Raw genomic sequence first — 72,089 nt, forward strand, 5'->3', positions numbered from 1 at the left:
ATGGGATTTTGCCGGATAGTTGATTATTTGAGACGTTGAGGATCTCCAGTGATGAAAGCTTGGCCAAGTTTGATGGGATTTCTCCAGTGAAAGAATTGCTGCTGAGATCCAACATGTACTTCAACGAGCCCAAGTTTCCAATCTCTTGAGGTATTTCGCCAGAAAACTTGTTGTGACTAAGATTCAAGCTCGACAAAAATTTATAATCCTCGAGCCAAGTTGGAATGGTCCCAGAAATATTGTTCGCAGACAGATCAAGAGTTTCCAGCTTAGTTAGCTTAGAAAGGCTTCGAGGGATGATCCCAGTGAAATGATTATTGCTAAGCTTGAGTTGGAACAACAGGCTAAGACTCCCCAGTTGACTTGGAATTTCCCCAATTAACTCGTTAGACTCTAAGCTCAAAACTTGCAAATTCTTCACATTCCCGAGTTCAGGTGGGATCTTACCAGAGATTTTGTTTCGACTCATCTGTAAATTGGTGAGATTCACACATTGCCCCCACGTACTTGAAATTTGACCAACGAATTGGTTGTCGCTTAGTCGAACGAAATCAAGAGCGGGGTGAACACCAAAAGCATCAGTAATATTTCCTGTGAAATTATTCTCGTCAAGCCTTACTCTCTTCAAATTGGTGCATTTTCTTAGGCACTCGGGCAATGGTCCCGTGAAGCTGTTGTTGTTCACAGTCAAAGTCTCTAACTTGAACCCATTACACAAATATGGTGGCAACTTTCCGGAAAATGAGTTGTTTGAAAAGCTAATGTATGTCAAATTAGGACTGTTCTTCCCAAAGTCTCTGGGGATTGTTCCATTGAAGTTATTGGTGAAAACAGAGAACCCCACCAAGTTACTGAGGCTGGAAATGTTAACCGGCAACTCTCCTGAGAGTCTGTTTGTGTTAACATCAAAAGTTGACAATGATACTAGATTTCCAATCTCTGGTGGGATGGTTCCAACCAGATTGTTGTAGAACAGTTGCACAGAGTCGAGGTTTTTGAGATTCCACAGAGAAGTTGGAATTGGACCATTAAGATGGTTCCCAGAAAGATCCAAGTTTGCTAGTTCCTTCAAGTTTCCAATCTCTGAGGGAATTGGACCAGTGAAGTTATTTTGGTATAGGAAAAGCAAGGTAAGATTTGTCAATAGCCCAATTTCTTTTGGAATGTGCCCACTGAGGCTGTTGTGTTGCACTTGCAATGAGGTGAGAGCAGTCCAATTAGCGATCAAGGCTGAGGAGAGAGGGCCTGAAAGTTTGTTATTTGATAAGCCAATTTCTGTGATACTATTCAGATTGGATAATGACAAAGGCAATTCACCACGGAGACTATTTTCAGCCAATGCCAAGTAAACGAGCTTAGTACAAGAACCAAGCTCTGAAGGAATTGTTGAGTTTAATAAATTCTTGTGTAGATCAAGACGCAAGAGATTCTTGAGTTGGCCAATAGAAGAAGGAATTCTCCCACTGAAGGAGTTGTTATACAGTTCAAGAACCTCAAGACCATGTAGGAGACCAATTCCTTCAGGAATTTCACCACTGAGAAAGTTATTTGGCAAATGAAGGTGTGTGAGCTGAGAAAGCTTTGAAATGTTTGGTGACAAAGGTCCCTTAAATTGATTATTAGTGAGATTGAAAGATTGGAGTTTGCCCAGATTGGAAAATACAGACTCTGGAATTGAACCATTCCAGCTGTTTTGAGACATGTCTAGGAAGGTCAAGTTCCTACACTTTGATATGAAATCTGGGAATGTTGAATTAAACAGATTCAAATAAATATCAAGGTAGGTCAAAGAAGGCATGCTTGAAAATTTAGACCACTCAGAATTCTCCAAGTTGTTTGCTCCAAGGGATAAGTACCATACCTTTGGTAGATTGCTGAGCTGGTAAGGGATTGCCCCCTCAAGGAAATTGTCGTACAGGCTGAGATATTGAAGCTCTGTTAACCGGCTTATCTCCACTGGTATCTGTCCTTCAATATCATTGTCACTCAAGTCCAACACAGTGAGCTTGGTGAGATTACCAATGGCTGTTGGTATGAAACCAGAGAAACCATTGTTGTTGAGGTTGAAGACAGTGATGTTAAGGAATGGAGAGAAGTTGAACTGGTCCAGTGTTCCATTCAGTTTCAAGTTTGAGAGGTCTATTTGTGAGATTTCTCTAGTGGAGCCATCGCAGACAACATTAGTCCAGTTGCAGAGATTGTTGATATTGTTGTTGGACCATGAATCCAGAGTTGATGGTTCCATGGCCAAGCTGTTCTTCCATTTTATCAGAGCCTTTGCTTGTGTTCTTGGTGAGGAAGTAATCTTCAATGGAAGCAAAGAAATCACAAAAATGTGAAGCAGAAGAAAAACAAGAAGAGAGAAACGAGTTCTTGGAACTCTTTTCATGGTGATGGCTTCAGTTTGTAGAGCTTAATCCGAACAAAACTGGTTTTTTTTTTCGCTCTCTCATAAAGCAAAAGAAAAACTAATGCCACTTTCTTGACTTTCAGAATCAAACCATTCACATTTCAATCATTTTTTTTTTGTGGTGATTGGTATCTCTGTTCCACTTCTACAATTCCAAAACATATATTAAATTCGGCTAAGAAAATTCAGAGTGGAACTGAAAAGGACAAGCAGAAGCGAGGGTCCATTTTGATTTGAAGCTTTGAATAAGTGCAAAAGAAGAGAAAACAAAGAACAAATCAACTCCGACAGCAGTGCTTGTGTCCATGATATTCCCAGGAAATTATTTTGTTGACATAGAAAGTGAATCATGTATAACTTATTGGATCAAAATCAAATTATACATATAGGATATGATCATCTCTTGTGCATACGAAAAAATAAGATCCACGATATTTAAAAAAAAATATTATTTCATGAAAATTAATTATTATGATATTGGTTATTCAACATGTTCATACATTATTTTGAATGAATGGTCATAAATTATCCTACTGGTAATCATAAATTTTTTAAATACTTTTCTTTCATATGAATCTCTTTATACTTATTTTTTGAAGTTAGTTATGATACTTAATTTATGTTTGTTACTTTTAAAATAATATAAATATTTTTTTAGGTCCCCAAGTTTAAATCCTCTTTCCCTGTTCTTCTAATATCAAAGAATGTCTTCCTATTTATTATTATTATTATTTAGTGTGTTATTTATTTATTTATTTATCCAAGCAAACAAAATAGGGAATTATCGAATTGGTTGCTGAATATTCATGTGATATTTGGCTATTCACATTTGCTTTGGGCTGTCATATCTCTTATGTATAAAATTTTTGGTTTTAAGGGTATTTTTATTTTTTTCAGTTAATTTTAACATAATATTTTTATATTTAACTGTAGATTATAAAAATAACTTAAAATTAAATAAACAAATTAAAATAATATATTTTTGATATATTTTACAATGATAATTATTTAAAAATAATAAAACCATACATTTTTTAACTTAAATAAAATTTAATTAAACTTAATATTTAATTAAACTCCTTCATCATCATCAGTGTGCATGGATCTCATCGTATGACATTTCAGATCAAAGTGGTAAGATTTTTTTCTTTTTTATTTTCATTTTAAAATTTAATTAAAGAAAAAGTGAAAATTGATAGTGTTACCTTAGATTATTGAGTATATTTTTGTTTTTAGAGATTCTTTTTAAATGGTTTCTTATATTTTTTTTAATTTGTTGTAAGATTTAATAAGAGAATTTGGTATAACTTGTTTAAGAACCAGTAGACATATGGAGGGCTTTGTTGTGATTTTTATTTTGTTTTCGATTTATATTGTGAGTTTGAGTTGAAGTGTCAATCTTTGGTTGTTGAAATGGTATGTCATCATATATATAAGTTTCAATTACTTATGTGTGTATACTTGTTTTGTGCCATTTTCTGGCTCTGTCATATAAATTGTGGAGGGTTGGTATAATTTGTGTACATATAAAGTGTTTGATTTAATTCCTCAATGATTTGTCTTAGTTGTGTATTTAAAAGTGTTTGAGTTTGTATCTAGAGAGTAGTGCTTAGAGAATCTAGAAAAAGGAAGGGAGAGTACTTTTATTACTTGATCATTCTTTCATGTTATCTGTTTTTGGTCAGATTGCTTCCATTGATGTAGGAAGAACTTGGTGTTGGTGTTGGTGTTGGTATAAGCTGATAAGGAGTTGACACAACCCAATATAGATTAGTTCCTGTACTTTTCACCGAGAACACCATTGCTACAACTTTCAACTATTCAACATGATTGTGAAAAAAATTCTCAACTTAACTAGTTATACATTTTTTGGTCTGTACATTAATGTTTGTGCCATTGAAAGAAGTGGAGCGATTTTTTTATAGTGTTCGAAAATTGTTTGATTGTCTATCATCAATTTAGCCATATATTTAGTAATGAATTCTAATGGTACAAATGTTCAAGAATAAAGCCTAATTATAAAACAAACCTCTAAGTTAATTAGAATGAATGTAACTCTAGCCAAAAAAATAATAATAATTTATTTTTAATAACCATTATTATGAATTTTTAATGTATTGATTTTAAATTTTATTCAACTAAATTTGTTGGTAAATTGAAATTTGATATCATATATCATTTGCTAAAGAAAATATTACATAAAAATAGTTTTCAAATTTTGTTTCACAAATCATGTATTCTCTTTTATTATGCTCTGTCAATAAATAAAAGCAATAATCAAGTTTTAAGAAACATATTATCTGACATCAAATTTAGATTTTTATCTCATAAGAACATTTTTTAAAATATAGTTTTCTAATTGTAATCCAATATGACTTAAATAACATTAATTTCTCTGCCATTTTTTATGCATATATTCAAACAAAATTTGATTTAAAATTTATATAGCTCTAAACTACTCAATTAATAATAATTCAGTCTAAAATAATTTTCAAACTTTTCCTAAGACAACTTATTTCTTATACACAAAACAATAAAAATATAATCAATTTTGTTACATTCAACTCTAACAATGTTACTGAAAAGTTCATTTACAATTACTTAGCAACAACCAAAACATTACATAGCCACTATCGTAAATAAGTCTTAACTTCATACGAATTTTACCATAATATCTTCAATAGTACATTTTATATATATTAAATTACATTAATGCCCTTACTTTTCACAGCCAGATCAGTTCTAGTTTTTCAACAGATTGAGATAACCGGTTGCATCAAGTCAAAAGCTAAAAAAAATACAAAATACAAAAAATGCTGATAATTTGACACTTGACAAATGAATGGGACCCAGCAAAAGGACTAAGTCGTGTGAGAGACTTTAGAATTGGCCGAAAATATAAACTATGAAGGCTAATTCTTAAGTCTCCTCACACGACTTAGACTAAATTTAGTAGAGGGGATAGAAATTAGGAAGGAGAGAAAAAATAGGAAATAAAGAAAAAGAAAAAGAAAGAAAATAAATACATTTTATCTTCTTTATGTTTGGTATAAAGAGAGGAAAGAAAATGATAAAAAAAAGTCATTATATTTTCTTCATTTATTATTTTAATTAAAATTGAAAAAAAGACATTTTTATCCTAACAAATGTTTATATATTCATTCAACTTTTTAAGGGTATTATAGTTATGTACTTATCAAATGTTTAGTCACTTTTTTTTTCCTCCACTTTGTCTCCAAATTGGGGAGAAAATATTTGGCATGGATCCTACCTATTTTTTTATTTCCACTCTATGTTCCCTCGTACCAAACTAGATTTTTTTTTCTTCTCTCTCTAACATTTTCTTTCATTGCATTTTTCTTCTCTAACAAACAAAGGGTTAGTCCTTCTGCTCTACTTTCTTGACTGCTAATTTCCCGGAAATTATTTTGTTGACTTAGAAAGTAAGTTGACTTTGAGAACTGTATTGTTCTTAATGTAGAAAATCATGCGAAACAATTATGGGCTATAAAATACAAGGTGGTGTTAATTTTGGGTTAAATATAATTTGTGTATATACTTAATTATATCATTATTTCAATCTTTTTAATGAAAAAAAGAAATGAGGGTAGAAATGTATATAAATTGTATGTTGATAAGTTTCATTTCAGGTAGAGTAGTAGATAATCTTTTATGGACCTTTTAAAATAACTTTGTAATTTCACATTAAAATAAATGTTTAAAATATTAGAAAGTGAATGAGTTTATATTATATCAATGAAATTTGTAATAATGTGAATTTTTTATTATAATCGCGTAATTTTGTTTGAAGGAGGTTAATTAATAATTCTGCATCATCAATGTGTACCAGTTATATATAAAAAGTATGTCAATATGTTGTTGAAAAGAAAGAAAGATAGAAGGAAAGAAAAATAATGAAATATTTAAAAAAAAATTATTTCTTAAATAAAATAATGATAAAAGTGAAATTACAATTTTATATCAATTACTTTAAATTAAATACAAAAAAAAAAAAATTTTTACTTAAATGCATATTGTAAAAACATTTTTCTTTACCCTTTTTATTTTCCAAAATTAAAAATTAAAAAATTAGTGGGACCCACTTATTTTTTTCCTCACATTTTTTCTTTCACTCACTTTTCTTTTTCAACCAAACAACAAATATATTTTTTTCTTCTCTGCACTTTTCTCAACAAAAATTTCTATCCTCCCACCTTTATTTTACTAAATCACCAAAATAAATAGAAAAACAAAAAGTCCTGAAATTGAAATAATTAAAAGCCTTGACTTTGTCAAATGTCTATACTACTATGTACTCTTTGCGCATGTAGAAATAAATTTGATAAGGAATCAAACACCTCAGTCCCTTGAGAGACATAAAATTATAATTTTTAAAAATAATTTGTTTGATTGTTATATGATGTAAATGAGATGATTTTAATTAATTAATGATAAAAATGTGACTGTGTTATAGTCATATTTAAAAGTGAGTCCAAAATTATTATTAGTCAATACATATTTATATATATAGTCATAGTATATAATTTCATATCCCTTTCATGATCATGAGTTTCTTTTACTCATATTGACTGTAGGAAATCTTGACCTCTGAATAAAACATGTTTATTTGGTAAACACTCTTTCTGATCGCTTGAATGATAACTTTTTTCTTCAGACTAATTTATGTCCGTGGACTTCTAGTGATATTATTTTCCATGCATTAATCTCATTCATATTATATTGATTAGCGTGTTCAATGGATCACATCCAAGGAATTTAAACCCATCCGATCCAATCTAATTATTCATTAGATGTTGAATTTTTACAACCAATACAATCCAATTGAATTGAGTCAACCGATCTGATCCAATGAATAATTAAATTGGATTGGTTCCATCCATTGAATGAATCACATGGTTATTTATTGAATCAAAACAGATTCATCCAATCATTAATAGTCTTTTTAAATCTAATTTTCATGTACACTTTAATTATAAAAACACACAAATTACTCATCCAAATGAAAACACTATTTAGTTCTAATTATTTAGAAGCATACAATACAAATTCATCTAAATTAGAAGCATATATGTAATTGGATGATTATTGGATCAGTTCGGTCAATTTTTATTGGATATTGGACCCTCATCCAACAACCAACCAATCCAATTTGAATTTGTAAAAATTACATCCGATCTGATCCGATCCAATAGTAATTGGATATCCAATTTTTGACAAGTGGTTGGAATTAGATCGATCGATTGTAATTGGATTGGATATATTCTACACACCCCTATTATTCATATATATATATATATATATAAATGAGTAATACTATATATGCAGTAAGATATCTCTTCAAGCTTCTAAATTTATTAACACTTAATTATAATTGATACATGACAAACACACACACACATATATATATATATAAATATAGGGAGTTTCTTGGGTAGGAACATTACTTTTGCCCTAATCGTAGGGGTGTGTTATGTTTTCGGCACTTGGAAAACTATAACTTTTTTTTTATGATAGTTGTTTACCAAGTTTTTCGAAAACTAGAATTATAAAAGATAAGAGAGCTTAAAAACAAAAGGATTTAGAATATGCAAGTCAGGTTTTTACGTGGTTGGGGCGTTAATGAGCCTTAGTCCACGAGTCAGTTGTATTAGAGCTTAGAAAGCTCTTGACAAATGAGTTTTCTGCAAGTTTGAGCGAAGAAATTGCTTGCAAGAGAAAATTTGGGATCCCCACTACAGTGCACAATTTTCCCTATTTATAGGCAGTTAGGTGCAATGGAGTTGGGCTGGACTAATCCTGGCCCAATAGGGATATAATCATAGTTTTCTCGCTAATGGAGTCATAATACAAAGAATGTTGCTTAATAAATCATATTAGTAGGGTCCATTTGGTCGGCTTGGGCATAGCCAAGCCTTACAGCTGCCAATAGTACATATCCTCAAACTGGTCCGCGTGGGCTTCTAAGGGGATCTTGGGGACAAGATCTGTCAGAGTAGTGGCAGTACTGATTCCCAGGAACAGTGTACGTTCTGTGCATAACCTCCTCTGCAGGTCAGTTGAGGAGACCAACTTCCGTGTTTCTCGGGGACCTGTCACCGTCAGGGAAGATCAAACTTGCCCTATCTGGACGTCTGGTCCGGGTTCCTTTACTAATGTTCCGGTTCAGTTACCGGAGTCTTGGTTTGCTCACTAGGACTGGTTCATTCTCGACAAGGTCTATTCCTAGACTAGTGAGTTTGCTACCTCTATTGGCATCCCAGAGGATACGGGTAGGTCAGGACCGGGAAGATGAGTTGAGCCTGCACTTTGGTCCTGGTTCCCGGAGGATACAGGTAGGTCAGGACTGGGAAGATGAGTTGGGCCTGCACCTTGGTCCTGGTTCCCTTGTTATGGTCACGCCCATCGAATGTTGTTGGGTTCATTGACAATTGGGCTATCGTGACTTTCTTCTTCCTTGTTCATCACGCTCAGGATGGGCCTGGATCTCTTTGAGGGAGCCCATGGACCCATCGTGTTATGCTACATGTCCCGGGGGAAAACAGGGATAACAACAGCGTACATGATAGTTATATTAGGCATCCTGCAAAAATTTCAGGAAATTGAATTTACAGTACCGAAATCAAAATTCAAATAGTATGTTTTCCACATGTATAAAAAAAAGTCAGACACTGTTTGAACTCTAATTTTTGTATTGTAAATTATTCGAAATTTCTCAAAATTGGTAGGATGCCTATTATAACCATAATTTACATCATCATTCAAAAAAAATTATAATTTATCTAAGTGCCAAAAATAGAATACACTTCTACAATAAAAAAAAAAAAATAGTGAGCTCCCACTAATTTTTTTTATATAAATACATATACTCAAGAATTTCACTCAAGAAAAGAATTAAAGATCAAGTTTAGTACAACAACTTTCCAATAAATCATTATTATAAAGGGTGAGCAAATGATAAAAAGACTACTACACCTACATAATACAATATAATCATGGTCTTTAAAGAGACCCAAACTATCCAAGATAGTTGATAATGAGATACACCAAGAATATACATTGCCAAATCTTACACAAGTGAACAATCCAAAATCGAAAAAATACAAATCAAAACCAAATAAACCAAAATACAAAGCTCAAACAGAAATATGATCCCTAAGTTGTAACTAGGACGAAGCTGCTATATACATAAAGAGAGAAAATAATTAAGTATTTGTTGGGTTTAATTAAGTATATTACTCTAAGTTATATACTTAATTAAACCAAATATGTGACAACATCAATAAAATGATAATCAAGGGTTCCCAAACCAAGATCTAGCCTCCGGGACATCAATCCCCACTAATCCGGGTAGTAAGAACGATCCCGAGGCCTAAAACCATGTTCCCGGGGCCAAAACACTCAAACTGGCTCAACCCTGCTCAAGGGCTACGGCCCTGGCACCTTGGGCCGTGGCCCCCAGCCACCACTGAAGCAAGGCTGCGGCACCCAACATCAAGGGCCGCGGCGCCCAGCAAGCACAAATCCTCCCACCTGCTTCTTCGAGCTAGGGCCACGTCATTCCAAGAACAAGGTCACGGCGCCCAACCCAGAACATGCCCAAACTCGTTCTCCAACATCCCAAAGCCTCCAAAATCATGCCTAAACATTACCAAATCATCAAATCAAAGTTCCCAAGCTTCCCAATGCTCCAAAACAATCAAAACCCAAGGTTCAATCAAACCAAAAACTCAACAATTCACAAAAGCCAATCCAAAGCTTAGAAACTCTAAAAACTCAAAACTTTAAACTTAGATTACCTTCGATTGGGTTGTTTCTCATCAAATCCTTCGGTCAAGAAGCTTCTAATCTTTCCTAGGATCGCTATGCCTTGATCCTCGCTTGATTCCGACTCCTAGAACTCAAGATATCTCCGAAAACGCTTGGAACGGTGAAAATGAGCTAACGGGGAAAAACGAGAGGTTTTCTAACGTACGTTCTATCTGACAAGCTACTTCAAGCTTAAGTAACCTCAAATAAAACCTAGTGCTCGGGGTCCCAAAAACACCCCCGGGGACATTGTAGTCAAAACTTCCAGAATTTCATCCTGATCTCAAATACTCCCAATTTATCATCAAATAAACTGTAACGACCCAAAATTACTAATGAGGCTTAAGGGCCTTGATTAGTGTGCCAGGAGGGCATAATTGGAGGTTAAGAGTATTAATGAAAAGAAAGCATAAATTTGGGTGTTGAATAATCATATGAGCTCTGTTTGGCTGGTAAGGGCATAATGGTAATTTTGGCCCGTTAGGGCATAAACGTGATTGTGTGTGATGAGATTTTGAGACCACATTATTATGTGGATAGAAAGATATATATGTATATATGTGTGTATTTGTAGCTTTTGGCACGAGGCGATCCTAAGGAGCAGGTAGCGGGAAAAGTCACACTGGGACCCGATACTCGACTTTGGAAAAAGCCAGGGGTACTTTAGGTATCGGGTGATTATTTAGACTATCGGGTTATGGAAATAATTATATGGAGATATATTTGAGGTTAGGAAGTCTAGGTGGGAATGCTGGGGGATTTTACTATTTTTGCCCTCGGGGACATTTTGGTACCTCGAGCCTTGAGGTAACCTTAAAGCTTAAGTTAATAAAACAAAACAAAGGAACTATTTGGAAACTTAGAGAAACCGACTTAGTCTCTGCCTTCCCTCTTGTATTCTTCCTTTTCTCTTTCTCTCAAGAAGAACTATAGTAGATTAAGGGGAATTTGATTGAAATTCAAAGAATTTGAAGTTGTGATCTAGGAGCTTAACTCAGGGATTAGCTGAGGATTCTAGCAATAGTAAAGGTAATCTATAAGTTTGTTTATGATAGTTAAATCCTGTGATTATGCTGGGTTTTGAAGTGTTTATGGTTTTTGGCATTTAAGGATTGAATTGAGGCTTGGAGCTTGGGTGTTAGCTCAATTTTTCTTGGGGGATTGATTCTGCAGTAAAGGTAAGCTTGAAATTAAATTTTAATGTTTGAATTTCTGGGATTTCTCTGACTGGTTTTGAAGTTCTTGAGTGTGAGAGTTTCATAAATTAAAATGATGAGTTAAGGAGTTTTTAGCTTAGATTTCTACTAGGTTTTACTGTTGGAAGCATGCTAGAGTGTTGGGATAATTGAGTTGTGTTATTGGGATTGTTTAAAATGGATTTGGATGAGTTTTGAATGTTAGAAATGGGGGAAATTCTGGGTTCGAAGGGAAGGGTCGCGGCTCTGTTCTAGAGCGCTGCGACCCTAGGTTGAAGATGAGCCAGGGAGGCTCGGCCAGGGGCAAGCGCCGCGGCGCCCAAAGCAAGGGCCGCGGCACGTGTCTTCTTTCAGGGAGGTCCTTGGTTTTGTTTTGAGGGCAGGGCCACAGCTAAGCTTCTAGGGCCGCAGCCCTTAGATGCATTCTTGAGCGTTTAGGGTTTTTAAGCATGGGAATCGAGCCTAGAATGCTCGGAATCAATTTCACCACCGTGCTTGGTGGGATTCGATTTTCTGGAAGTTAGTTTTGTACCCGAAAACCTATATTTGAATACTAATGGAAACCATTGCCTTGGTTGTGACTAGGTGATAAGCTAGGGCTCGGGAAACGGATCGTGCTCGGGGGTCGTCCTTTCCAGTCAAAGCACTTGGAATTAAGGTAAGAAAACTGCACCTGTGTAGGTGGATAGGATGGGACTAAGTGTTCCCTATATTCGTATGTGTTATTATGTGATTATGAATATGTTGGGACTAAGAGTTCCCTGTAACTGTATGAATGTCATGGGGTGGTATTACGCCACTGGGACATGTAATAAACGGCCTAAGGGTGCCGAAATCAACACTTGCGCACATGGCGCGGCTCGGACACTGGTATCCGAGGACAGCTTATTAATCACTGAGCTCGGTTAAGCTAGCCGGAGTCAGTGGGTATGTCACTAGGCTTGGCCTAAGCGAGCCAAAGGCAGTGAATTAAATAGAGGGTGCGGCCTGCGGGCATTAACCCTAGTTATTGCTTGACATATGTTCTATTGTTGATTATTGTGTATGACTTGATGAGTATCTGGAGCTGAATTATTAGTTATTGATCAGTCTGCTGCCTTGAATGTATTCTATGGTTTGATGGTAACTGATTAATGCCTTGTAATTATTGGATTATACTCTGCAAACTGTTTAGCTGCTAACACTGTTATGTTACGATATTATGTTTTCTTGCTGAGCCTCGGCTCATGGGTGCTACATGGTGCAGGTAAGGCAAGTTGACCATGGGTTGGAGAGCTCTGGGGGCGAGGTGTACATTGTCAGCTGCTCGGCCACCACGGTCGAGGAATTGTTCAGGGACGATAAAACGTACATTTTTCCATTAGAGTGGCTTAGTTATTTATCTGTAATTGAGAATTTTGTATTTATGTTATCTAAACCTTGATTTGGGATCCCATGTATCAAACATGTATTTTAATAAAATTTAATCGTTTATAACCAAAATTCTTTTTAACCTAATTTGTTTGTGTCATTAGATACACATTTTGATTTAAACGACTTGATTAGCAAGTCTTGCACTACTTCAAACACACAGTATAACGGTCTTGGTTATCCAGGGCATTACATAAACATTCTTACTACCCAATACTCGATCCTGTTATGACAAAACCGCTAATCCATTATATAGGACCGTCTCATACCGAATAGCTCGAATATATCTTAATAATAATGGAATCTCATTCATAAATCACAATATGCACCAAAATACACAAATTTACCATCAATGGGCCAAATTATCAAAACATCATAATATGCAAATGTGGACCCACATGCATGCATATAACATCATATTATAATATAATTCACATAAACATGCATATATTCATTTAATGGCATAATTAAACAGTTATGGCCCTCCCGACCTACTAATCCAGCCACTAAACTGCATTAGGGAATCGGGGCATTACAACTATCTCCTCCTTACTGAAATTTCGTCCTTGAAATTTACCTAAACAGCTCGGGATACTGACTCTGCATATCTGACTCCAGCTCCTAGGTCGCTTCCTCGACCTTGTTGTTCCTCCACAACACCTTAACCAAAGGTATCGTCTTATTCCTAAGGACCTTGTCTTTTCTCGAGTATCTGAACTGGCTGCTCCTCAAAGGAGAGATCTGGCTCAAGTTCTAGATCTTCATAACTCAAAATATGATTCGCATCATATACATACCTCCGAAGAGCTGAAACATGAAACATATTATGCACAACCGACAACACCGGAGGCAAGGCCAATCTGTAAGCCACCTGACCAATCCTCTCCAGGAACTCAAATGGACCTACAAACCTGGGGCTCAGTTTCCCTTTCTTCCCAAACCTTCTCACCCCTTTCCATGGGGAGACTCTAAGGAAGACATAGTCTCCCACTTGGAACTCCACGTTCCTGCGCTTGGGATCTGCATAGCTCTTCTGTCTACTCTAAGAAGCGAGCATCTGAGCTCTAATCTTCTCAATGGCATCACTGGTCCTCTGAACTGTCTCAGGACCTAAGTATCTTATTTCACCTGTCTTATTCCAATGAATGGGAGATATGCACTTCCTACCATACAACATCTCATAAGGTGCAACCCCAATGATAGACTGATAACTGTTGTTGTAGGAGAACTCTATCAAAGGTAGATACTTGCTCTAAGATCCACTAAAGTCCAGTACACATGCCCGTAGCATGTCTTCCAATATTTGGATCGTCCTCTCAAATTGCCCATCTGTCTGGGGATGATAAGTAGTACTGAACTTCAACTGTGTCCCCATGGCCTTCTGCAAACTCCCCCAAAACTTGGAAGTAAAAGTAGGGTCCCGATCTGACACAATCGACCTAGGTGCTCCATGGAGGCGCACGATCTTTCTCACATAGAGATCTGCATACTGGTCAACTGTATAAGTAGTTCTCACTGGCAGAAAGTGAGCTGATTTTGTGTAGCGATCCACTATCACCCAAATAGAATCATGCTGACCAACAGTCCTAGGTAAGCCCACCACAAAATCCATTGTGATGTCTTCCCACTTCCACTCTAGGATATCTAGAGGCTGCAATAACCCGGTCGGCCTCTGATGCTCAACCTTGACCTGTTGACATGTCAAGCACTTAGCCACATATTCTACTACATCTATCTTCATCCTTGGCCACCAATACAACAATCTCACACCCTGATACATCTTCGTGGTGCCTGGATGCAAAGAGTAAGGTGTAGTATGAGATTCATCCAGAATCTCTCGTCTCAAGGCAGTGTCTAACGGAACACATATCTGCCCTTTATACCTCAATAAGCTTATCTCAGACACTGTATAATCTATGGATGCTCCAGCCAGAACATCCTCTCTGGTCTTGATCAGCTGTGGATCACTCAGCTGACCTTCCTTGATTATATCCAACAGCATAGACTGTAGCGTAATATTAGCCAACTGGCCCACCAGCAACTCTATACCAGCTCTGGTCATATCATCTGCTAACTCCCTGGCTATCAGCCTCATACCATAAATCTGTCCCGGACCCTTCCTGCTTAAAGCATCAGCTACCACGTTGGCTTTTCCTGGATGATACATAATCTCACAGTCATACTCTTTTACTAACTCTAGCCAACGACTTTGCCTCATATTCAAGTCTTTCTAGGTGAAGCAGTACTTCAGGCTCTTGTGGTCTGTATAGATCTCACACTTCTCTCCATAGAGATAATGCCTCCATATCTTTAAAGAAAAAAAACCACAGTCATACAATTATACAGGCAGATACATGTTTATAGCATTTAGCACTCAGCATGTATCACATAATAATTCATAATCAACAATACTGATGGGTATGTTCCAGCAATTTCAGTACTAATTAGCACACATTTGCTGAGGATATAATATTTCAGGGCACAGGTCAACATGGTGTCTCATGCATACAGGTAAAGCATATATACTATATTTAAGCAGTTACACATATAACTACATAAATAGTTACCAAACCATGAGTCGAGCTTGACTTCAGTGATGTGTGTACATGCCCAGCCAGTCTACAGGAACCTTAACCTTGGTACGTTCTGATACCAAGTTATAACGCCCTAGTTACCCCAGAACCGTTACGGTGAACGGTGAAACTGAGCTAACGGGGAAAACGAGAGGTTTTCTAACGTACGTTCTATATGACAAGCTACTTCAAGCTTATGTAACCTCAAATAAAACCTAGTGCTCGGGGTCCCAAAAACACCCCCGGGGACATTATAGTCAAAACTTCCAGAATTTCATCCTGATCTCAAATACTCCCAATTTATCATCAAATAAACATTCTTACTACCCAATAATCGACCCCATTATGACAAAACCGCTAATCCATTATATAGGACCGTCTCATGCCGAATAGCTCGAATATATCTCCATAATAATAGAATCTCATTCATAAATCACAATATGCACCCAAATACACAAATTTACCATCAATAGCCCAAATTATCAAAACATCATAATATTCAATGTGGACCCACATGCATGCATATAACATCATATTATAATATAATTCACATAAACATGCATATATTCATTTAATGACATAATTAAACAGTTATGGCCCTCCCGGCCTACTAATCCAGCCACTAAACGACATTAGGGAATCGGGGCATTATAATCTCTGTCACATGTTGGTCGTAAGTTTAATCATGCGGTTCATGGATTGGCAAATCATGCTCTTAGGCTAGACGATGAGTTTCACTAGTTGGAGGAAATCCCCCTCCAATTTGTACTATTTTTCCGTTACAATCTTAATAGTAATATACTCTATTCCCGACAAAAAAAATTATATATGCATAATCAAATTTTCAATCTAACTCACATTTTGCATTTAAGTCTTCAATTTTAATTTTGATTTTTTTTAATTTAAATTCCCAATTTCTTAATAAAAATTTATAGCATCATTATTTACTTTTCCGATGTGAAGGGAGGAAAAAAAATACCAACTTGGACCTAAAGTTATATAATTTATATTTTCTTACTTTAATTTTCGAAAGGAAGAGAACAAGAAAAGTCCAAGTCAATAGACTTGTATGACTGGATTTATTTCTTATTCCTGATAAGCATAATAATGCAAACACAATAAAGATTTATTGACTTCTATCTAGCTATATCAATTTTTTTTTTTTTAAAAATACATATTTTTACTAAAAACAATTTTTCATTCTATAAAAATTTGGCTAATCTTGTAGATAAACTGAAAACAACTATTTCATAAATTTTAAACAGAAAAAACATCTGGTAAACATATAAGCAAAAACTTACTAAAGAACTTGATCATAATCATTATCATGGTTAACAAATAGATAAAAATTTAGCTACACAAAATATGGTGGCATTTTTCACGCAAATACTATATTAGTTTCGTAAAAAAAATATGTAATTAGAAAAAATTAAATATTTAATTATTATTTAATTGGGTGTAAAAAATTAGATTCCAATTGAATTAAATTGTTTGTTGGCAGATGACACTCTCAAAAATATCTAATTAAGACTTATTCAATTCAATTTATATATTACTAAATACAAATAACGTTGAATACACATTTTCTTAATTTTATTTATTTTTATTAAAAAATTTAAAAAGATTGTTCTTTTGTAGGATTTAGCAGTATGTATTATTGTTGTACTTCATTACCAATCTATCCTAGAATAGTTTAAGTCTATTTAACAAGCGTTTAGCAAATAAACATTTTTCATTCAAAGGTCAAGGTCAAGATTAATTAAAGTGAATATGAGTAATAAAAGAAAGTCATGAATGAAAATGAAAAGGATATGGACTTATATGCTTTTTCTTTTTTTAAATTATATATACCACTGTATATATCTCTTTTATATAAAAATATGTACATAACCGAAATTTTTTGTTTTAACGATTTTTTATTTTTTTTCGTTAACTTTAACCGAATATTTTTATATTTAACTGTAGATTATAAACATGACTTGAACTTAAATAAATAAATAATTAAACAAATTAAAGTAGGATATTTTTGAGATATTTTATAATGATAATTATTTAAAAATTAGAAAATTGTAAATTTTATAACTTAAATAAAATTTAATTAAACTTAATATTATATTAAACATATAATATATAATTTTCTTTTCTCAATGTCAAATTCAAAAACTAGAACAAACATGAACTTAAACAAAAATAAATTAATTAATTTATTAAAATGTGATATATTTTAAGATATTTATGATAATTTAAATGATTAAATCATATTTATTTAGAAATAATAAAGACATTCATATCATTTTTTTATCTTATAAATTTGTGTGATAGTTTATTTTTTATTAAGTGATTTGAGATTTTTTTTTCATCAAATTTACCAAAGGACATTAGGAGATACATTAAAAACTAAAAATAGTTGATACTTGTATACTATTGTCTACACTATGACTTTTTCTATTCTTATTTCATTTCTATTATTAATTTCTTTTTAAATATTATTATATTTTAAATATATGTCATGTATCCATGTTAATATATATTTATGTCAACAGTATGTTTAGATATCATATATATATAGATATTATTGATCTAAATATTTATATATACTATAGAACTATAATTCATTCTATTATATATATATATTTTTTTTAAAAATAGTGAACCACTTTTTATTATAATTATAGACAGTGTTTACAACTTTAAAACTAAGAAATGTGAATTGCACGTTGCTTCTACCTCGTATATATATAAACTAGAAAACATAACCGCGCTTTGCGCAGTCTTTTGTAATTATTACAAAATATACATATTTTAAAATACTTTTAGGAGATTGCTACGATATGGATTTTTTTCACCATACTCGTACAACATGTTCTTTATATGGACACGTGAGGGCGTATTGACCACAATTTTTTTTCTTCATAATAGTGTCCATTGTATATCAAACCTCTTGCAAGTTTTTGAAAAATTCTGAATAATTAAAATACCGAAAACAAAGTTCAAAAAATTTGTTGTACATGTGCTTTTATTTTTTATCATATTATCATTATTATATGCTTTACGTAATTTTTTTTATAAACAATCTAAATTATTTATATGGAAATTTATGTTTTGTGTAAGGCTTATTTTGGACGATTACCTGTTTGAACCATTTAGTTTTAAAAATTAACTTTTAGAACTCGTGTTTTGTCAAAAGGTTAAATATAGGATTGAATATATAGATTATTTGAATATTGTATTTTGGCCGATTACCTATTTTGACCATTTATTTTTATAATTTAACATTTGGACCATATATTTATTCAAAAGGTTAAAAATTATTTATAAAAATTAAATTATATATAATTTATGTTTTTTGTAAGGGTTCACATCATTTTGAACCTTGTATTTTAGCCGATTACCCGTTAGGACTTTTATTTTTAAAAATTAACTTGTGGACCACAAGTTTTGTCAAAATGTTAAAAATAGGAATAGATAGATCGGTTATCTGTAACGCCCTACTTCCTTAGAGCTGTTACTAAGTGATTTTTTAAAAGAAACTTTGTGCAGTGAACTCGCTAACCGAGGATTTTAAAACAAAAGTGTGACTAAGCAAAAGTTAAGGCTGTAATCTTTGAAAAATGCGTTGCTTCATTGAAAACTTCTAGTATTAAACAATTGGGATCCCAAAATAAGGTTTGAAAACTGTTTACAACCTAAAATAAGTTCACAATTGCTTAATTAATAAAATCTCGGATTATTACAGCCATTTCTCAAATAAACCCCCAACCAAAGCAGTCGGGCATGCCAAACATGTACGCGTCGCTTCATGCTCTCCGTACTCATGGCTGGTTGACTCTAACATTGCCCTTACCTGCAACGCAGAGCACCCGTGAGCCGAAGCCCAGCAAGAAAACTCATACAGTATATAACATATGCATAGAATATAGCTGACATATAATCCGCTGATAAATAGGAAAACCATCAAACTGGACAAGCACGGCCATGCCGCCCCAGAGGCCTTACCAAAGCCTGGGGTCTCGGTCCTTACCGTAAGGATAACTCATGTATCCCTTGGGTCCCACCCTGGCTATTAGCATCCCATGTGCTAAGTGCTACTTCCGGCCCCAAGGCCGTTCTCGGCTCCTTGCCGTTTCATTCAACTATAATCACTGATAGTCTACTCAAATAACATTTGAACATATATCAATTCAATCAAGTTTTCACCCTAACATGTAAAGCAATATAGGGTCGTGCCCTGCAATCATCTCAGCATGCAATATAGGGGCGAGCCCTGCAATCACATCATGGGCCCATGCCCTGTCTTACGGGTGCTATAGTTTTCTTAACTGTCAATTTGATAGCTTTCAACACTTGACTCCTTGAGCACGATCCCACTCGAGCCTTAGCGCACACCTAAACACAGCCATAGGTCAAAGTCAACACCGAACCCCAAGTTCGAAAACCTAGCCTCGGGACCAATCCCGAGCCCCCGGGAAGTCCTAGATCCCCAAAACAAAGTGATGGAATCGAGCCCCGAACCCTAGGTCAAAATCCCTCAACAAAAGCCCAAAAATCCCTTTCTGTGAACAGTGCAGCGCTACAGCGCTCTAAAGAGGGCGCTATAGCGCTACAAGTAGAACCACACGCCCCAGAAACAGGGCCTAGCGCTACAGCGCCCAAAGACTAGCGCTGTAGCGCTAGTTGCAGGCAGGCAACACCAGATTTCATTTTCAGCGATTTCTTTGAGCCAATCTCAACCCAAACTTCCCCAAATCTTTACCAAACTCAAAATCAAGCTTATAAACACTCTCCACTCATCCCAAGCATCCCAAATCCTCAAAACCCAAGCACATTCATCCCAAATCTCAAAATTTACCATGGTTAACCCTAAACCCAGAAATTCAGTCAAACAACAAAGTTAAAGGCTTAGAATTCATACCATGGATGGAATTTCGACCTTGAGTTAAACCCTAGACCTCCTTAGCTTGCTCCTTCTCAATCTTGGCCAGAAATTCCCTAAAATTCCCATCATCTCAGCTCAAATCACAGCTCAAACCAGCCAAACCCTTAAAACTGAAAACTCTTAGAACTTACCTCAAAAGTTGATGTGTTCTTGCTAATCTTTGCCAAATCTTCAAGTATAACCTTAAGATCCTTGATGCTCAGCCTATCCTAGCTTTCCACTGAGCTTTGCCCCAAGAAATTTGAGGAGAAATGGTGCTAGAATCCTCAAACCGCCCATTGGAAAACCCTCTGTTTTTCTCTCTTTCTTTTCTTCCTTTTTCTTTCTTTTCCACAGCCATTCCCTCTCTCTACCAATCCCACTAAGCATATAAAGCCTCATAAATCAATCTCTAAAAGCCAATTGACCAAAATGCCCTCCCTATTAATTTTAAACCCTTTTTGTCCAAGTAGGGCCATTTTAGTCATTTTACCCAATTCCCGCTAATCCTCAAGTGTCTCTAATATTTTCTCGTTGCTTTCCAACACCTGATAAATCACCAAATAAGTATTCCCCATCATCAAAATTAATCTCAATCTATTCTCTAAATTCCTGCTTATACCCCCAGGCTCGCCCCGAGCCAGGTATAAATTCCCGCCATGACTTTTTCGCTAACCTGCCCTCTGGGATCGTCTCGAGTCACAAATCACGGATACACCCACATACCACTGTGGTCTCAACAATCATCACATATCAATAAAGTTATGCCCAAAATGGCCAAAATTACAATTATGCCCTTCTAACACAATCAGGGCCTACATGCATACTAATACACATAGTCATGCATGTCAAATAGTCAAATAGTCATAAAACACGCTTTAAATCATAACCATGCATTTAACTCATAAAAATCACACATAAATCCCAACATGCCCTCCTGGCACACTAATCAAGGCCCTTAAGCCTTATTAGCGATTTTTGGTCGTTACATTATCTGAGCACAATACTTTGGCCGATTACTCGTTTTAACTCTTTATTTTTAAAATTAACCTTTGGACTATGTATTTATTCAAAGTGTTAAAAATTCTTTATAGAAAGTAAATTATATAAATATATATAATTTATGTTTTACTTAAGGGTTCACACCATTTTGAACTTTGTATTTTAGCCGATTACCCGTTTTGACCCTTTATTTTTTTAAAATTAACTCGTGGACCTTATGTTTACTCGTTTAGATAATTTATTATTAAAAATTGACATTTGGATCTAGTATTTTGTCAACAGATTATAAATAAAAATAGATAGATTATTTGTTTATTTATTATTATATATAGATTACTCATAATATATAGATATAGATTAACATAATAGAGTGTCTATGTTTTTTCCAAACTAACTATATATCACACACTATGATCTTTTATATACTGCTTCAAATTTTTTATTTTATTAGTATATATTTGTAGTTTTTTTATTATTTTATTTTTTGTTAGTTTATTAGGTATTTAATTCAAAAAATATCTAAAAAAAACGTTTAATGTTGTTTTTGTTTTTTTTTTGTTTTTTTTAGTTTATTAGGTATTTAATTAAAAAATATCTTATTTAAATATTTAAAAAAATAAAGTTTAAATAATTAATAATAAAAATGAATAAAAAAATTAGATTAAATGAGAAAATAGAAAAAATAGTTTGGAGTAATTTTAGAGTGACACATCATCTCCTTGAAGCTCTTATTTATATATATATTAAAAAAATATCTTATTTAAATATTTAAAAAAATAACGTTTAATGTAGTTTTTGTTTTAAAAAAATAATAAAAATGAATAAAAAAAATTAGATTAAAGGAGAAAATAGAAAAAATAGTTTGGAGTAATTTTAGAGTGCCACATCATCTCCTTGAAGCTCTCATTTATATATATACTAGAAAATATAACCGCGCTCCGCACAGTCTTTTGTAATTATTAAAACATATATATTTTAAAATATTTTTTGGGAGACTGTGGGGTGGTGATTTATTTTGACCATACTCGTACAACATGTTCTTTATATAGACACGTGAAGACATCTTGACCATAATTTTTTATTTCATGATGGTGTTCACTGTTATTGTATAGCGAACCTCCTGTAGATTTTTGAAAAATTCTGGCAAATTTTAAAGTACTCAAAACAAAGATCAAAAAGCTTGTTGTACATTTACTTTTATTTATTATTATTATACGCTTTGCGTAGTTCTTTTTATAAAAAGTCTAAATTATGTATAAGAAAATTTATATTTTGTGTAAGATTTATTTTGGCCAATTACCTTTTTGAAGTCTTTATTTTTAAAAATTAACTTTTAGATCTCGTGTTTTGTCAAAATAATAAAAATTGGAATTGATAGATTGATTATTTGAACACTGTATTTTTGCTCATTACCCGTTTTGACCCTATGTTTTTTAAAATGAACCTTTGGACCATGTATTTATTTAAAATGTTCAAACTTCTTATGAAAATTAAATTATATATTTATATAATTTTTGTTTTCTGTAAGGGTTCACACTATTTTGAACCTTGTATTTAGTCGATCACCCATTAGAACTTTTATTTTTACAAATTAACTTGTAGACCTCAAGTTTTGTCAAAATATTAAAATAGAAATAGATAAATCTATTATTTGAACACTATATTTTGGCCGATTACTCATTTTGATTGTTTATTTTTAAAAATTAACCTGTGGATTCAAAAGGTTAAAAATTATTTATAAAAAGTAAATTATATAAATATATATAATTTATGTTTTCTATAAGGGTTCACACCATTTTGAACCTTGTATTTTAGCTGTTTACCAATTTTGACCATTAATTTTTTTTAAATTAACTTGTGGACCTTGTGTTTTGTCAAAAATTAAAAAATAGGAATGTAAAGATAGATTATTTGAACCACGTATAATTTGGTGGATTACCCGTTTGAATATTTTATTGTTAAAAGTTAACATTTGGATCCTGTATTTTGTCAAAAAGTTAAAATATAAATAAATAGATTTTATTATTATTATTAATATTAATATTATTATTATTATATGTAGATATTTTTATCTATTATCATTTTTATTAAAATAAAAATGAGAAAAAAGAGAACAGACAAAATAGATAAAAAAAATTCCTTAATAAATTAATAGCTATAAATTAAAAAAGTAATATAAAAAATGAGAAAAAAATATTTTTTACTTATATTTATAATTTAATTAAATAGTTGTTGTAATGAAATATCTAATCAAATTTAAATTCAAAATATACATTGTTGAAATAAATCAAATTTAAATTAAATTATCCATGTTGTTAATATACATTTTTGTAAAACTATTACATTTAAATTTAAAAAAACATAAATAATTTAAATAAACATTTATTATTTTTGTTGATGTGCATTATTTTATTTTTAGTAATATTATTTTTCATTCATAATGTGTTCCTTTTTCTAAAAAGAATTTTTCGTGTTTCACATCAACCTCCGCATCTTTTGTTGCTGTGGGAATGTCCACTAAAATTACAATCTATAAAATATTTATTTATTATAGTGAAAACAAATCACAAATCCAAAAAATGCCATTAGTAATATCTTATTTTCACAAGCTTAGTAAAATATCAAATAAGAGAAAAATACAATTATAAATATTGATGATTGATGATAATAATTATAATATTTTGTAAAACTATTCACTTTTGAATAAAAAACATAATTATAATATAATCAGAAAAATAGATATATAGAGAACCAAAAACTATTATGTAATTTTTAATTAATTTGTTTTAGTATTTTTCAATGATTAAGTAGTTAAGATATTTAAGCAAATTAAATTTTTAATTAAATTAATATGTATATATATATTAATATTTTTAATTGTTAAGATATTTTAGAAAATAGAAAATGAATAAAATTAGATTAAATGAGAAAATAGAAAGAGTGCTTTGAATAAATTTTAGAGTCTCACATAATCTCATCGAAACTCTCATTTATATATATATAGATATAGATATAAAGATATAGATTTAATATTTACTGAATTACATAGCGAAAAGAAAAATTGAAAATTTGGTACGTGGGTTCTTTAAAATTCATATATACAGTGTAAATCAATATACTCAGAGTTTACTTTCTTTAGTGAAAATAATAATAATTAGAATTTTAAATAAAAATGACAGCATCAAGCGATTCAACACCTGATAATAAATTTTAATTCTCATTAATATTCAGGTATTATATGTTCTTACCAATATCAAGGTAGTTCTCTTTCTAAGGAAGAGAACTGCCTGCAAAAGCAACATATTATTTTGTAACGGTATACTTTTATGGGTTAAAACTGAAAAAATTAATAAAATATTAAAGAAAATAAAAAATTAGATACTTTAGATTGTAAAATGTTAATTATAAAATGATATAATAATATAATAAAATCTAATTGTGACAACTGTTTAGTTAAACCATATGTGACCATTCTCATTGATATCTCTTTCATGCTATTATTATTGGATAACTACTGTTACGTATGACTATATTAGAATTAATGTATTTATAAGTATGTGTATTAATTTGGTTAATTCTGTTACATTTGTTGAAGGGTTGATGTACGTATATATGTATGTATATTTTTTTTTTTGGACATAATATAAAATTCTCACAAAATAGTAAAAATAGATTGTAAAAAATATAGGATGCCACATTCTCATTTATATATAGATATATATATATATAAATATTTTGTAAAACTATTCACTTTGGAATAAAAAAACATAATTATAATATAATAAGAAAAATAGATATATAGATAATCGAAAATTATTACGTAATTTTTAATTAATTTTTTTAGTATTTTTCAATAAATAAGTAGTTAAGATATTTAAACTAAATAAATTTTTAATCAAATTAATATGTATATATATTGATATTTTCAATTGTTAAGATATTTTAGAAAATAGAAAATGAATAAAAAAATTAGATTAAATAAGAAAATAGAAAAAGTAATTTAAAGATATTTTAGAGTGCCACATAATATTCTTAAATTTTTTTTTTTTATATATATATATATATATAGATAGATAGATTGACAATAGTTTTGGACCCACTTTGAAATACGACAATAGTCTAACACGTCACATTTTGATCATTAATAAAATCATCTCGTAAACATTATTTTATAAACCAATCACACAAATTAATTTTCAAAGTTATTGCTACGGAATAATTTTGCTCATTTATTTTTTAAGTCAGATTTTTTTTATTATTATTATTTTAGCCAAAAATGTATATAAGAGTGAAATGTACCGTTTCACTTAAACACTCACAGAGAGACTGAGTAACCAAAGCAATCGTCACAAATTCATAATCTCTCTCTAACAAGTTATAAAAGTGTTAATTAAACTAAAGAGCTGAAAATGGATTTTAAAAAAATTACATGATTAAATTTCTTTTCATATTATTATTTTTAATATTTTAGTCTAGAAGGGAAAATGTTTCAAATAAACTCACTCATTGTCAATTGTGAATTTGATGACCAAATCTTGCTTATGTGACATGTTTCAAATTACAGGGATATTTTGTGTTCATGCAGTGGCTGCAGCCATCGACCATGGTATCGACATTTACTCGCTGTGTTCCCCACTCTACACTATTAAGATGTGGATGGAGTCGTATAAAAAAACAATTTACTCAACTGGCAATGAGGATGAGTGGACAGTTCCTGAGGACATAAATAATATGCAAGTTATGGTACTTGTTGAGATACAACCAATTGGTCGGCCGAAGAAGAAAAATATAAGAAGAACGAAGACAAAACGTTATCCATCGACCGGTGAAGTGTTGTGCAAAGAGCACAAGTGTAGTATGTGTGGTGGTCTTGGCTACAACGGGCTTCATGCAAAGCTGGACAATAAACTATTTGTATCAATTTGGAGTGTTTTTATTATTAACTTTTCTTGGTTTCCCTTGTTTTTCTTTTTTTCCCCAAACTCTAAGTAGCTCAATATAAAGTCGATATGTTCAATAATAGCTTGATATGGGCTCGATGGCTGCTCGATATGAGATTAATGATAGACTTGTTAAAATGAATTTTAAACCTGACTATTTTCTTAGCTTGATAGCTACTTGATATGAGCAAATTCCAATTGAATTAAATTGTTTGATGGCAGATGACTCTGTCAAAAATATCTAACTAAGACTAATTCAATTTAATTTATATATTACTAAATATAAACAATGTTCAATATACATTTGCTTAGTTTTATTAAAAAAAATTAAAAAGATTGTTCTTTTGTAGGATTTAGCAATAAGTATTATTGTTGTACTTCATTACCAATCTATCCTAGAATAGTTTGAGTCTGTTTAACAAGCGTTACCAAATAAACATTTTTCATTCAAAGGTCAAGGTCAAGATTAACTAAAGTCAATATGAGTAATAAAAGAAAGTCATGAATGAAAATGAAAGGGATATGGACTTATATGTTTTTTCTTTTTTTAAATTATATATAGAGGACCTTCGTTTTAAATTTTACCGGTGGGGCTCTCAGTGTTCTCGACCCAATTTGTTTTTATGACCGTGTATATTGTAGCTATTTAGAGCATCCTGGAAATTTTCAAAAAATTCTGAATAGTTTACAGTATCGAAAACTAAGTTCAAACATGTTGTTGTATGCGTGACTAATTTTTTTTATGCTAGTGGAAAACAACATGTTTGATCCTAGTTTTCGGTACTGTAAACTATTCGGAATTAAAATGTTATAAAATATCACTATTATAATAATATAATACAATACTAAATATTTAATAATTATACTAATATACATTTAAATGTGATAAAATATAAAATATAATTTTTTTTTGAGATAAAAACAATTATATTATTAATGAGAGAATTTATAATACAACATTCAGTAGTAGAGAAATGAGCCACCGTTAGAGTAAACTTAGCTAACAAATGAGCCTCAGTGTTAGCATATCTAAAGACATGTGAGATCTGTGCTTCAAGGAAATTGGATACAAGATGTCTAATGTCAAATAATAATGAGTGATATTCAGAGCGAGGACCTGTACAGACTGCAATTCTTGAACCACCGGTAAGGAATCAATTAGACTGCAATCTACTTGCAATTGCATCTCAAGAAGCCATTCAAGGCTGTATAATAAGGCCATGGCCTCCATAACGCCCACTTTGAAAGAACCAATGTCAGGTCTTGACATGGCAGCAATAATAGCACCATTGGAGTCACTTAGGATAGCCACAAAACTAATTAAGATAGAAAACTATGTTTAACAAATTAATTATTAGTGATGAAGGAAAAGATGTGAGGTCGATCATCATTACTAAACTGTAGTTTATATACTTACAGTTTCTTCTCACTTTCGAAAGCCCGTCAACTTGTTCATGGTTATGGACCCAAAAGGTTCAGAGAGGTAAGGCTGTGTGCGAGCCGATAGCCCTTGTGCCACGAACCGCATGCTTGGCCTCCTGTCCGGATTGGTTCTAGCACACGACAAGGCTACAGTCACCATGAACACCACTGCCTCAGCCAATTCTCCATCAGGAGGTGGCAACCTCTGGTCTAAGACATCCTTGAGAAGCAATTCAGTATCATTTGGCAATCCTCTTGTTGATGCTGATAGTGATTCCAGCATCTCCCCAGGGTGCCTTCCCATCATTACTTCTAAAGCCACAATTCCAAAACTATACACATCACTCCTATCTGTTACACGCATTGTCTGTGCCAGCTCTGATTTTCGTTGCATAAATGATCAAATATTAGTGAAAAGGGTATTGTAAATGCTTGTGCTTGGTGTATAAAAAAAAGTACTTTTATACGGATTTGTCAAACAAATTTACCTGGTGCCATGTAGCCATATGACCCCTGAACGTTAGTCCAATTAGAAGAGTCAGGGTTCAACATTCTGGCTGTGCCAAAATCAGACAGTTTTGGCTCAAAGTCCCACTCGAGAAGTATATTGTTCAAGGTGACATCTCGGTGGACAATGGGCGGAGAACAGTCGTGGTGTAGGTAAGCAAGCGCATGAGCCAGGCCTTGAACGATTTTCATCCTTATTTCCCAGACAAGATCTTCACTGTCTAAGCCATACAACACTTTTGCCAAGCTTCCTCTCTGTATGTATTCATACACCAAGTACATGCAGCCCCTCCTTGAACAAAATCCATATAGCTTTATGATGTTTCGGTGCCTGACTTCAGTCAAAGTCTTTATCTCGTTAAGGAAACTCTTCGGGTCTTCGTTCGAGTCGGACACGTTCAAACGTTTGACAGCAACAGTACCCGAAGATAGAACAGCCTTATACACACTACCAAATCCTCCTTTTCCAATGAAGTATTTCTCGGAGAAGTCCTCGGTGGCATTAACAATTTCCCTGAAAGTGAACTTTGATTCTTTTTCCCATATCAACAACTCTGGGTTGTCGAACTTGTCATTGCTTCGGTTCTCATTGTCGAGGAGTCTGCCTTTCTGATGCAATAAGCAAATTATAACAGGCACACTAACAAGTATTATCAAAGCACAGACTGGAACAAGGACCCCTATAAGAATCTTGTTGCTGGATTTGTTGTTTAACGTTGGGCTACACAGATTGAGGTTGAACCCTTCATTGTCTCTGCATAAGCCAGGATTTCCCAAGAAGGCGTTCTCGTTTTGGAAAGGTTTCCCAATTAGGATTGGACCCGTCAAGTTGTTGTAGGAGAAGTCGACCGAAACTAGACTAACCATGCTGGAAAACGACGATGGGATTTTGCCGGATAGTTGATTATTTGAGACTGTTGTGATTTCTTACAACACAGACTCAGTTTTGCTACAGCAATATCACAGCAATTCAAACAATCAATATGATTAAACGAGAAATGAAATCAATTATAAAACAGAGAAAAAAATTAAAGAGACAAGACAAAGAAATTTATCCTGGTTCGGATCTCAATGTGAGTCCTAATCCAGCTCTCCCTCAAGGAGTTTCTCCACTATCAAAAGGTTGATTACAAACACCAATTCAAGCTATGCAATGTTACAACTGAACACCACTAATCTGACTTTCTTCAAGCTTGTCAATCCACCATGAATGCCATGGTTAAGTATCACCTTTCTTCTTGAATCTTGGTCAGCTTCTCTCTCTATCTTTCTATCAATCTCGTCTCAGATATTTCTCTATCTCACATTCTATTTATAATGACTTAATAGTACAGCTTATATAGCTTTACAAAACTTAGCCAACCGACTTATGACTTCAACTAACAACTAACATATAACAACCTTTTTAACTAACTATTAAAACATAGTAACAGTAGTTCTATTTCAGATTTTCATATGGATTACACTTCACAAATTCCACCTTAATCCATGAAAATTAGAAGTATCTTCGTCCTTGAGGGAGTGAACCTGATTGCTCAAACAGGTCCAAGGTTGAGCAAGTCCAAACAGTGATTGAACTTGCTCACAGGCAGCACTTTGGTTCCTGCATCAGTAGGGTTCTCTTCAGTAGGCACCTTTTCCAAATTGATTTCACCAGCTTCTATCTTGTCTCTAATCCAAAATATCCTTATGTCAATGTGTTTGGATCTTTCATGGTAGACAGGATTTTTACTCAAATGAATTGATGACTGACTATCTGAGAAAACACAAACACTTCCTTTCAGCATGCATATTTCTTGTAAGATTCCCTTGATCCATGTTGCTTCTTTGAAAGCTTCAGTAATAGCCATGAATTCTGCTTCAGTAGTGGATAAAGCAACAACATGTTGCTGCTGGGATTTCCAGTTTATGCAACATGAATTTAACATAAAACAGTAACTGGTCATTGACTTTCTGGTGTCTCTGTTGGAGGCATAGTCAGCATCTACATATCCTTCTAAGTTTAGATCATTTCCTCCCTTTTCGAATTTCAAACCATAATCTGAAGTTGTCTTCAGATATCTCAATAGCCATTTTAAACCTGTCCAGTGGTCTTCACCAGGGTTTGACATAAACCTGCTCAGAATGCTTACTGAATATGCAATGTCTGGCCTGGTGCTTATCATAGCATACATAACACTGCCAATTGCTTTGGCATAAGGGATTTCTTCCATTTTCTTCTTTGACTGATCATCCTTTGGTGATTGTTCTGTAGACAGAATAAAATGGCCAGCTAAGGGAATCTGAGTTTCCTTTCCACCTTGCATGTTGAATTTCTTTATTACCTTTTCAATGTATGATCTCTGAGTTAGCATCAGGCTTCTTTCTTTTCTGTTTCTTAAAATTTCGATGCCAAGTATTTTCCTTGCTGCCCCCATGTCTTTCATTTCAAATTCACTGTTCAGAACATGCTTGAGCTTGTTTATCTGATTTTGATCCTTTCCCATGATTAACAAATCATCGACATAGATTAGTAAGAAAGTAGCAGCTTGTGACTTCAAATTTGTGAAGTATAGACAAGTGTCAAAGTTGGATCTGACATAACCAAACTTAGTGATTACTGAATCGATTTTCTTATACCATTGCCTTGGGGACTGTTTAAGTCCATATAGAGATCTCTTCAATAGGCATACCAGCTCTCCTTCCTTTGATTTCACCTTGAATCCATCAGGCTGATCCATGTAGACTGTTTCTTCAAGTTTACCATTCAAAAATGCTGTTTTCACATCCATTTGTTGTATGTCCCAATCCAATTGAACAGCTATTGCAATCATCATTCTGATGGTCTTCATTTTAACAACTGGTGAGAATATTTCTTGGTAGTCCGCCCCTTCAACTTGGTTGAATCCCTTTGCAACTAGTCTGGCCTTGTAAATTTTTGGTTCAGCTTCTGTTATACCATCTTTAACTCTGAAAAGCCATCTGCATCCAATAATCTTTTGCCTTTCTAGTTTCAAGACTAATGACCATGTTTCATTCTTCTTTAATGAGGCAATTTCTTCATTCATAGCTGATTTCCACTTCATTGAGTGTCTGCATTTTAAAGCTTCCTGATAGTTGTTTGGCACAACTTCTTTTGATTCCTTTGCTATAGCAAAAGCATAAGCAATAATGTCAGCTTCACCATATCTGGCAGGAGGTCTTATTTCCCTTCTTGTTCTGTCTCTTGCTAACTGGTAGCCTTCTAAGTCCTCAGATTGACCTTCTTCTTCAATTTCTTGATCTACATCAGTGTGATCATTTGAATCTAAATTTGCATGCTGCAGTGGTTCCACCTCAATCTGAACTCCACTTTGAGAATTTGTACCTGAAACATCAGACAAGATACCTTTCTCATTTCTTTTAAAAGGGAAATCATTTTCATTAAACACAACATCTCTACTGACTATTACTTTGTAATTTTCAGTTGATAACAGTCTATATCCCTTGACACCAATTTGGTATCCTAGTAAGACACACTTAACAGATCTTTTGTCTAATTTATCTCCTACAACATGAGCATATGCAGCACAACCAAATGTCCTTAGATGCATTAATGAAGGAGGTTTATTATTCCATAATTCTTCTGGTGTTTTAAGATCAATTACTCTACTTGGGCTTCTGTTTATTAGATAACAGGAAGTATACAGAGCTTCACCCCAATATCTTTTTGGCAAACCAGAATTTAGTAAAATGCATCTAACCTTGTTAAGCAGTGTTCGATTCATTCTTTCTGCAACTCCATTCTGTTGTGGATTCTTTGCAACAGTTCTATGTCTCCTGATACCTGTTTCTATACACAGCTTATCGAATTCTTCATTAACAAACTCAAACCCATTATCAGTTCTTAAAGTTTTAACTTTTCTGTCAGTTTGGTTTTCAACAAATATTTTCCAGTTTCTAAACTTTTCAAGGCATTCATTTTTGTGTCTCAATAAGAAAACCCATACCTTTCTGCTATAGTCATCTATAACAGATAAAAAATATTGATTTCCACCTGGAGTTTTGACCCTGCTAGCTCCCCAAAGGTCAGCATGTAGGTATTCCAGAATTTGCTTAGCTCTATAGTTGCTCCTGGAAAATTTAATCTTGTGTTGCTTGCCCTGCACACAGATCTCACAGAAAGGTAAGTTAGCATGTGTATAGTTTAGAAGCAGACCTTGTTTTGATAGCTCTACCAGTCCTTGCTCACTTATGTGGCCTAATCTTGCATGCCACATTTTCGAGTCTGTTTGGCATTTAGTAACAACTGCAGCTTGTGCTGGAGTTATGGTTTTTCCATCTAGAAAATATAACCCATTTCTTTTGATGCCCCTCATTACCAGTAGTGATCCCTTAGTGATTCTCATTGTGCCTTTTCCTGTTCTGTATTCTAAGCCTTCATCATCTAATGTACCAAGTGATATTAAGTTTCTTTTCAACTCTAGAATGTGTCTAACATTGCTAAGAGTTTTAATGGTGCCATCATAGCTTCTGATGGATATCGAACCAATACCAATGACCTGACATTTATGGTCATTTCCCATCATGACCTTTCCACCATTAATCTTGGTATAATCACTAAACCAGTCTTTGTTTGGACTCATGTGGTAAGTACAACCACTATCCAGAATCCATTCCTCATTGTCTTTGTAATCTGAACTGGTACAAGCCTCTCCAAGATCTGAAGATTCTTTCTGATCTTTTATGGCTACAAAGACATCACCATCTGAGCTGTAGTTGTCATCAACTGCAGCATTAGAATCACTTCCTTTTTCTTCCTCATCTTTATTCTGCTTTCTTTTGTCTCTAAGTTCCCAACAGTATCGAATTAGGTGACCTGTTTTGCCACAGTGATGGCATTTTCGAGTTTCTCTTGGTCTAGACTTTGATCTGCTATTCCCTCTTGTTCTTGAATTGTATCTTGGTTTAGATTTGTCTCTGAATCTTGAATTTCCTCTTCTTGGTTGTCTTCCTCGAATTGTTAGTGCCTCCTCAGTTCTGGCTTCTTGTCTTGCTGCCTTTTGCCAATTCAATTCTGCATCCCTTGATCTCAGTGTGCTCATGATATCTTCGAGGGTGAGGGTGTCTCTGCTGTACATTATCACAGTTCTCATTTCTTTGAACTGATCTGGTAGAGCATTCAGTATGATCATAGCTTGGTCTTCTTCTTTAATTGTCTCTCCCATGTTGGTTAGAGATAACACAATTTTATTAAGGTCATCCAAATTCTGCTCCAATGAGATAGTGGCATTCATCTTAAATCCATAGAATTTTCCTTTTAGGAAAATCTTGGTGGCTGTCGACTTGGCCATGTACAACTGCTGCAGCTTGTTCCAAATTCCCAAGGCTGTTTTTTCTCCTATCACTTGCCTTAATACATTATCTGCAAGATTCATTATGATGGCTGATCTTGCTTGTTTCATGACAAGTTCTGCTTCACCTTTCTTTGCTGCATCAAGATCTTTTTCAGACTTTTCAGGCTTTTCCTTTAATGCATAATCCAATTTCTGGTAGATTAGGATTGCCATCATTTTCTCTCTCCAAAGACTGAAGTCCCCCAATCCATCAAACCTCTCTAAATCAAATCTTGCTGATGATGAGGCCATTGATCAACCTTTCTTGATTCTTGATTATGTAGCAACTTGAGTCTCGAATCCCTGCAACCTGGCTCTGGTACCACTGTTGTGATTTCTTACAACACAGACTCAGTTTTGCTACAGCAATATCACAGCAATTCAAACAATCAATATGATTAAACGAGAAATGAAATCAATTATAAAACAGAGAAAAAAATTAAAGAGACAAGACAAAGAAATTTATCCTGGTTCGGATCTCAATGTGAGTCCTAATCCAGCTCTCCCTCAAGGAGTTTCTCCACTATCAAAAGGTTGATTACAAACACCAATTCAAGCTATGCAATGTTACAACTGAACACCACTAATCTGACTTTCTTCAAGCTTGTCAATCCACCATGAATGCCATGGTTAAGTAGCACCTTTCTTCTTGAATCTTGGTCAGCTTCTCTCTCTATCTTTCTATCAATCTCTTGTCTCAGATATTTCTCTATCTCACATTCTATTTATAATGACTTAATAGCACAGCTTATATAGCTTTACAAAACTAACAACTAACATATAACAACCTTTTTAACTAACTATTAAAACATAGTAACAGTAGTTCTATTTCAGATTTTCATATGGATTACACTTCACAGAGACGTTGAGGATCTCCAGTGATGAAAGCTTGGCCAAGTTTGATGGGATTTCTCCAGTGAAAGAATTGCTGCTGAGATCCAACATGTACTTCAACGAGCCCAAGTTGCCAAGCTCTTGAGGTATTTCGCCAGAAAACTTGTTGTGACTAAGATTCAAGCTCGACAAAAATTTATAATCCTCGAACCAAGTTGGAATGATCCCAGAAACATTGTTCGCAGATACATCAAGAGTTTCCAGCGTAGTTAGATTGGACAGGCTTCGAGGGATGCTCCCTGTGAAATGGTTATTGCTGAGGTTGAGAAGGAACAACTTGTTAAGGTTTCCAATTTGAGTAGGAATTTCCCCACTTAACTCGTTAGACTCTAAGCTCAAAACGTGCAAATTTTTTGCATTCCCGAGTTCAGGTGGGATCTTACCAGAGATTTTGTTTCGACTCATCTGTAAATTGGTGAGATTCACACATTGCCCCCACGTACTTGAAATTTGACCAACGAATTGGTTGTCGCTTAGTCGAACGAAATCAAGAGCAGGGTGAACACCAAAAGCATCAGTAATATTTCCTGTGAAATTATTCTCGTCAAGCCTTACTCTCTTCAAATTGGTGCATTTTCTTAGGCACTCGGGCAATGGTCCCGTGAAGTTGTTGTTGATTACATTCAAAATCTCTAGCTTGAACCCATTACACAAATATGGTGGCAACTTTCCGGAAAATGAGTTGTTTGAAAAGCTAATGTATGCCAAATTAGGACTGTTCTTCCCAAAGTCTCTGGGGATTGTTCCTGTGAAGTTATTGGTGAAAATAGAGAACCCCTCCAAGTTGCTGAGGCTAGAAATGTTATGCGGCAACTCTTCTGAGAGTCGGTTGGTGTTAACATCAAAAGTTGACAGTGATACTAGATTTCCAATCTCTGGTGGGATGGTTCCAACAAGATTATTGTTGAAAAGTTGCACAGAGAAGAGGTTTTTGAGACTCCATAGAGAAGTTGGAATTGGACCATTAAGATGGTTCCCAGAAAGATCCAAGTTTGCTAGTGCCTTCAAATTTCCAATCTCTGAGGGAATTGGACCAGTGAAGTTATTTTGGTATAGGAAAATATAAGTGACATTCTTCAATAGCCCAATTTCTTTAGGAATTTGCCCACTGAGGCTGTTGTTTTGAAATTGTAGTGTGGTGAGAGCAGTCCAATTGGAGATCAAGGCAGAGGAGAGAGGGCCAGAAAGTTTATTATCTGATAAGCCAAGTTCTGTGACACTATTAAGATTGGATAATGACAAAGGCAAATTCCCAACGAGTCCATTTGCAGCCAAAGCCAAGTAAACGAGCTTAGTGCAAGAACCAAGCGCAGAAGGAATTGTTGAGTTTAACAAATTCATGCGAAGATCAAGATGTAAGAGATTCTTGAGTTGGCCAATAGAAGAAGGAATACTCCCACTAAAGGAGTTGTTATACAGTTCAAGAACCTCAAGATTTTGTAGGAGACCAATTCCTTCAGGAATTTCACCACTGAGAAAGTTATTTGGCAAATGAAGGTGTGTGAGCTGAGAAAGCTTTGAAATGTTTGATGACAAAGGTCCCTTAAATTGATTATTAGTGAGATTGAAAGATTGGAGTTTGCCCAGATTGGAAAATACAGACTCTGGAATTGAACCATTCCAGCTGTTTAGAGACATGTCTAGGAAGGTCAAGTTCCTACACTTTGATATGAAATCTGGGAATGTTGAATTAAACATATTCAAATAAATATCAAGGTAGGTCAAAGAAGGCATGCTTGAAAATTTAGACCACTCAGAATTCTCCAAATTGTTTGCTCCAAGGGATAAGTACCATACCTTTGGTAGTTTGCTGAGCTGGTAAGGGATTGCCCCCTCAAGGAAGTTGTCGTACAGGCTGAGATATTGAAGCTCTGTTAACCGGCTGATCTCCACTGGTATCTGTCCTTGAATATCATTGTCACTCAAGTCCAACACAGTGAGCTTGGTGAGATTACCAATGGCTGTTGGTATGAAACCAGAGAAACCATTGTTGTTGAGGTTGAAGACAGTGATGTTAAGGAATGGAGAGAAGTTGAACTGGTCCAGTGTTCCATTCAGTTTCAAGTTTGAGAGGTCTATTTGTGAGATTTCTCTAGTGGAGCCATCGCAGACAACATTAGTCCAGTTGCAGAGATTGTTGATATTGTTGTTGGACCATGAATCCAGAGTTGATGGTTCCATGGCCAAGCTGTTCTTCCATTTTATAAGAGCCTCTGCTTGTGTTCTTGGTGAGGAAGCAATCTACAATGGAAGTAAAGAAAACACAAAAATGTGAAGAACAAGAAGAGAGAAACGAGTTCTTGGAACTCTTTTCATGGTGATGGCTTCAGTTTGTAGAGCTTAATCCGAACAAAACTGGTTTTTTTTTCTCTCTCATAAAGCAAAAGAAAAACTAATGCCACTTTCTTGACTTTCAGAATCAAACCATTCACATTTCAATCAATTTTTTTTTTTGTGGTGATTGGTATCTCTGTTCCAATTCTACAATTCCAAAACATATATTAAATTCAGAGTGAAACTGAAAAGGACAAGCAGAAGCGAGGGTCCATTTTGATTTGAAGCTTTGAATAAGTGCAAAAGAAGAGAAAACAAAGAACAAATCAACTCCGACAGCAGTGCTTGTGTCCATGATATTTCCAGGAAATTATTTTGTTGACGTAGAAAGTGAATCATGTATAACTTATTGGATCAAAATCAAATTATACATATAGGATATGATCATCTCTTGTGCATACGAAAAAATAAGATCCATGATATTTAAAAAAAATATTATTTCATGAAAATTAATTATTATGATATTGGTTATTCAACATGTTCATACATTATTTTGAATGAATGGTCATAAATTATCCTCCTGGTAATCATAAATTTTTTAAATACTTTTCTTTCATATGAATCTCTTTATACTTATTTTATGAAGTTAGTTATGATACTTAATTTATGTTTGTTACTTTTAAAATAATATAAATATTTTTTTAGGTCCCCAAGTTTAAATCCTCTTTCCCTGTTCTTCTAATATCAAAGAATGTCTTCATATTTATTATTATTATTATTATTTAGTGTGTTATTTATTTATTTATCCAAACAAACAAAATAGGGAATTATCGAATTGGTTGCTGAATATTTATGTGATATTTGGCTATTCACATTTGCTTTGGGCTGTCATATCTCTTATGTATAAAAAATTTTGTTTTAAGGGTATTTTTATTTTTTTCCGTTAATTTTAGCAGAATATTCTTATATTTAACTGTAGATTGTAAAAATAACTTAAAATTAAATAAACAAATTAAAATAAGATATTTTTGAGATATTTTACAATGATAATTATTTAAAAATAATAAAACCATACATTTTTTTAACTTAAATGAAATTTAATTAAACTCCTTCATCATTATTAGTGTGCATGGATCTCATCGTATGACATTTCAGATCGTGGTAAGATTTTTTTCTTTTTTATTTTCATTTTAAAATTTAATTAAAGAAAAAGTGAAAATTGATAGTGTTACATTTGATTATTGAGTATATTTTTGTTTTTAGAGATTCTTTTTAAATGGTTTCTTTTTTTTTTTTAATTTGTTGTAAGATTTAATAAGAGGATTTGGTATAACTTGTTTAAGAACCAGTAGACATATGGAGGGCTTTGTTGTGATTTTTATTTTGTTTTCGATTTATATTGTGACTTTGAGTTGAAATGTCAATCCTTGGTTGTTGAAATGGTATGTCATCATATATATATATAAGTTTCAATTACTTATGTGTGTATACTTGTTTTGTGCCATTTTCTGGCTCTGTCATATAAATTGTTGAGGGTTGGTATAATTTGTGTACATATAAAGTGTTTGATTTAATTCCTCAATGACTTGTCTTAGTTGTGTATTTAAAAGTGTTTGAGTTTGTATCTAGAGAGTAGTGCTTATAGAATCTAGAAAAAGGAAGGAAGAGTACTTTTATTACTTGATCATTCTTTCATGTTATCTGTTTTTGGTCAGATTGCTTCCATTGATGTAGGAGGAGTTGACACAACCCAATATAGATTAGTTCATGTACTTTTCACCAAGAACACCATTGCTACAACTTTCAACTATTCAACATGATTGTGAAAAAAATTCTCAACTTAACTAGTTATACATTTTTTGGTCTGTACATTAATGTTTGTGCCATTGAAAGAAGTGGAGCGATTTTTTTATAGTGTTCGAAAATTGTTTGATTGTCTATCATCAATTTAGCCATATATTTAGTAATGAATTCTAATGGTACAAATGTTCAAGAACAAAGCCTAATTATAAAACAAAAATAAAAACAAACCTCTAAGTTAATTAGAATGAATGTAACTCTAGCTAAAAAAAAAATAATAATTTATTTTTAATAACCATTATTATGAATTTTAGCTGAAAAGGTAAAACAGAGTGAACAGAGTATGGAAAATTCTTTTCTTTACTGATGTATTGATTTGCTCACAGCTCAACGTATTACAGAAGGGTACTATTATATTTATATATACAGAGTCAGGTATACAAGGAGCCATTCTATTGGCTGAATCATAATAGAAAATATTCCCAATCATTTGGGGACCATTGAGTTGGTTAAAGGTGAATATTCTCCAATATTGCTGCAACGGTAATGAGCTGATCGTGGCTGAGTCAGCAAGGTTCATTTTCCTCTGGTTTTGTTGAATTCAATCCTTTCATTTCAACATGCCCCCTCAAGCTGAGCTGAGGTGAGTACTTAACAGTCAGCTTGTCTTTGAGATAATGAAAGATTGAAATTGACAATGACTTAGTCAATATGTCTGCTATCTGTTCTTCTGTAGGGATATATCTAACCTCCACTGATTTGTTCAACACTTTGTCTCGGATGAAATGTACATCTATTTCAATGTGTTTAGTTCTAGAATGAAAGACTGGATTTGAGGCTAATTGGCGTGCTCCAGAATTGTCACACCAAATGATGGCAGGCATGTCATGTTTTATTCCAATCTCAGTGAACAATGACTGTAACCAGGTGACTTCAGTACATGCTTGGGCTAAGGATCGGTATTCTGCTTCGATACTCGATCTAGCAACTGATTTTTGTTTTCTTGAACTCCAACTTATTAGATTTCCACCAAAGTAAACACAAATACCAGACGTGGACTTTCGATCATCAAGAGAGCTAGCCCAATCAGAGTCACAAAAGCTTTCAATTGTATGGTTGACAGCCTTAGTGAACTGGATTCCTTCTCCTATTGTCCCTGCGATGTATCTCAGAATTCTTTTGCAGGCCAGCCAGTGATTTTGAGTTGGAGCCTGAAGGAATTGGCTTAATTTGTTTACAGAGAATGCAATGTCAGGCCTGCTGAGAGTAAGGTATTGCAGTGCTCCGATCACACTTCGGTATTGAGTGACGTCTTCAAACGGTGGACTGTCTTTGAGATGAAGTTTGTTGCTTTGTATCATTGGTGTAGGACATGGCTTGGCGTCCAGCATGTGGGTTCTCTTTAAGAGATCAAGAGAATACTTGGATTGAGACAAGTGAATGCCATCTTGCCCCCTAGTTGTCTCAAAACCAAGAAAGTAATTGACGGTACCGAGCCTCTTGAGAGCAAACTTGGTGTGAAGTTGCGAAATAATATGAAGAACACGGCTGGAATTGTTTCCTGTTAAGAGGATATCGTCGACATAAACGAGAACATAGAGGCGAGCATCACCATCAGCAAGATAAAAAAGAGAATTGTCCGAGACAGAGTTGTGGAGGCCAAGCTGCAACAGAGCAGTACGAAGTGTATCAAACCAGGCACGGGGTGCCTGTTTAAGCCCGTAAATAGCTTTATTAAGCTTGCAAACAGCAGTGGGATAGTGCGGGTCAACATAGCCAATAGGTTGAGACATATAGACATCTTCTTGCAAGGTCCCGTTGAGAAAAGCATTATCAATATCGATCTGTTGGATATCCCAATGATATGTAGCAGCAAGAGAAAGGATGACACGAATAGTGGATGGTTTGACAACTGGGCTGAAAGTTTCAGAGAAGTCAACTCCGGGTTGTTGTTGAAATCCCTTAGCTACAAGGCGCGCTTTGAAACGCTGAACAGATCCATCGGAATGGAACTTAATGCGATAGACCCATTTGTTGTCCACAATATGCATGTGAGGCTGCCAAGGAACCAAAGTCCAGGTGCGGTTTGTAACAAGTGCAGCGTGCTCAGAATCCATTGCATTCTTCCAAACGGGAATGGTTAAGGCGAGTTCAGCAGACTCAGGAATGGTGAGGGAAAAGGCAGGGAGTTGCGGGTCTTTCAGCAAGGAAGCTATAAAGGTTCTGGGTTTAAAAATACCAGATTTGGAGCGAGTAATCATGGGATGAGAGGGAACAGGAAGTGGTTCAGGGGCAGGGACAGTATTGGGTGAAGGAGAGGAAGTAAATGGAGATAAGGGCTCAATGGGGAGATGGACGGCAAGAGGAATGGCAGGGTAAGGATCAGCAGAAGCTTGTTGTGTATGCTGATTACTGGTGGATGCAGAACCCAAGGACGAATGCTGAGAGGATGCCACGGGGCTTGGAGAGCAAGGAGTTGTATCAACAGCAGCTGCATTGAGAGGAGAAATATTAGGAGTGGACAAGAAGGGAAGCCAATGATGATATGAGATGGATGACAAGGAACTGTTGGACTGAGAAGGAGTAGTATCAGTGAAACCTGTAGAAAAAGGGAATTCAAGCTCATTGAAGGAGACACTAGAGGCTATGTATAATCGACCACTGGAATGTAAGCATTTATAGCCTTTGTGGTTATGACTGTAACCAAGAAATACGCATTTGGAAGATCGAAAATCAAGTTTGTGATTATTGTAGGCACGCAAGTGAGGGAAGCATGCACATCCGAAAACCTTGAGAAATTTAAGATTAGGAGTGACACGAAATAATTTCTCAATGGGTGACTTGTGAGCTAAAGTTGGCGTAGACAGATGGTTGATGAGAAAAGTGGATGTGCTGAAGGCATCCCACCAAAATTTTAAGGGCAAGGAGGCTTGAGTGAGTAAGGTTAGCCCCATTTCAATGATGTGTTGGTGCTTTCTTTCTGATTTTCCATTTTGTGCATGTGTGTGAGGACAAGGGTGTTGAAAGTGAACACCAATGGAAGTTAAAAATGGAGCTAAAGTCCTGTATTCGCCTCCCCAATCGGACTGGAGAGTTTTGATCTTTGCATCAAATTTTCTTTCTACAAACTGTTGAAAATTAATGAAGATGGACTTAACATCAGATTTCAATTTAAGAGGGAAGATCCAAGTGAAATTACTAAAGTCATCTATGAAATACACATAATACCTATACCCTTCTTTGGAAAGAATTGGGGATGGCCCCCATACATCAGAATGGACAAGTTCAAGTGGAGAGTTTGTTTTGGTATGTGAGGTGCTGTAATGTTTATGCTTGGATTTCCCAATGTGACATGCATTGCAAAAAGGGAGAGCAGATTTGAAAGAAATTTTTTCATGTACTAACATATGTTTCATTACATTGACATTGGGGTGGCCAAGTCGCATGTGCCACACATTGATATTAGAATTAAAAACAGATTCAGCAGATAAAGATTGACAAGTTGAAGAGGACACAGACGAACTCGGAGACTTTGGACTGACAGAAGCTTTAGAAAATTTGGCAGTATCTCTGCTCTTGGAGGAATTGGAAAAACAAAGAGAGCTGGACACAGATGGTTTGACAAGTGAAGATGATGCTGCAGCTAGATGAAGTTGATACAAGCCATTGCTAAGCACTCCCCGAAGCAGCTCCGCTTTCGTTATTAGGTCCTTCACAACACAGTGATTAGCATAAAATTCAACAAACACCTGATTATCTTTGGTTAGTTGAGAAATAGATAAAAGGTTCTTAGAAATTTCAGGTACACAAAGAATATTATCAAGTATCAAAGAACCAGAAGAGTTGGAAATCGTACTGAAACCAGAATGAGTTACAGAAAGAGGATAGCCATTACCAACAAGCAAATGGGTAATACCTTTTGGGTCAGTTTTGTGCTGCAAATTCGATGCTTCAGAGGTAATATGGTTTGTGGCTCCACTATCTATATACCAGGAATGATCATTGGGATTCTCAGTGGTGGAAAAATAGGCTTGTTGATTGTTTGAGGGTTGGTTAGGATTGGTGTTTGGAAGATGCTGTGATTGGCTTGGTCCAGGTGTTTGAAAAGATATGTCAAAGCGATGATAGCATTTGGAGGCTATATGTCCAGATCTGTTACAGAGTTGGCACACAGGCCGATTGTTGGTCGATCTACCCCTGCCACGACCACGACCACGAGGAGTGTAGAAGCGGCCAGAGGAAGGATACTAAGCATGGGAAGGTCCTCCAAGAGTGAGAGTTTTGCACATCTGAGTTGCAAGATTGGCTGCAGAGATGGTTGAATCACCCAAGGTGGAGTTGAGCTGGTCTAGACGAATTTCTTGGCTTTGCAGCATGTACTGCACTTCTTGCAGTGTGACTTGGTCATGCCTGGAGGTTAAATTGACAACAACGGCTTCATATTCATGGCCGAGACCTCCTAGGATGTAGAGAATGAGATCATCATCTGAGAGAAGTTGTCCTGCAGCAGACAAACCATCAGCAATATTTTTCATTTTGAGGATATAATCATGAATAGAGAGATTTCCCTTTTTGAGAGATTGCAGCTGAAAACGCAGCTGAAGTATTCTGGCCTTAGAGCTGGTTGTGTACAACTGTTCTAGAGTAATCCACAGATCAAGTGAAGTGAGACAATTGACCACATGGCCAAACATTGTTTCGGAGATGGAATTGAGAAGCCAACTTAAGATGGACTGATCTGTGCGACGCCACAGGGTGTATCCCAAATTTAATTGTCGAGGTTCTCCTGGAACGGGACCACCTACTGTGTTATCCAAAAACTGAGGTGGACAGACTGTAGTGCCAAGTATATAACCTTCAAGGTCATAGGCACGAAGAGCTGGAAGAACTTGAGATTTCTAGAAAGGATAGTTGGTTCTGTCAAGTTTGATAGTGAGGGGAGCTAGACTGTGAAAAGGAGAGGAGGGAACTATTGGAGCTGGAGCTGGTGCGGAAATAGAGGAAGGGGCTGTATCAGAAGGAGTGGTGGGGTTGTCAGGTGGATTCGCGGAGGTGGATCTGTCGACTGAGGTGGGAGAATCCATTGATACAGGTCACAAGAAGGGACGGCTTTGATACCAAGCTGAAAAGGTAAAACAGAGTGAACAGAGTATGGAAAATTATTTTCTTTACTGATATATTGATTTGCTCACAGCTCAACGTATTACAGAAGGGTACTATTATATTTATATACAGAGTCAGGTATACAAGGAGCCATTCTATTGGCTGAATCATAACAGAAAATATTCCCAATCATTTGGGGACCACTGAGTTGGTTAAAGGTGAATATTCTCCAATATTGCTGCAACGGTAATGAGCTGATCGTGGCTGAGTCAGCAAGGTTCATTTTCCTCTGGTTTTGTTGAATTCAATCCTTTCATTTCAACAATTTTTAATGTATTGATTTTAAATTTTATTCAACTAAATTTGTTGGTAAATTAAAATTTGATATCATATATCATTTGCTAAAGAAAATATTACATAAAAATAGTTTTCAAATTTTGTTTCACAAATCATGTATTCTCTTTTATTATGCTCTGTTAATAAATGAAAGCAATAATCAAGTTTTAAGAAACATATTATTTGACATCAAATTTAGATTTTTATCTCATAAGAACATTTTTTAAAATATAGTTTTCTAATTGTAATCCAATAGGACTTAAATAATATTAATTTCTCTGCCATTTTTTATGCATATATTCAAACAAAATTTGATTTAAAATTTATATTGCTCTAAACTACTCAATTAATAATAATTCAGTCATTCTAATCCAACATTATAGAGATAAAATAATTTTCAAACTTTTACTAAGATAACTTATTTCTTATACACAAAACAATAAAAATATAGTCAGTTTTTGTTACATTCGACTCTAACAATGTTACTGAACAATATTTACAATTATTTAGCAACAACCAAAATATTACATAGTCACTATCGTAAATAAGTCTTAACTTCATACGAATTTTACCATAATGCCCTCAATAGTACATTTTTTATACATTAATGCCCTTACTTTTCACAGCCAGATCAATTCTAGTTTTTCAAGAGGTTGAGATAAACGGTTGCATCAAGTCAAAAGCTAAAAAAATAAAAAATACAAAAAATGTTGATAATTTGACACTTGACAAATGAATGGGACCCAGCAGAAAGACTAAGTCGTGTGAGAGACTTAAGAATTGACTGAAAATATAAATTATAAAGGTCAATTCTTAAGTCTCCTCACACGACTTAGACTATGTTTGATAGAGGGGATAGAAATTAGGAAGGAGAGAAAAATTAGAAAAGAAAGAAAATAAATACATTCTAGTTATACATTTTTTGGTCTGTACATTAATGTTTGTGCCATTGAAAGAAGTGGAGCGATTTTTTTATAGTGTTCGAAAATTGTTTGATTGTCTATCATCAATTTAGCCATATATTTAGTAATGAATTCTAATGGTACAAATGTTCACGAACAAAGCATAATTATAAAACAAAAATAAAAACAAACCTCTAAGTTAATTAGAATGAATGTAACTCTAGCTAAAAAAATAATAATAATTTATTTTTAATAACCATTATTATGAATTTTTAATGTATTAATTTTAAATTTTATTCAACTAAATTTGTTGGTAATTAAATTGAAATTTGATATCATATATCATTTGCTAAAGAAAATATTACATAAAAATAGTTTTCAAATTTTGTTTCACAAATCATGTATTCTCTTCTATTATGCTATGTCAATAAGTGAAAGCAATAATCAAGTTTTAAGAAACATATTATCTGACATCAAATTTATATTTCTATCTCACTACACCAAACACCCATTACCATAACACATGATTATAATAGATTTTAAAAAGAGTTATGGTAAATGAAAAAATTTTCAGGCGGCAACTTAAAATAAGGTACCGCCAAAATAACTTAGCTTTTTTTACTTAACTTTTTTTGACTGAACTTTTTTCAACCCGTGTACCCATTTCCTCAACCTTTCTTCGGTCTTCCCCTTCCTCTCAGTCCCTTCAATCTTCAATGTTCTCTTCACGAAGGCTAGTAGCTCTCTCGGTCTCTCTCGGTCTATCTCTCTCGGTCATTCCCATAGGCTAGTAGCTCTCTCGGTCTCTCCCTTGAGCCGCTGGATCACACCACGACTTGTACGAGTCGCGCTGCTCTTTCTCCCTCACGCGATTCTTGCTGCTCTATGTCCTCTATGCCGACATCTCTTCTGCTGGAAGCAATGTAGAGTCCAAGAACTTTACTTAGCTAAGATAGATAATAGTATGATAGTATTTATAGCATTATCTTTGTTATTGTGGATTTTTGGTTCAGACCGGGAATTATTTGGACACTCATAGTAGTACTTATAGATTTTCTAAGTTTAATCTATAGTTTAAGAATATTAAGTTAACCTAAGGTTTGATTAATGTGACTGATATTAAGGATTATATATTTTATACTATAACGTTTAGATATCAACCAATAGGATTTTAAGCACATGTTTTGAATGGTAATTAAGGATTAAGATTTTTGAGGATTAAATATAATAAGGAGTAAAGTTTGAATGTTATAGGGTCAGTCAGCAGCTTTGAGTACGTTGAGGGCTTAGTCAAGGCTGTTTACTCCATTCAAACTTAGCTAAAAATGTGTAATTTCGTGTTTAAATATTCAGCGAGTGCCGATATATCGCAGCTATAGGGGGCGATATGTCGCAGCACGTAGATACGGAAAACACGAAACGATGCACGGTCGCCTCGGGCATACTGGCCCAGGCGATATATCGCCTACAGGGGGCGATATATCGCCTCCTTCAGCATATGTTCAATTGTTTTTGAATTCTTTTCCTTTCAGCCATTCAAACTTCTTCATAAGTCCAGCATCTTTTGAACGAGTCTTCAGCCTCTGCTGAACGATTATTCAAATGATTTTCACTTAAAAAGCCATTATTTTTATTCAAGTAAAATCAAGATACTTTCATTCCAAAACTCTATAAATAGGACCTAGTACCCAGCCATTATTCACCATTTGCTCTAAGTTCAGAAGCTGCTAGTGTTAAGTGAGTGTGAGAGTGTAAACACTTGGTTTGGGGAAAAACTATAAGCTTAAACATCATAAGCTTATCAAACACTTTGGGAAGTGAGTTCTATAGTATTTCGGTGAATGTTAGATTGATCTTGCAATCTTTGAGGTAAACCCAAAACTCTAGTCCTTTCTGTGTTCTATGTTAATTCTTTCTCAAAACCTTCTACTCAGTCCCCTAACCTTATTCTTATTTTTGGTTAGGGAATCCAAGTTCTTAAGCACTTAGTGGTGGTAAGCATATTTTCGTTTAATGGTTTAGTCTTCCTATTCTCTTTCATTTCATCTCCTTTCTTTAGACTCACTCTTTCTTATGGTTTTAGGAGTGTTCCAAAAGTCCCAACTCAGTCCATAATCCCGGTAACTTTGGTAAGGAAAATAGGCTAGAATTAATATGTTATGTGCTTATGTTATCTATATGTTTATGTTATTAAAGGTGTTATGATATGTATATGTGTATGTAGGCTTGGGCATATGACCCATATGACTAACAAGACCCCAAATGGGTTATGGGCATATGACCTACTTAGCTAGTAGGACCCCATTAACCCCATGGGCATATGCTTGTTTAGTCTATGGGACCCCAAGTATAATGGCCATTATAATAAGTGTATTATGTGTTATGATATGTCTTTACGTTATTATGACATTATGTTTATGTTTATGACTATGTGTTAGATTTTCCTTGCTGGGCATTAGGCTCATTCCTTTCTGTTTATGTGCAGGAAATAAGCTTTAGAGGCGGAAAGATTCGTGACGCTTAGAGGATGTGTATCGATGGTGAATGGAGTCAAGGGGCCGAGCGTTATTCGATTCGAGGATGTAGTCTTGTTTATGTTTTTTATGGTTTTAAATGTACTTTCCGCATTTTCTATGTAAATCTTTTTAGTTTTTAAGTTATTTTTGTTTTAAAGACAATGGGTACCCATATCCTACTTATTTTATGAAAGTAACCTTTGTTTCCATAAGTTTTCAATAAAAGTATGGTATTTCCGCAAAAAAAAAATGTAAGTTTTATGTATAGATTCGTTAATGGTCCAAATAGTCTAGATTAGTGGGTCGTTACAAGCAAGAACCCAGGCAAGAGTACTCTGACCTCCATTTGTCTATGTGAGGTATTTTATTAATTCAGATTTCAATTTAATATCAGATAATCAATGTGTATATATATATGTATATTTGTTTTACATCGTATGAGAGTTATTCTGCTTGCTAGCTATACATATCATAGGGTCTCATTCAACACAGTTTCAGTAGAGGGATTTTTTGAGAAATACCTTTCGGATACTGAGAAAGAGCAGAGGGTTTTCTGTTCTTTAGTTTCATTTTATTTATTTTACTTTTTTTTTTGCATATAGTACACGTGTGTGTTTATTCATTTTGTTATATTTATTTGTTGTCACAACAAAGTAGCAATTATGAGAAATCAAAATGGTTGGATTTGTTTTCTCTATACTCTTTTCTCTATATAAATTAAATAATTCAAGGCTTGGTTGTATAAATAAATAAATCAGATTGAGCATGATAATAATTATCTGGCATACCACATGTTCGATAAAAGTCCAAAGTAAAACACATATGTTAATCCCTGAAACTCATGAATTCTTCTTCTTTAGAATCTGAATTGCAATCACGGAGTAGTGTTCCTTCTTCCAGGTTTGCTTCTCATCTTTCATTTTCTCATATCTTAAATAAATTTAGTAATTTTTAATTTTTCTTCTGAGATTTTAATATATTTCCAAACACTAAATCATGTTTATGTATTCTCATGTTGATATTTAGATGATATAAATCTATACTAAAAATTCTTTGGTTGTGTTTCCACTTGATTATGATTTGGGTTTTGAATTTTTTTAATATATGTATAGACCGAATATATGCCCTTTCAGCTTGTTGACTTTGCATTTGATATAAACTGTGATATGGTGTTTTGTTCTTCCTTTGGATGCCGTGTTTGCTTTGGTTTTTTTTTTTTTTTTTGTGATATTTCAGAGTTTTGCTTTGTATGTTAGATTTTACTATCAGGGACCGAATATGGCTATTGTCTTTTTAAACTTTAATTTTTATCTTTCTTTTGTTTTGTAGTTTCCAAAGACTCTGTAGATTGTAGTGACTTTGTTATCTGATTCAGTTTCTTTAATAGAGTATGAGTTCCCCTGTGTTTTATCTTTTTTTTGTTTGTTTGCTGGAAGAGTTCCTCTGTATTTGCCTGGGCTCATTTCAGCGTTAAATGGATATTGATTCAGTGTTAGCTGTTTCACTCATTCTCAGGTACACAAATTAGGCACCTTTACTGTATTTTTTAACATTCTGTTTTCATGAAGCTTGATACTAGTGCTTCAGCAACAAACAATTTTTATTAGCTTGTTACTAGGGTGCTCTTTATCCATTCGATAAAACATATATAGTTTTGTTTTTGAAAAAGTTGATTGTTGGTGTTTAAAGAACACAAAACATAATAACCTAGCTGATGAGTACTTGTAAATAACAGTATACTATTGAGGAAAAATATAGTGTGAATGAAAAAATTGAAGTGTGTTACTTTTATTTCCTTGTTACGATTTTAATTTATTTCTCTTCTCTCCAATGAAGACATTATTTATATTTGTTTACTGACTTTATATATATGTAGCTGAAGCAAAAGATACATCTAAGCCTACGGATTAGTCTCAATTCTTACAATTAATGACCTTATTTGTTTTATGTTTCCGCTTAATGTAAAATCTATCTTTTTTTTTCTTATAGATTTATATTACTTATATATTGGAGTGTTTTTGGTAAATGGTCAAGAATGATTTGTGAGCATCCCCTGAGCAAAAGGCCTATGATAGTGTTTAAACCTTCAATCGTTTATCTCAATTTTTTCATCTTTATTTCTATTCATGTTGACTTGGAGAAATTTTTAGGTGGGTCTTGCTTCTGTATATTTCTTCAGAAAGTAGTAGCAACGTGTTGATATTTTTTTTTTCGTTGTCTCTCTTTCACTTTCAATTTTATACCCATTTGATTTTGGTATATTACCTATTGCAGTTTCTGGAATCAGTTGAATGTTCAGAACGTAAGAATAAAATAAAAGGAAAAGACACTTTGAAGGAGTAGTAAGTTTACTATCCATATAGCAAGAAATATACATATATTTATTTTAATATATGTACCTATACAAATCATTTTTGGGTGTTTTAAGGGCTTTTTCAATTAATAACATTGAAACTTGAAAGAGCTCGGTTACATATAGTAATTAGAATATTAATTAGTTATACCATTAAGATAAAATAGAAAAACATAAATTTTGGTTGAGCATGATCCTATACATACATTCTAATCTAATTCAAACAAATGAGTTGCACACCACCCATTTGATAGAACGCCCCTTGAGACTTAGTTAGTTTCTTTTGTATTAATTGTGTTTTGGATGCAATAAGTTAAAATGGTTGGTCTTGCCATTTTATTTGGCAGGCTATAGTTGTGACATAAAACTTAAATTAGTTATTAGTTTCGTTAGTGCTGAATTTATTATTCAATGTATTTGTGAGCTTATATATCTGAAGTTGTGCATTATGGAGGCTGCTCATTCTCAGTTTTTTTGGACAATGTGTATTATTTTCTTCACGTCCTAACAAAATTTATGCTATTGGGTTAATGCCTTGTTATAATTATTATTGTTGAGGTGAATTGGGAGAGTCAATAACATCACAGTAAAGTCGATTTATTTTATTGACAACGATAGTGTGGTTCAGAAGACTTTTTTTTGGCCTTCGCACACATAAATCAATATAAGAGCGGGGGAGAATTATATTTAAAAGTTGATTTTACAAGTATCGTCCTTTTTTTTTGTTGGCTAGTAAAATTGTTGATAGTTGGTTTATTAATTTGATGTATGATTTGTAGTTGACAATGAAAATGGTTTTTCAGTGGTAATTTGTTTTCTAAATTAGTTAATCATGTCAAAAGATAGAAATGAACTTATTAAATAGTGTAAATACTTGTCAAACCTCTTACTCTGATTATGGATTATATGCTTACTTTTTTGTTCGTTTCATTTTCATCATATATGATTATTAATCTGTTACATTGCTCTTCCTCAGACATAGGTGAATAACTTTGAAAATTGCTACCCTTGGGCATGAAGAGATCTATATGCATTGATAGTAATAAGGAATATATGACTTAAGAGTAGCAACTATTTTAATGTTTTATCTATGTTTGTTTTAATGTAGAAGCTTCTAATAGTAATTGTGTCATTTATTCTTTTACTTAATCATTCTTATTCCACGCCAAAAGCTTATCCTCAAATAGTAAGGGCTTTCAACACTAGTTCTTACAAAAATGTCACGAATGGGGTACTCAAAGTTATTTGTGCTATCCATATATTGAGTTACTTTGTGTTGTATGGATATGTTTATAATGTCTTTGATTTAAATTATATAAATATTTTTTTTTTCATAGAACGACTTTTACTGAAACTATTTATGTTGTAGAGTTTAAATTTCACAACTTTGTTACACTTTCACTTGCATAGTTATACTTGAATCTGTTGCTCCTTATGCCCTTTTCATTGAAATTTTATTAGCAAACAATTACAGTAGGAAACCTCTGCATCTGCATTTAGTATACTGTTTTACTTTTATGTTCTACAACAGCTATTAAAGAGCATTTTTTCTGTTAATGAAATGATAGGAGTGCAAGACATTTAGACATAAAAAATGATAAATTTAATGCATGTTTCCTTAGAGATTTCTATCCCTAATTTTTCTAATAAGTATTACCAATCATCATGTACTTTGCTGTTGTGATACCTAATACATTATTTTGTACAATTTTCTCTTGGGGAGGGGGTTCTCTAGGTAATAATAATAATGACTTCTATGAAACTTCCTGAGCAATATTCTTTGCAAGAGCTCCTGCTTTTTCAAAGTAACTGTTTTATAACTCTACCAAACATATTCCATGGCTCTAGCAGAACAATTGTTCACACAGAGGGCCTCCTAAAACCAGCAATCTTACCAAATAGAGTTGATAGGCTGAGGAAGTGGTAAAGGTCATGAAAAGTTAATACAAAATAATATGTACCTTTAATCTTAATTTATAGGAATGCTGATCTAGACTAAATCCAACTTTGGGTTTTTCTTTTATCTTTTTCTTTTTTTTAAGGGGAACCCAACTTTAGGTCTGCTTTACACTAAACACGTATAGAAAGCATCCACTGAACAGTTTAAACAGTAAGAAAAATCTCTTCAGATTCTGAAAACAGTAAGAAAAATAGAAAGCCCAATATTTCAATGCAATATCACTCTTGTAAAGTTTAAACCCATCCACTGAACAGTTAAGCCTTATTCTGATTGGTCATATTCCAACTTTTATTTTTGGTTGTTTGAGCTTGCTTGCCATGTTGTTTAGTTTGTTAGTTTATCATACATGCTTGTTTAATATCTATTGACAAATTTTAATTTTGTATTAATCTTTTAAGTATTGATTATATTCTTTAGGTTGGGGATCGAATTGGCAAGGAGCATTGCAAAGGTAATTTGCAAGAGGTACGGAATTTGTTCTTTTAACTCTTATTATTAATATATTTAAAATGTTAGAGGAGTTTGAATATCTTAAATATTCATCCATAGAGAAGTAGGTTCTGAGATTAAAATTGTGTGCTGCGGTGATAACGGAAGGTTGAAAACTTGTGTGTATTAGAGAAGTAGGTTCTGGAAAATTTGTTTGTGTGCTGCGATGATATAAGGAAGAAAACTTATTGTGTGTTGTTTGAATTTTTTGACTTGGTATTGATAGATGGTTAGGTAAGCTTTTATATGTATAGATTAGATTTTTCATTATATGTATAGATTAAATTTTTCATTTAGTCATATTGTTTTCATTATTTCCATATGTATAGATTAGATTTAATTGCCACAACCCAAGCTAAAATCTTGTCTTTGATCCAAACCCAATTAGTTAGTGGCTACCATTTTAGAATCTGATTATTAAATTAAAAACAACACTAGAATCTCTTGAAAGCTTAATGAAACTAAAGTACTAGAAATTAGTAATAGATTTAAATAGTGTCATCACCAATTGACATAGCAAGAATATATGTCAAACACACTAGATTGCCTTGTTTTTTTGTTTGGAATGGCATGCAACGGTTAAGGTCTGAAGCTTGATTAGTGTAACGACCCAACTATCTATGAAACTTAGATCATTAAACCTACTAAACATAAACTCAACTTTGAAATGAACATACATAAGAAAATTCATAACTTTATTGAAAACCTTAAAGAAACAATATTTGTAACACATAAATGAGCTCATTGTTTTAAAATGAAACATAACTTTAAATAAAATTGTTTATAAAGCTACATGCGGAAAAAAAAACATAAAAACATAATTTTAAAGAAACTAAAAAAAAAACGTTGTCCTCGAATCGACACGCAGCCCATCCACTCCATTCACCTCCATACACACACCAAGCTTCCAAGAATCCTTCCGCCTCTTCATCTATTTTCCTGCATCATACTAAAAGAAAAGGAGTGAGCCTAATGCCCAGCAAGGAAAAACTACTAATCAACATAAACATACACATAAAATCATATCACAACATATCATAACATATACTAAAAACATATCATAACATATACTATATAAGACTATACTAATAATGGCCATTATGACATGTGATAAACCATCTACGTCCCCTGTCTAATATTTGAGGTAGGTTAGATCACATGTAGTGTATGATAACCCATCTACGTCCCCTGTCTAATATTTGAGGTAGGGTAAATCATAACATAACATATAAAAACATAACATAACATAAAAACATACAAGATCTAGCCTATTTTCCTTACCAAAAATACCGGGATTTGAGAACAGTTTTGGGACTTTGGAACACTCCTAAAATCCATAAATGGAAGGGTGAGTATACTAAAGAGAATGAGATGAAAAGAATGGAAGAACTATACCATTAAGAATATACTTACCAAAAACCTTATGTTCAAGAACTTAGATTTCCTATCCAAGAATAAAGAATAAAGTTATAAACCTATAAGACTTTGAAGAAAATAATACCAAAAGAACTAGAGTTTTGGAATACCTTGAATGCTTTATGACCAATCTAAACCTCGAACCGAAATGTGTTATAAACCTTACTTCCCAAGTGTTTGGTAAGCTTAAAAAAAATGATTAAGCTTATAATCCCCAACCCAAGTGTTTACACTCTCACAATAACCTAGCAACTTGCAGCCTCTGAACTTAGCTTGATGAATGAATGAAAAAAAATGCTTGGTGCTAGGTCCTATTTATAGAGTTCTAGGAATAAAAATCTTCTAATCATAATTCAAATTTAAATTTAAATTTAAAATAGAATCTTAAGGAATAAAAATCTTCTGATTATAATCCAAATTTAAATTTAAAATAGAATCATAAGGAATAAAAATCTTCTAATCTCGTAACTTGAAACTAACCTACAGTAAAATCAACATATCTGGAGCTGTAGAACTTCGATTTAAAATATCTTTATACCGATAGAACGCTAATTAAATTATCTACAACTTTTTAGAAATACTATTTTTCGAAATTCATAACCTAACTGGGTCAAAAATAGGTTGGAAGTTACAGTACCCTAAAGTTACGAAAAAATAAAGATCTATTTAATTATCTAAATAACCTAATCCACAAATAAATAAAATTGTGAGTCTAAATATCTGAATATCTAAATAAATATCATGCTCTTAATAGATTTTGATGAAGACTAAGTCTTATATTTCCCTTATTTTATCATTTAAATAATAATTCATTAATAACAATGCATATGACAAGTGTCATATTCTTATTGGCTCTGTCTAAACCTTAGGTTATAATAATCATCATATTAATAACCAACAATATTAACCAAACCTTATGTTAAAATTAATATTCTTAAACTATAGGTTAAACTTATAAAATCCATAACTATTGCTAGGAGTTTCCAACTAAATCCCGGCTTGAACCAAAATCCACAGTAATAACAATACTATAACTACTACTAGCTATTACTATTACTACTACTATCTAACTAGCTAAGTAAAGTTCTTGGACTCTACAATTAGACAAGTGGAATACAATACCATAGACATTTCTTCACAAATAATTTGATTCAACCAGCAATTTAGCCTACAAAAACTCTGTATTGTTACTCAAACTGAAACCTTTTACATGCTTAAAAGATCATTAAAGGGTCCATAAGATCCATAAAAAAATCGTTAGAAACAAATCAATCATCTTAAGTTAATAACTGAAGCTAACAAATATACCAATGGCAACCATTCTTCATGAAAATAACTGAAGCTAAAAAAATAACCTACTATTATTATTCTTCATGAAAGTGAACCTTTTAAACAGTAGGGGGCGCTAAAATGTATTCGATAAACAACCAGCCAAGAAGAAACAAAGAGAGAGACTATGAACCATACTTGAAACTCGTTTAATCATAACTTGCAAGCTAGCTTCTCAAGTCCCATCCTTAATTTTCTGAAATTAGAAAGATTATACAGAAATAATTAGAAGAAAATAACTATACTTAACTTTCTTTGATAATATTTTCTCTAATTAATCCACTAGACAACTACATACAACTATATTAAACCATTAGATCATATATAAATCTTTATGATTACAGTTATTATATTAAAACTACATAATCATGCTATTTTAGATCAACATTTCTTCAGTAACATTAAGACCTTCCATGATTCTGTCATGCCTGAAAAATCTCTGCATAAGAATAGAAGCATAGACTGTATTATATTCCAAAGAAAACAAATTTTAGAACAACCAACTCCTGTTTATTTCCCAAAAAAATAATAGAAAGAAAGAGAATATATGACGTCCTGCCAAAACAGCAGTGCCTTACCAACCATAACAAATATGCAAATAATTATGTTGTTCATTATCAAAAATCATATAAACTGTAATAAATAATAATCGCAGTACAGTCAATCAAACACACACCAGCCAATGTATTCTTGTTGATTATATTTTAATACACGCAAGTGCACGTATCATACAAGTAGTACTCACACAGGTGAGGTCGAACCCAAGGGAATTGTAGCTAAGTACTAAAAAAATTGGATCTATATTTCTATTTGGCAACAATAAAATTTGGTGTTTAAATAATAATGCAGAAAACAAAATAAGTGAAATCAACAAATAAGAAATTAAGGGTTTAACAATGGATGCGAAGATAGGGATATGATTTCAATTGCTTCAATTACCCAATTGTTAACGCTAGTTGACTATTCTTCTTCTTTCACTGAAATGACAGATTATAAAATTACCTAAACTCTTTTCAGATCATTTAGGTTCTAAATTGCATTGTCAACTATTGCATTTCTGAGATAGCACAACAATCAATTCGCTTTAAGTAATAATCTATAAGTCACATAAGCTATGCGAATACTTTCGTTTCGCATCAAAACCTATGTTCATTCACTTAGAGCATTCCTAATATTCACTTTTCAGATTTCACATTAGGATCATGAATCATGCTCGAGGTGATCAATCTCAAACATACATTAAGCATAAAGATGAACAAATTTCATAGACAAGCGAGAAGAAATAATCAAATAGCATTAACCATGGGATGATTTCAGTCAATATCCATCAAATCCCTAATAAGAGTTTAGTTCATCATCTCAAAATTCAAATCCATAATCAAACTAAACAATAACATAGGAAAAATCAAAGAAAAAGAGGATGAAACTAGATGGGGAGTTGTCGGCGATCGCCCACGCTTGCTCCAAAACCCGTCTTCTCTTGTCTTTCTCCCTTTTTTTCTGTCTTTTCGTCAAAAATCGCGATCCCCTTTTCAGAATGAAAACCTCATTCTATATTCTCCCAATAATGACGAAATTGCCCTTAAAATTCTGAAGTGTACGGACGATAGCGCCGCGGCGCCAATTCCTGCGTCGCGGCCCTACTAGGCAAAGGCAAAATCTCGAGTTTCTAGAAAGGAGCTCGCCGCGGCGCCAATTCCTGCGCCGCGGCCCTACTAGGAAAAGGCTAAATCTTGAGTTTCTGGAAAGGAGCTCACCGCGGCTCTAATACGCACGAGCGCCGCAGCGCCAATTCCTGCGCCGCGGCCCTAATTAAGAATTCAGCACAATCCACTCCAAATGCTTGATTTCTTCACAATTCACTCCAAAAGCCCAAAACATAAGCTGAACCTGAAATCAAGCAAAAACAAGCATAATTCCGCTCCAAAAACACAAGAACCATTGAAAAGACACTGATAAAGACACTTAAAAAGATAGGCTAAAATTAGCCTAACAATTCTCAAATAAGTTTAAAGGGAATATTTAATTAAATAATTATTTTATCATTTTAGTTCATTAATTACAAATTTTGTAGTTGATTTAGCGTGGGGAGCTAGGGGGTGGAATAGAGCTTGTATTTTTTGTTAGGATTTTTGTATAAATTGCAATCAAAATTAAAATAAATCAGCACAAAAATATAATTAGGATAGGGGTATTACATCAATCCTTATTATGACTTTCCCTTTGTTTTTTTAAAAAAATGTTTTTAGCTATGTTTAATAATGTTATGTTAAATTAGGAATACAATAATAATAATAAAAAATTCTAAATATTGAAGGCTCCCCACAATTGACTGGTTGAAAGTTAAGAAATAGGAATAGCTAAAATTTAAGGGAATGTTTATTAATGGGTTTAAATTTGGTGGGAATGAAAATTTTAAAATTAAATGTAAGATAAATTTATTTTTAATAATTTGAGATTTGTGTTTCCAAATAAGTTTTATTTTTAATTTAACTTTATATAATCTTAATTCTTATAAATATTTGAGTTTAACATTCTCTTAATCTAAATTTTTTACTACCATAATACACAACTCCTATACCAAACACCTCTTTTAACTATTTTTGAACACTTGCACTTGTGGCAAAGGAGTTGCCATCAGCTCGTTGGATTGGTTATTACGATAGCTCATATGGTCACAGCACAGGTCACTACTCTACTCAGTACAGTAGCATACAAATTAAGTTGCTTTATTCGAAAGATGTTATTTTAGGAGAGCTTGATGTGATGGGAACACATGCACTATGAATGGACTACATTCATAGCAGTAGCAGTAGCCCTCAGTGTCATCTCAAATTTTGAGACTTTATAAAATCTATTTGGTTTATTAATTTGGTCCAAAAATTTTTAGGACCATAATAGGCTGTGTAAAAAACACTCACACCAAATATAAAATCATTTTAGGCATTTTTACTTGGTAAAACGGATACTCAAAGTTGGCTATCCAGAAACTATGGTAAATTCTCATAAATTTTTATCAAATTTTGAAAATTCATAACGCACAGCTCTTTTAAAATTCTCCTATTGTTTGATATCAATTTGAGCCTATCATACTTATTGCTAAAATTAAAATCAGTCTCCAGAAAAATTGAACACATCTATTGAATATGAATCTAATAATTTGGATACAAGCTAGAGTAGAATGAAATGAAGCCTAGTCTAAAAATGCTTAGGACAGTACCAAACAATAGTTTTTTTCCTGTGTAATCATACACACATCAAAGATCTATTTCTTTTTCCAGTAGTAAAGCAAACCTAGTCAAGTGCATCAAATTTGAAGTTGTCCACTTCACATGCACCCTAGATAAGAATTAGATAACAAATATTCACTTGAAACCATCAAATTAATGGAAAAAAATTCAGTGTTTTTATCTGTACCGAAAAAGAAATAAATTATAAGTTAATCATTTTGGTTCCAATATCCTCCAACCTCCTAACAGAAACTTTGGAGAGCTAAGTAAACATTAGTGATAAAAATATTTCTCATCACATTTTTGTTAAAAAAAAATTAGTAATTAGCAGAGCTTACCTGAGAAAAGTCAAAACGACTAGACCTGCTGGGCTTTGTTAAAATAGTATCCACAGTCTTCTTGACACTGTTTTTGACACTAGTAAGAAATGAATGAGTTGCTGAATTCTTCCTCTCTTGATTCTCTTTAAATGTTCACCTTCTCTGTTATTATTCTATTTCTCTCTAAAGTTCTATTTTATTTTCTGTCTTAATTCTCTCTCTAAATCTAAAATAACCCTGTTCTTCTAGAAATGTTTACCACTTATTCTGAACACAACTCACCATACACGGTTATATAATCAAACTGAGAACTAATAATGATCTATAAACCACAAATCTGGAATCAATTATAATATTAAGCTCAAAATGACTGAAATGATGAATCTACTTAAAGAACACTTGGTGGTATTTCTATCTTGCACTTATAAATCTTAGTTTTCTTTTCTTCCAATAAAACTTATCTTGGTTTTATATTTAGGTTGGTGGTAAAGTGACACCAAGTGAAGGACAGTCTCGCAATGTACCGCAGTCAAACAATGTTCAGTCCCCTAAGGTAAATTATAAAAGTTGTTATTGTTTTAAATTTTCATTTTAGAAGAACAATTACAGAAACTAATATATTGTCTTTAAAATAAATTTGGTAGAGTGTTGCACTAGAAAAAAGACATAACTTTACACAAGGGAAAAATTCTTGCTACTTGCTTGACTGGGCAGATGCAATTGTTGCTGAAGGTCATTGGGATTCTAGTGATCCAAATATAACTGTACATGGAAAGCCTCTTGGACCAGACTTTATGCGAGTATGGGTTGATGTTGCTATTGTACCATAGTCTTACTTATTTCGTCCTTATCATGCAATGCTTACAATACAAGAAGCAGTTGGTTCCACAGTTGCATGGCCTTCTAAAAAAGTTGTTCCAAGAGGTACATTTTTATACTCAAAAAATAACTAATGTCTTATAATTTAGTTTTTGGTTTCTTTGTTTGCTTTGGTGTAGTTTTGAATCTATTATTTTGTATGTGGTGTCCTTTCTTGGATATAATTTCCATAGCATTTTTCTAGAAGTAATTTGTGATGCTAGATAATAACAAAAAAATATTTCTTTGTTTATTTTGCAGATATGACAAGCGAAGTATAAAAGGATACTTAAGACTCCTTGAAAGTAGTAACTTTTAGACTCTTTGAATACTTAAAGAATATTTTGTTGTTAATGACAGTGTTGTATGTTTTAAACTAAATTGTGGATTGTTAATTCAATGTGGAATGTTCTTACTTTTTGTTATTTGAAAGTCAAGTTCATTTGATGATGCTAGTATATATTAGAAAGTTAATTTTAATTATATAAAAAAAATTAAAATATAATAGAATAAATTAGTGTAATATAAATAAAATATATAATGAGAATTTAAATATATCTAAATATAACAATAATACGAAAATTGAGTTATAATATATCTTACAATAACACTTTTTATGCAAAGAATTATGTTATGGAAACTTCATTATATAACACAAATAATGTGTTATACTAAAGTGTAGTATAACACAAAAAAAGTGTTATAGTAAAGTGTAGTATAACACAAAAAAAGTGTTATACTAAAGTGTAGTATAACACAAAAAAAGTGTTATAGTATCGACTATAAATAACATAATTCAACACTTATCTATATATTAAAATAACACAGAAATTGTGTTATCGTTGACAGTACAATAACACACCTGTATAACACTGATAAAGTGTTATGGTAAGTACCCTGACCTACGATAACACAGTCTGTCTAAACACATCAGAAAGTGTTATCGTAGGTTTTGATAACACATTTTTGGTGTTATTAAAAGCATTTTTTCTTGTAGTGTCTCATAAGAACATTTTTTAAAATATAGTTTTCTAATTGTAATCCAATAGGACTTAAATAACATTAATTTCTCTGCCATTTTTTATGCATATATTCAAACAAAATTTGATTTAAAATTTATATAGCTCTAAACTACTCAATTAATAATAATTCAGTCATTCCAACATTATAGGGAAAAAATAATTTTCAAACTTTTCCTAAGACAACTTATTTCTTATACACAAAACAATAAAAATATAGTCAGATTTTGTTACATTCGACTCTAACAATGTTACAGAACAGTTCATTTACAATTACTTAGCAACAACCAAAATATTACATAGCCACTATCATAAATAAGTCTTAACTTCATACGAATTTTACCATAATGCCCTCAATAGTACAATTTTTATACATTAAATTACATTAATGCCCTTACTTTTCACAGCCGGATTAGTTCTAGTTTTTCAACAAGTTGAGATAACCGGTTGCATCAAGTCAAAAGCTAAAAAAAAAATAAAAAATACAAAAAATGTTGATAATTTGACACTTGACAAATGAATGAGACCCAGCAAAAGGACTAAGTCGTGTGAGAGACTTTAGAATTGGCCAAAAAAATAAACTATAAAGGCCAATTCTTAAGTCTCCTCACACACGACTTAGACTATGTTTGGTAGAAGGGATAGAATATTAGGAATTTCAGAAAAATTAGAAAAGAAAGAAAAAGAAAGAAAATAAATACATTTTATCTTTTTTATGTTTGGTATAAAGAGAGGAAAGAAAATGATAAAAAAGTCATTATATTTTCTTCATTTATTATTTTAATTAAAATTGAAAAAAATACATTTTTATCCTAACAAATGTTTATATAGTCATTCAACTTTTTAAGGGCATTATAGTTATGTACTTATCAAATGTTTAGTCACATTTTTTTTCCTCCACTTTGTCTCCAAATTGGGGGGAAAATATTTGGCATGGATCCTACCTATTTTTTTCTTTCCACTATCTTTCTTCTTACCAAACTAGATTTTTTTTTTCTTCTCTTTACTTTTCGCTCTAAAATTTTCATTCATTCCATTTTTCTTCTCTAACAAACAAAGGGTTAGTCCTTCTGCTCTACTTTCTTGACTGTTAATTTCTAGGAAATTATTTTGTTGACTTAGAAAGTAAGTTGACTTTGCGAACTGTATTGTTCTTAATGTAGAAAATCATGTGTAACGGCTTAATTATGGGCTATAAAATACAAGGTGGCGTTAATTATGGGCTAAATATAATTTGTGTATATACTTAATTATATCATTATTTCAATCTTTTTAATGAAAAAAAGAAATGAGGGTAGAAATGTATATAAATTGTACGTTGATAAGTTTCATTTCATGTAGAGTAGAGCCATTCTTTTAGATAACCTTTTAAAATAACTTTGTAATTTCACATTAAAATAAATGTTTAAAATATTAGAAAGTGAATGAATTTATATTATATCAATGATATTTGTAATAATGTGAATTTTTTTTTATAATCGCGTAATTTTTTTTGAAGGAGGTTAATTAATAATTCTGCATCATCAATGTGTACCAGTTATATATAAAAAGTACGTCAATATGTCTACACTATGTTTGGTTGAAAAGAAAGAAAGATAGAAGGAAAGAAAAATAATGAAATATTTAAAAAATATATTTTTCTTAAATAAAATAATGATAAAAGTGAAATTACAATTTTATATCAATTACTTTAAATTAAATACAAAAATAAATAAGTAATTTTACTTAAATGCATATTGTAAAAACATTTTTCTTTACCCTTTTTATTTTCCAAAATTAAAAATTAAAAAATTAGTGGGACCCACTTTTTTTTTCCTCACATTTTTTCTTTCACTCACTTTTCTTTTTCAACCAAATAACAAATATTTTTTTTTCTTCTCTCCACTTTTCTCAACAAAATTTTCTATCCTCCCACCTTTATTTTACTAAATCACCAAAATAAATAGAAAAATAAAAAGTCCTGAAATTGAAATAATTAGAAGCCTTGACTTTGTCAAATGTCTATACTACTATGTACTCCTTGCGCATGTAGTAATAAATTGGATAAGGAATCAATCACCTCAGTCCCTTGAGAGACATAAAATTATAATTTTTAAAAATAATTTGTTTGATTGTTATATGATGTAAATAAGATGTTTTTAATTAATTAATGATAAAAATGTGACTGTGTTATAGTCATATTTAAAAGTGGGTCCAAAATTATTATTAGTCAATACATATTTATATATATAGTCATAGTATATAATTTCATATCCCTTTCATTCGTGATCATGAGTTTCTTTTACTCATATTGACTGTAGTAAATCTTGACCTCTGAATAAAACATGTTTATTTGGTAAACACTCTTTATCATCGCTTGAATGATAACTTTTTTCTTCGGACTAATTTATGTCCGTGGACTTCTAGTGATATTATTTTCCATGCATTAATCTCATTCATATTATATTGATTAGCGTGTTTAATGGATCACATCTAATGAATTTAAACTCATCCGATCCAATTTAATTATTCATTAGATGTTGAATTTTTACAACCGATACAATCTAATTGAATTGAGTCAACCGATCTGATCCAATGAATAATTAGATTGGATCGGTTCCATCCATTGAATGCATCACCTGGTTATTTATTGAATCAGAGCAAATTCATCCAATCATTAATAGTCTTTTTAAATCTAATTTTCATGTATATTTTAATTATAAAACACACAAATTACTCATCCAAATGAAAACACTATTTAGTTCTAATTATTTAGAAGTATACAATACAAATTCATCTAAATTAGAAGCATATATGTAATTGGATGATTATTGGATCAGTTCGGTCAATTTTTATTGGATATTGGACCCTCATCCAACAACCAACCAATCCAATTTGAATTTGTAAAAATTACATCCGATCCGATCCAATAGTAATTGGATATCCAATTTTTGGCAATTGGTTGGAATTAGATCGATCGATTGTAATTGGATTGGATATATTCTATACACCCCTAATATTCATATATATATAAATGAGTAATACTATATATGCATTAAGATATCTCTTCATGCTTCTATATTTATTAGCACTTAATTATAATTGATACTTGACAAACACACACACACACACATGTATATATATATATAAATATATGGAGTTTCTTGGGTAGGAACATTACTTTTGCCCCAACCGTAGTGGTGTGTTATGTTTTCGGCACTTGGAAAACTATACCTTTTTTTTTTATGATAGTTGTTTACCAAGTTTTTCAAAAACTAGAATTATAAAATATAAGAGAGCTTAAAATCAAAAGGATTTAGAATATGCAAGCAAGGTTTTTACGTGGTTGGGGCGTTAATGAGCCTTAGTCCACGAGTCAGTTGTATTAGAGCTTAGAGAGCTCTTGACAAATGAGTTTTCTGCAAGTTTGAGCGGAGCAATTGCTTACAAGAGAAAATTTGGGATCCCCACTACAGTGCACAATTTGCCCTATTTATAGGCAGTTATGTGCAATGGGGTTGGGCTGGACTAATCCTGGCCCAATAGGGATATAATCATAGTTTTATCGCTAATGGAGCCATAATACAAAGAATGTTGCTTAATAAATCATATTAGTAGGGTCAATTTGGCCGGCTTGGGCATAGCCAAGCCTTACAGCTGCCAATAGTACATATCCTCAAACTGGTCCGCGTGGGCTTCTAAGAGGATCCTAGGGACAAGATCTGTCAGAGTAGTGGCAGTACTGATTCCCAGGAACAGTGTACGTTCTGTGCATAACCTCCTCTGCAGGTCAGTTGAGGAGACCAACTTCCGTGTTTCTCGGGGACCTGTCACCGTCAGGGAAGATCAAACTTGCCCTATCTAGACGTCTGGTTCGGGTTCCTTTACTAATGTCCCGGTTCAGTTACCGGAGTCTTGGTTTGCTCACTAGGACTAGTTCATTCTCGACAAGGTCTATTCCTAGACTAGGACTAGTTCATTCTCGACAAGGTCTATTCCTAGACAAGTGCAGGAAAACGGTCTTCGAAGAAGTTTAAAGCTCTGGTTTTTAGGGTTTTCTGCAAAGACAATGGCGTGCGTAAAAAGAAAAATGAGGCTTCGACGATCTTATATAAGTTTGTTTCTGATATTAAAAAAGTGTAATCATTAGATTTCCCTTTTCAAAGTATGGGGAAACGGGATGGCCGTCGAAATCATTTCTGGGGAACTGAAAAGGCATGATTAGACAGAAGTGGGTTGCTTTTTTCAAGAACGCACGAAGGGTTCTGACACGTCAGGTGGGGTTACCGAAGAGTCGTTCGTTCAAAAGTTTATTTACTGTTCGTAGTAAATAAACTTTGGGGGGCAAATGTTATCCAATAAATTAGCATTGGTGACATGGCAAGTAATCTCTGGACACGTGGCTGACACCTGGAAGCGTTTGCTAGAGTATCGACCAGAGGGCACATTAGAAGCAGTGTAAGCTTGTCTTACCCGCGACCAGTATGGTCGATGGTTCCGTGTACAAGGCAACATTTATGGGAATATCTTTATGAATCCTGAATTTATCTCATACAATCTTCTGGGTATCCGATTATTCAGGAAAGAATATCTGTAACAATCTTTTGTAACCCTCCTTGAGCCTATAAATAGGAAGAGATAGCTCAAGGGAGGGGACTTTTGGCTTTTAAATCATTCGAAACTATAATAATTCTCTTAGTAAACTTGTATTGTTCTTGAGAGGTGAGTGAAACTCATTGAACCCTAGTTCTTTGATCACTCTTCTGATTCTTATATCAATATCAGTCTAAGTGGACGTAGGTCATTACCAGATCCTGGGGCCAAACCACTATAAATTACTGTGTTTTGTTTACTTTTGTCATTACGTTTGTTATACCCAGATTTCGAGCCATAGTAAATATGACCTCGAAAGCTGAGTTCGCAACAAATGGTCTCGTGAGGATTAGAGTGATCTAGGATTGTAAGTCGAGCCTGCAAAGTATGATGTATGATCTCGAGTGCGGTGATCTCGAAATGACCTCGATCTCGAAAGGTAGCTCCGAGAACACCTTCATCTTCAGGAACTTCGGAGCATGGTTCTTGAGCTCGATATCCCATCTCGAAAGAAACGTTAGCTCGGGAGATGACAGTGGCTCGCACAATGACATGAGACCAGAAATGCTGGAGGCTTGAAGATACGCTATAACCACCTTGAGTATCTACAAGTATAATAACTATGAGATGTAGCCCTCATTAATTGATGTAAATCCCCAAGAATTGTGGGATATTATTTAATACAGTTATGCGCCCCCTGATCTTTGGGGGACGTTTCCTTTAATATCTGATTATTGGCATTTAAAGCCATTTATTTTTATTCACAAAAGAGTAACTACCCAAAATATGTGGGATAGTATTCTGCACCCTTCTCTATAAATAGAGAAGGCATGCACCATTGTAAAGGACCGAAGTTCTGATCCTTGAGAGAAAACTCTGGAGAATTCTTGCTAAAGAATTGTTCAGAGATAATCTTGAGGTTAATAACAGTGACTCGTGGACTAGGCAGATTTAACTGCTGAACCACGTAAAAAACCGTGTGTTTGATTCGTTTGTTTCTTTTGGCCATTGTCTTTAATTGTTTACGTGCTCTCTTCTTTTATCTGTTGACGAAAAACGGCGTCAACAGTTTGGTGCTTTCATTGAGAGCCTTAAGCATTCATCCCTGAGAGATTCATGGCTGCAAACAATCAGAACACTCCTGAAGAAAATTACCCAAGGCGTCCTGGAAAACAGCCAATGGAGAACCCGGACGCTGATGAAAGGAGTGGGTCCTCCGATTCCCGGGGGCCACCTCCACAACCAAGGGATGAGGACATGTACTATAACCCTGAACGTTATGTCCCTATTGTAGAATTGGAGAATCGGCAGCTGAAACAGTTGTTGGCAGAAGCCAACAAACGTAACGAGGAGTTGACTAGGATAGCCGCAGAGGCGCAGGTGGCTTAGCCCCCGCCTCCGCGCGAAGACCAAGTCCCTCCTCCAAGGGACGTGCACGTTCCTCCCCAGAGGCCCCGTGGACGTCCACGAAAAAATGCTGCCACAAGGAGGCCGGCACAACCTCCAACACCAGCAGAGCCATCCGCCCCTTCTAGGCCTCAGAGGAGTACCCGGGCTCGGGTCCCGCCTAATACACCTGCGGAAGCACCTGCAGGAACTGAAAATAACCGAGCTCCTACCGAGGCTCGGACTCAGGTTCCTGGTAGTGCACCGAACGCAACTGGCCCATCTCGGGCAAATTCTGGGCCCTCTAGGCCGAAGCAAGGACGACAACCACCGTCACCTATACGGTTCCCTCCGTCTCCCATAAGATATCCTTCACCTCCCCGTAGAAACGCTCAACCAGTTCAAAATCAGGGTCAAGGGCGTACGGGGGATAGGCAAGGACACAAGGAGACTTTCCAGGAGCGGAGAGGCGCACAATCTGAGAGAAGTCAGACGTCCCGGTCTCGCACTGCGGAGACAAGGCGACATAGAAAGGATTCACCACGAAATGACCGATCAGTAAGTTTCACCAGTGACGAGTCCGGAGAAACCAGGTCCGTCAGTAAACGCGACCGAGGTCGTAAAAATACTGGAGGCCGCAAGACCCATCCCGACCTGCGGAATCATTTGAATCAGAGCAGGGGGAAGGGAGATCAGACGAATCCGGACCTAAGGAATCACCTAAATGGGCGTAGAGATCCCTCACGGAGACGCGAGCCTGGGATCATAATCAATGACCGGCAATTCCAGACACCGCCTAAGGACCCAGTCCAAGAAAGGATTGATCAGCTCGAAAAAGCCTTTAGGCTTTTGAAGAATGAACGAGGGAACGGTCGATATGAGGACTCTGATGAGGAGCTCGAGCCGTTTGCTCCCAATATTTCTAACACTCAGTTTCCCCAAGGGTTCCGGATTCCTCACGTCCCAGCATTTGAGGGAAAAACTGACCCATGTAGCCACCTGAGTACATTCAACACTATCATGAGAGCTAGTAACGTGGGCTACGAGCTCAGATGCATGTTGTTTCCAACGTCGTTAGCCGGACCTGCCAAGAGTTGGTTCGAGAAGTACAAGAGACACTCGATAACCTCATGGGATTAGTTGTCTAGGAACTTCAAGAAGCAGTTCCGGGCTATGATGGGAGTCAGACCAGAGGCATCCACTTTGACCAACGTCCGACAACAGCCGGGCGAAACACTGAAAAGCTATCTAACAAGATTTAATCTTGAGGTCGCCCGAGCTCGAGATGTGGATGAAAGTGGGCACCCAATGGCTATCCGAGCTGGTGTTTTACCCGGGAGTGCCCTTTGGGATGACATGCAAGGGAAACCGGTGAGGTCGATAACCGAGTTTAACAGACGGGCGCAGAGATTTGTCAATGTAGAGGAGGCGAGGTCAACGCTCAAGGCGACCTCGCAGACCGAAACTACAACGATAAACATTAACTCCGCCTCAACCTTGGCTGACCCAGCAGCTCCACAGCCTACCTCGGAGAATCCCTCCAAGAGGAAAAAGAGCGAGGGAAATAACCCCGAGGCTGACGGAGGAAAGAAGAAAAAAGGAGAAAGGTATTTCTCCGTATATAAAGTGCACACCGAGCTCAACGAGTCTCGGGAAAACATATACCTGGCTAATGAAAACCAGGTCCCCTTCAGGCGTCCGGACCCTATGAGGAATCAAAAGTCCAAGAGGGATTCCAGCAAGTATTGTCGGTTTCATAGGGACACTGGACACACAACTGATGAGTGCCGACAGCTGAAGGACGAGATCGAAGGGTTGATCTCGAGAGGTTATTTCCGGCAGTATGTCAAAAACCAGAATACTGGACAGGCTACTGCCAGCCAGAGAGTAGCCGCGCTTCCGGCAGCACAGAATAATAACTCCCAATCTCGGGATGAAGACAGGCCTCCGCCGATAGATGGAGAGGACGTAATAACCATCTCGGGAGGTCCTCATCTCGCAGGAGGGGGTAGAAATGCTCAAAAGCGATATGTGAATGAGCTGAAGACAGGGGACGGGTCTCCTTATGAACCCGAACCAAGGGCACCAAAAAGCCAAAGGGTTGAAACTCAGCCTATAACCTTCACCGAGGAGGATGCCTCCCATGTCCAGTTCCCTCATCATGATCCACTTGTCATCACCCTACAGCTTGCCAACAAAAGAGTGCGCCGAGTTCTCATAGACAATGGGAGCTCAGTTAACATTCTTTATAAAGCAACACTAGAAAAAATGGGACTCTCCCTTCGCGACCTGAAGGCTTGTGCAACCACGTTGTACGGCTTTTCTGGAGAAGGAACCGCCTGTATGGGGTCCATCGAACTCCCTGTGACCTTGGGAGACTATCCAGTCTCGGTGACCAAGATGATGGAGTTCGTGGTAGTAGAGTTACCATCTGCCTACAATGTATTGCTCGGGAGACCCGCCCTGGTCGGGCTGGGGGCAGTTTCATCTGTAAGGCATCTAGCCCTTAAGTTCCCAACTCCAAGCGGAGTCGGAACATTGAAAGGAGATCAATTGGCAGGAAGGGAGTGCTACAACATTTCCTTAAGGGGAAAGAAACAAACGAGCGCGCAAGCACTCATTGTCATACGGAATAAAGATGGGACAGTTTTAGAAATTGATGAGGAGATCGATCCGAGGATTGAGGAGAAGGTTGACCTCCAACCTTTGGAAGAGCTCGAAGAGGTTCAGCTCGAGGAAGCTGACCCCTCAAAGAAAGTGAAGGTCGGGAAACACCTCCAAGACGAATCAAAATAGCAATTAATTTGCTTTCTGAAGAAAAACCAGGATGTCTTCGCGTGGTCACACTCTGACATGGTGGGAATAAGCACTAATGTAGCGAGCCACGCATTGAATATAGACAAAAGCTTTCCCCCGAAGCAGCAAAAGCGAAGGCAGCTGGATGAAGACAGAAAGAAAGCACTAAAGGAGGAGGTGGACAGGCTGAAAGCAAATAATTTCATAAGGGACGCTTTTTACCCGGACTGGGTGGCCAATCCAGTGTTGGTCCTGAAACCCAATGGGACGTGGAGAACGTGCATTGACTACTCAGACCTCAACAAGGCCTGCCCGAAAGACTGTTTTCCCCTGCCGAGAATTGACCAGCTCGTAGACGCCACGGCGGGGCATGGTCTGATGTCGTTCATGGATGCCTATTCTGGATATAACCAGATTCCCATGCATGCCCCCGACCAAGAGCATACGAGCTTCATCACCGATAAAGGGCTCTACTGCTACAATGTCATGCCATTCGGACTCAAGAATGCCGGAGCCACGTACCAGCGGCTCGTAAACATGATGTTCTCAGAGCAAATAGGGAACAACATGGAAGTTTATGTTGACGACATGCTTGTAAAGTCTCAACTTAACAAGAACCATGTTGATGACCTCGAAGAGTGCTTTGGTGTGCTCAGAAAGTACAACATGAAGTTGAATCCTCAGAAGTGCACTTTTGGGGTGTCTTCAGGAAAATTTCTGGGTTTCATTGCCAATTCTCGTGGGATCGAGGCTAATCCCGACAAAATAAAGGCCCTGATCGATATGCCTTCGCCTCGGAAACATAAAGATGTTCAAAGCTTGACTGGCAGGATGGCAGCTTTGAGCAGGTTCATCTCGAAGTCAACGGACCGCGGTCTCCCATTCTTCAACTTATTAAAAGGAAGTAAGAAGTTCGAATGGACAGGTGAGTGCGAGCTAGCCTTTCAGGAGCTCAAAAAGCACTTAGCCGAACCACCCATCCTATCGAAACCGGAGACGGGGGAAGTACTGTTCCTATACCTCTCAACTACCGAACACGCGATAAGCGCGGTGCTCGTACGAGAAGAAGAGAAATTACAGAAACCCGTCTACTATATCAGTAAAAGATTACTGGGGGCAGAGTCAAGATATCCACTGATGGAGAAGCTCGCCCTCAGTCTAATCCACTCATCTCGCAAGCTCCGCCCTTACTTTCAGGCACATCCTATCCATGTACTAACAGATCAACCATTAAGGCAAGTCTTGTCTAAACCAGAGGCGTTTGGTCGACTCCTAAAGTGGGCTGTTGAGCTCGGACAGTTCGAGATCACCTACCATCCGAGAACAACCATTAAGGCACAAGCGTTGGCGGATTTTATAGTGGAGTGCACCGGTACAGCCGACGACGAGGTAACAACCACGGCCCACGAGCTGTGGAAAATTTACGTCGACGGGTCGTCAAATGAAAATGGAGCAGGGGCAGGAGTTATTCTGATCACTCCTACAGGGAGCAAATTTTGCTTTAAGGTTCGGCTTTAAAGCATCTAATAATGAAGCTGAGTATGAGGCTTTACTTGCGGGACTGCGAATAGCAAAAGAGCTCAAGGCCAAAGCTATACATTGTTACAGCGACTCCGAGCTCGTGGTAAATCAAATCTTGGGAGAATACCAGGCTCGTGGCACAAAAATGGCAGCTTATCTGGAGAAGGCAAAATCCGCATTGGAGTTTTTCGAGTTTTATGCGATCGAACAGGTTCCCCGAGAACAAAACTCAAATGCAGATGCCTTAGCTCGGCTCGCCACTTCCGCCGAAAATGAGGAGCTGAATGTTGTACCCGTAGAACACCTGTCAGCACCCAGCATTACTGAGCCAGACGAGGAAGATGTGTGTATGATCGAGACAGAACCGACCTGGATGAGCCCGATCGTTGAGTACCTCGAAAATGGAATTCTTCCAAAAGATCGAAATCAGGCTCGGAAACTAATGTATCAACTTCCTCGTTACACCATCCTGGACGGAAGGCTATACAGAAGAGGGTATTCCATGCCATTGCTCAGATGTGTGACTCCCCCCGAGGCAAAGAAGATTATTGAAGAAATTCATGAAGGGTTCTGCGGAGATCATACCGGGGGGCATAGCCTATCCAAGAAGATTATACGCCAAGGATATTTCTGGCCAACCATTAAAACGGACTCTTTCGAGTACGTGAAAAAGTGCGAAAAATGCCAGAGATTCGCCACGATACCCCGAGCTCCACCTTCCGAACTGACCATGCTGACATCTCCATGGCCTTTTGCGGTGTGGGGCATCGACCTCATAGGCTCGCTCCCAACTGGCAAAGGAGGAGTAAAGTATGATGTGGTCGCGGTTGATTACTTCACAAAATGGACGGAGGCTGAACCATTGGCGACCATAACTTCGAAGAATATCCTAGATTTCGTGATAAAGAACATCATATGCCGATATGGAGTGCCAAGAAAGATTGTGTCTGACAACGGAACCCAGTTTGATTGCGACTTATTTACGAACTTTTGTAACAAGAACGGTATAATAAAGAGTTTTTCGTCAGTAGCTCACCCTCAGGCGAATGGTCAGGTCGAAGCCGTTAATAAAACTCTCAAAAGTTCTTTGAAGAAAAAGTTGGAAGAAGCAAAGGGACGATGGCCTGAGGAATTACCTCAAGTCCTTTGGGGATATAGAACTACAGCTCGGACATCAACTGGACATACTCCATTTTCTCTAGCATACGGCTGCGAGGCAATGTTGCCCATTGAGGTCGAAATTCCAACGATTCAAACTCAGATTTACGACCAGAGCTCCAATCATACTCAGCTCGAAGAAACCCTAGACTTGATCGAAGAAAAAAGGGAGGAGGCTCAGCTGAGAAATGCTGCTTACCAGCAACGAACCACAAGATATTTCAATAAAAGGGTTCGAGATCGAAAGTTCGGAATAGGAGATCTGGTATTGAGACGCGTATTCTTAGCAACTCGAGATCCA

General features: G+C 34.7%; 1 protein-coding gene and 1 pseudogene across 2 annotated transcripts in view; both read right to left on the reverse strand.

The window, feature by feature from the left end:
* The window catches only part of LOC133784637 (MDIS1-interacting receptor like kinase 2-like), a 4,544-nt gene extending 2,023 nt beyond the window's left edge, over nt 1-2,521 (reverse strand). For both annotated transcript variants that reach the window (XM_062223930.1, XM_062223935.1), the window contains exon 1: nt 1-2,521. This exon is cut by the window's left edge and continues 912 nt beyond it. In XM_062223930.1, coding sequence (XP_062079914.1) covers nt 1-2,389 — 2,389 coding nt within the window. In that variant the 5' untranslated portion in view covers nt 2,390-2,521.
* Nucleotides 2,522-27,201: 24,680 nt separating this feature from the next.
* LOC133829134 (MDIS1-interacting receptor like kinase 2-like) lies at nt 27,202-36,766 on the reverse strand (annotated as a pseudogene).
* Nucleotides 36,767-72,089: the final 35,323 nt, after the last annotated feature.

This window comes from Humulus lupulus, chromosome 1 (assembly GCF_963169125.1).
Source record: "Humulus lupulus chromosome 1, drHumLupu1.1, whole genome shotgun sequence".
Classification (NCBI taxonomy): Eukaryota; Viridiplantae; Streptophyta; class Magnoliopsida; order Rosales; family Cannabaceae; genus Humulus; species Humulus lupulus.